The sequence below is a fragment of the Salvelinus sp. IW2-2015 genome, unplaced genomic scaffold (genome assembly GCF_002910315.2).
Source record: "Salvelinus sp. IW2-2015 unplaced genomic scaffold, ASM291031v2 Un_scaffold1129, whole genome shotgun sequence".
In the NCBI taxonomy this organism is placed as follows: domain Eukaryota; kingdom Metazoa; phylum Chordata; class Actinopteri; order Salmoniformes; family Salmonidae; genus Salvelinus; species Salvelinus sp. IW2-2015.
Genome location: NW_019942743.1, coordinates 1 through 65,940, shown reverse-complemented (window position 1 = coordinate 65,940; position 65,940 = coordinate 1). Strand labels below are relative to the sequence as shown.

Sequence of the window (65,940 nt, the reverse complement as noted above, 5' to 3'; positions counted from 1 at the left end):
GTGTGTGCGTGCTCTCACAGCACTGCATCTTTGGTGCCAGGGAGCAGCAGCAGAACCAAAGAATAGAAGCCCTATTGTTTTTATTTCTGTCGCCGCTATTCATTCAGCAAGCACCATCGTACCCACTGCCCTCCTAATTGGGACTAGAATGGAAGCAGCTAGACATTACTGACGGTTGAACACAGAGACGGAATAGAATTGTCCCCTTTTTTTCCCTTGTTGCCTTAGCTTTGGTTTTGTCCCCCGTTTCTCTCACAGGCACACACCTTTTTCCCCGAAGCAGGAAGATTTCTCACTAATCTATTGGAATGCCTACCAGAAATAAGGTTGTACAGAGTTGTAAGGAAAAGAGTGGGCAAGGTTGAGTAGATCTAAGAGACGTGACACACACATTACGCAGCCAGCCAGCCTCAATTTCTTGGCATCGTATCAAGTAAGCAGTTGCAATGCTTTGCAGCGAATAGTAGCAGACACATTGAATTTAATGGAGGATGGCGATGGCTGCCGCATCTCCCTGCTCTGCGTAGCGCCTCACAGCATGGTGTTGCAGCAGCACCACCTCTCTTCAGGTATTTTTCCACTCTACCCCTGACCCCCTTCTTTACAGCTGCCATCAGCTCTTATCTCTTTCTTTCTCTACTCCGGGGTTATTTTGTTTCGCTCGTGGAGTTGTAGTATCCGTGACGGACAGTGACGAAAGGAAAAAAATAGGGCTGAACTGCCCGCTTTTTTGTGTAGTAAATGATTGATTTATCATGCAACCTATTTTTATGCCCCTTCGGAGAAAATGTGCGAGAGAGGGGGGGGGAGCAAATAAATGAAAGGGAGAAAGCAGAGGGCAGAGCGAGACGTTCTTGCTGCAGGCAGCAGCCTCTGAGCTCTTGGCTGYGTTTCAGGTCTGCCTGATAAAATGGCGTTCCTTGCTGCTCGGCGGGCTTGAAGACAGAGACAGAGAGCGAGCGAGAGGGGGAGCGACGCTTGTGTGCGTCAGAACCGCTGGTGCTGTCGTCCTACTCTCCTCACATATATACAAACACCTAGCAACCTTCCAGGTACATGGATTGACATTGTTGGGTGTTGGCGTCAGCGAAACAATGAGCTTTTGTATGTTAGGTTAGCGGTTAGCTATCTCTCCGATTTGACTGAAAGGCAGGCAGGCGTACGGCACCAAAACAATGGCGTTGAAACGGTGCCAAACCTACCAAAGCAAAATCCTGCCAAAGACACTGAATCTCTCACACACCCACACAGGGCTCTTTGTTGGAATGACTCCTAAAATATGCACGTCATGCAAAACCTCATTGTTTGTTGTGGGCGCTGGCCACTGACATTAGATGTTGTGTACTGACTTTGATGTGTTTGTTCTCGAAGACCAAGAGGAAGAGATGGTGGTTGTGGGTTTAAGATGTTACTTACCGGGACTATTTAAATCAATGGAGAGTTATAGTGAACAAAGCCATAGAAAAATTGTCCCAAATGGCACCCTATTCRCTTTTATAGTGCACTACTTTTGAACAGAGCATGTAGGTTGCTTACATAAGGATCCATGGTGTGCTTACATAAGGATTACTCAGCKTAATGCARTCTTTTGTTACATGGCTGGTCTGTCACTGTGCTTTGTGGAATGTGTCTTGGACGTGCAGCTCAGCTTGACCCTAGATGCCCCAGATGTTATTTTCTATTTGTGCAGTTTTGAAGGGGTGGGGGGGGAACCTAGCAGCCGGCAGTGCGAGAGGCGGAACCTAGCAGCCGGCAGTGCGAGAGGCGGAACCTAGCAGCCGGCAGTGCCGCGAGGCGGAACCTAGCAGCCGGCAGTGCGCGAGGCGGAACCTAGCAGCCGGCAGTGCGCGAGCCGGAACCTAGCAGCCGGCAGTGCGCGAGGCGGAACCTAGCAGCCGGGCAGTGCGCGAGGCGGAACCTAGCAGCCGCAGTGCGCGAGGCGGAACCTAGCAGCCGCAGTCGCGCGAGGCGGAACCTAGCAGCCGGCAGTGCGCGAGGCGGACCTAGCAGCCGGCAGTGCGCGAGGCGGAACCTAGCAGCCGGCAGTGCGCGAGGCGGAACCTAGCAGCCGGCAGTGCGCGAGGCGGACCTAGCAGCCGGCATGCGGCGGGCGGAAGAGAAGCCAGCCGACGCACTTGTTTTTTCTCTCTCAAAATGTAGTAGGAGAAACTTTTAATGGAGTCTTTTTCAACATTGTTGAAGTTAGGATTTGAGATGGGAATTTTGTGGTACCTCTGGTTACACTTTCTAGGAAGTGTAGAGCTGATTACAGACTCTGTGTGTGTGTGTGTGCCTTTCTACACGCACTGACGACCCTGTGTGATAAGGCATTCTGAGAAGAGGAGATAAGTATGTTGAGGGGAAAATTGCGTTTGGAGGGACTCGGAGGCGTGTTGCGCTGTATCTTAAGCCTAACCACATATCTGTCAGTCAGTGTGTCTCAAACAGAAGCTAGTCCCCCAACACTATTTGACCGGATTGTTTTGACCATAGCCTGGAGTTTATCCATCACAGATAAAGCAATCATGCAAATCACCGAACGGTCTGATAGAATCCAGTGGACTCCAATAGCYAGCTAATAGAAGGTAAGAATCTCTATTTGAAACGAGGTGATGACCAAATACGGCCCACCCGACTTTCACACGTTACTAAATAAATTCKGTGAAGCGTCTAAGGGGGCTATACGTTTTCTAAATGTCTAAGATGACATTGTAAATGCTTTTTTTCATAGATAATATAGCTAGCAATGGGATACCATTATTTTTGATATGACAATTGATGAGCTAATTGGATTTGTCAATTACAAAAACAAAAATAGATTATAAGAATACAGCCTTCAACAATGTGCAGTTTCATAACGTACGCAAGGTTGAGGTCAGTCTCATTTCTATTCAGTCTGAATTTACTTGGCTTGAAATGCAATTGGCCCCGACCCCGCGCTAAAGTAATGAAGACGAGTGGGAACAGCAGTGTTAGGTCCTCTCTGTAGATAAGACCAGTTTAGTGGTTGGCTTTGCATGGTGGTCGGTGGATCAATACCTCCTCTCTTCTCTCCAACAGCATTAATAAGTCCATTGATTAGCTGCCTCATTGATTCATTACAGCCACATGGCATGAAGTGAGCCTATTATTAGTTGTTACCGGGGCTTGTTTTTCTCATCGGCGTTAAGGAGAGTGTTGTGTGTCTGTAGGCTGAGGCTATGTTGCACAGTGTGGGCTAGACTTATCTTGTTTTTCTCCTGCTTTTGGTATGAGGAAATATATTAAAATAAGCATTTGAAAGATACAATTGAAGAAAGCGGAGTATTAATGTGTGTACTCTGCAGTCTCCACAGTGTCAGAGTGTCGCTGCGTCTAGTGCTTTGAGGGGACCTGCTGGAGCGTAGGGAGTGATGGATGAGGAGCCATTTTGGTTTCATTCCAATAAGTGAGCAGCTTTCCACTTGGGCTTCCCTTCACAGCCACAGCTAGGGGAGACTGATGGGCCTCTCAGTTCAGGGGGAGAGGGCGAGAGCAGGTGGGAGGAAAGGGAGGGTTCCATTTCACCCACTCACATAGAGGGAGAGTAGGAAGGAAGGAAGGAAGGAAGGAAGGAGGGTTAGGGGGAGTGAAAGTAGGAGAGGGAGGGCTCCTATCGCTCACCCAGCCACTCCACATCTGACTGCCCCAAAGCAGGAATATATGGATTTGCCATAGCTAATAGGATATGGGGCACAGTCTGCTGTACATTCTGATTATGGCAGGCATCTGACTGGAGAACAGATCAGGAGAGCGTGACCATCGCTCTCCTCTGACTGCTGCCATGTCGGATGGTAACAGTTTAACCAACCAAGGGGAGACAGTACAATGACTTCCTCTAGGAGCTGAGGGAGTTTATTACATGGTGTTCTGTCCCTCTCTTTCTCAAATGTTTAAATACATCTTTCTCTTTTTCTCCTCCAGACCTGCCCTTCCAGAGTGGTCCTGGTGCTCAGTATGAGAATCCCCACTGGGGAGCCTTACCACCAGCCACCGACCGCAGCAGCACCATCAGTAGTAGCTGGGATCAAGTAATCATTGACGGGAGCGACACCGAGGCCTGGCCCTCCATCAGTCGCAGCAGCGACAGCCGACCAGCGAATCCTTCAGAATGTGCCACAGCCGCTGACTGTACGAACCCAGAGACCAGCAGCAACATGAGCATGGCCYCGGGGGCTACTAGCCAGCAGGCCCACTACTCCTCTCTCAAAGCTAACGTCACTAACGTAGCTAGCATGATGCAGCCTGGCGGTGGCCAGGGAGTTGGAGCCATCGGCAGCAGGGGCTGGGGCTCCGGATCAGGCCCCATCACCATGGGCCCCACTGAGGGAGCCAAACCCGACGGCCTAGGGCCCAACATGGGCCGGAGTGGAGGAGCACCCGGCTGGAACTCCCAGCCCAGCTTTAGCCTGAACCTGAACCCCAACGCCAACCCCTCGGCCTGGCCCGTGCTGGGGCAAGAGGGGGCTGGAGGTGGCCCCAACCCTGCCTCACTACCTCCCAACGGCAGCCTGGGCAACGGTAGCCTGGGAGGGGACGAGAACAACAGCAGCAGCACCTGGGGAGGCATGATGAGCCCTGACGCCCCGTCCTCCAATAAGAATGTGTCTTTCAGCAGCATGGAACATCCCAACCTTAACACTGACGGACAAAACAGCCACCACACTAAGCAGCCACTCAGCCCCATCCACGGCCTGCCTGGCTGGGGAGGCCAGTCTCCTACAGAGTCCTCCCAGCTCAACGGAGACGCAGGGAGCTCCGTCTGGGGCAACGGAGACACCAAGACATCCGCTGACTCCTCCAAGAACTCAGGCTGGGACACGGCACCCTCCGGAGGCATGTCCGGCTGGGGCCACTCTGGCAGCGGAGGAGGCGGGGGTGCCGGTGGAGAAGGAGGCTGGGGAGGAGACTGGGGGAAGCCCTCCAGCGGTGGAGGCGAGGCCAAAGGAGGCTGGGATTCCTCAGATGGCCAAGCCCAGGACCAGCAGGTAAGCTCCTGGGGCCAGCCAACCCCGGCCCKGACTAGTGAGGGTAGCGGAAGCGGGGGCAGCGAGGGGCGCTCCCACCGCAGGGACGGGACCGGCAGCGAGGACGGAGGCCCCCCTCCCCTGCCTCGCCAAGACCTGGACCCCCGGGTGCTCTGCAACACAGGCTGGGGCCAGACGCCCGTCCGCCAGCACACCTCCTGGGAGATGGAGGAGCAGCGCGCCGCCAACGAGAGGAAAACCAGCGAGATGAGGGGAGGTGCTGGAGGGGACACTTGGAAGGGCTCCAACAGCCCCTCTTCCGGATCTCCACCGGACCCCCGTAACGGGGGAGCCAACCCCAACCTGGGACCATCTCAGAGGCCAGGCTCAGGGGACTCCGGAGGCAAGAGCGAGGGCCCCTCAGGCTGGGGAGGCCCTCCACCCTCAGGCTGGGGGGAGCAGCCTGTCAACAAGGCCCCCAACGGTTCCGTCAGTGGCTGGGGGGAGCCCATGGCCCAAGGCCACAACACCACAAACAATGGCCCCAAGAGTGGAGTTCAATCCTGGGGTGTCCCTGAGGGGAAGTCCTCCCCTACCTGGGACGACGGGCCAACCAAGACCCAGCAGAACCAGTCCCAGCAGAACCAGTCCCAGAGCTGGGGAGAGGGTCCCAAGTCCTCCCACGGCTGGGGCTCCGGCCACGGAAGTGGCAGCCATGGCTCCAATGGCTCCAACGGCTCCAATGGAGGAGAGTGGAGAGAACCGGCCGAGGTGAAGAAGAATGGATCCTCCAGCCACATGTGGGAAGGAGAAGGAGGAAATGGACGAGGAGGAGGAGGGTGGAAGGACAGKCCCAGAGGAGGTGGAGGAAATGGGGGCGGCTGGGCGTCGAAGCCTTCTCCTGCTGTTGGAGGTGGTGGTTGGGGGGAGACCCAGCATCCCAACAACCCAGCACCAGGATGGGGCTCCAAGCCCCAGGAAAGCCCCAACGGCCCAGCACCAGGATGGGGCTCCAAGCCCCAGGAAAGCCCCAAAAACCCAGCACCAGGGATGGGGCTCCAAGCCCCAGGAAAGCCCCAACGGCCCAGCAGGATGGGGCTCCAAGCCCCAGGAAAGCCCCAACGGCCCAGCACCAGGATGGGGCTCCAAGCCCCAGGAAAGCCCCAACGGCCCAGCACCAGGTTGGGGCTCCAAGCCCCAGGAAAGCCCCAACGGAAATAGTGGTGGTGTTGGAACGGGAGGCGGCAGCATGGGGTCCTGGGGCGGCCCTGCATCTGTAAGGCAGAGTTCCAACCCCGGCTGGGGCCCAGGGAGCTCCGGAGCCAAACCCGACCCAGCGATGGAGCCCACCGGCTGGGAGGAACCCTCTCCTCCCTCCATCCGCCGCAAGATGGAGATCGATGACGGCACGTCCACCTGGGGAGACCCRAGCGCCTACAACAAGACCGTGAATATGTGGGACCGCAACAACCCCACTGGAGGTAATGGTAACCAAGGCAACAACCCCACCCAGCTGCCGACCAGCAAGAGCAATGGAGGCATGGCCGTCAACAACAGCCACAACCACTCCTCCGTCCCCCCTAGCAACAACAACAACCACCACCACATGAACCACCACCACCCGCACCACGGACAGCCCCTGCCACACAGCCAGCACCACGGCAACAACAATGGATCCCCCAACACCGCCGCCCCGCACCAGGGCGGTGGACCCCAGGGCAGACCACCAATGGCCAACCCAGGTAAGAAACTGACCCCACTCACTGTCTGAAATGTCTGTTAAACTGGTTATTATGCACCGCTGTAATGTATTGTGGTATTAGCCCTGTGATTAACCTATACTGGAAAGACTACAAGTGAGAGACTTATGTCTTGTGTCTGAGGAAATATCCAACGTTCTAGTATATATTTTGTCATTGAATATTAGTGCGATTAACCAAAATGTTGATTCATCGTTTTTTTWAACAACAAATTGAGCGACATGGTTCAATTATTTAAATTCCATTTTGTTTGCGGTTTTCTGTGAGCTCAATGTGCACATTGCAGAGTTTCTTTAGATATGAAACAGATGAAGCCCGAACTGTGCGATGTGGTAAGGAGTTTGGTAATTACCTACAATGATCATAATCCATTACGTGCCTACTTGTCCGGTCTGTTTCTCTTACGCCTGCTACATAAGAGACDGAAGAATGTGTGATCAAGAGGGATAGAGAACAGTTGCATAGCAAGGTCTCTCTACCTGATAATGCATGATCTAAGTGATTGATAGCTGCTATTCAGCAGTCATAAAAGTATGCCTTATTTACTTTGAAGAACTACTAAAATAGTGGGCTTGTCAGACAGTATAGACAGCAGCTCTATAGAGATGATGATGACTTGGAATTAAATAATTGTCATCAAATAAAACCCATTTAATTAACACAAGTGAAATATTTGTGAATGAAGGTTGATAAGCAGTTAATGGGCAGTCACTGCCATCATGGGACTTTTATTAATTGTTTTATTCTATGTTGCAGCATTTAACCCACATAATGCATAGTGCATTTAATGTTAAATTATTGGAATTGAAAATGTGTATAAACGAAACCGAACCGACCTTAAAAAGCACTAATCGCTCAGCATTATTGAACATGCACCGTGCCAGGGCTTTTCAAGGCACCCCACTGCAAAGACAAAAGCTTCAGTGAAAGCTGACTGGCAGGAAGGCACTGTTCTCTCTGAAAGGTTATGGATGAGAGTGAGACCAGTGCCCCCTGCTGTTTATCTCTGTGTACAACCCCAGTAACCAGAGACTGATCAACCAGGCTTGGCACACACTGCTCTAGTCTGCCTGCTCACAGTGCTCCTCGGTGGACTCAGCCAGCTCAGACAAGAGGGTCTGGGAGCTGGGCCAGGAGTTAAACAGTCACGGCTGCCGTCCTCCTTCTCTGCCTCCTTCTCTGCACTCTCTCTCTCCCTCCTTCCCTGCCTCCTTTCCTACCTCTCTCCCTCCCTCCTGGCCGGACTCTTCTGTCGGAGCCTGAAAGCCCTCTGACTATATATAGCAGCATCATGGCACCGCATCAACCTATGCTTACGTTCCAAAATAGCACCCTATTCCCTATATAGTGCACTACTTTTGGCCAAGGTCCTTGGTCAAAATGAATGCACTATATAGGCAATAGGGTGCCATTTGGTACACAGCCATACTGCCCCTGATTAACATGTAACAACTTGGCTCACTGTTTTACAAGGAGGAAAAGCCTGAGGATTGAGAATAGAACGGGGTGTAGTGCAAGTGAATGAATGGAAGCTAGCACACACTGTTCCTCAGTTTTATGGTTACATTTTCATCAGTAATGGAACCAGTTGGCTGGCAGTAAAACTAGACTGCCAGACTGTAACTGCTAACAATATGTCTGTTGATCACTGTTTGCTGGTCTTGTAAGTGAATATACTTGCAATAAAGTGACGCACACATCACTTTAAAGCATACATTTATAAATATGTCCTTCCCTCCTCTCCCAGGCTGGGGGGAGCTGCCCAGTGTCCAGCAGCCCAAGCCAGAGCCGGCATGGGGGGAACCCGCTGGCCCCTCTCCTGCAGTGGACAACGGCACCTCTGCCTGGGGCAAACCCCCTGGTGTTCCTGGAGGCTGGGGCGATGGGGGGCACGAGCCCAATGGACCCTACAGGAGGGGCAACAATGGACCCTCTGGACCTGCACCCTGCAAGCCAGGTTAGGACCACACGCCGTTGGTGTACAAACATGGTTAACACTCACTTCAAATAAAATATAAAATACTCTGTGTTTGTAAACACCTGAAAGTTCTGTTTTAAAGATTTGCTTTTCTAGATGTCTTGAGGAACATGGTGTCACTGGCGGTTTCCCTTGTACTATTTCTGCTATTGCATGAATTTTTATACTAGAAGGCAAGCAAGAAAAGGAGGGACTTGTGTGACAATACTGGCACCAAGTGGTTGCATTACAATTGCACGCAAAGGGGTTGCCCTTGATCTTTGCAAGCAGTCAAAAGTCAAATCAAAGTGTATTAGTCACATGGTACAGTGAAATGCTTGCTTGTCTACGTGCTATGGTTAGACTCAAGACTGCAGTATACTGGTACAGCAGAAACACAGATACTAAGGTTAGCTTGATACTACTGTTTAGGCACTACAGTCAGATTTCTGTGAACCAGCTATATTACAACAAGACACTTACTAAATAATCTTTACTTGGTATTCATCTCCACGACATTTACCCTGCACTGCTCCTCTTCCAGCCCCCAAATCTATGCAAGACGGCTGGGGAGGCGGGAGGGAGGAGGAGATGGGCATGTCTTCTGGCCAATGGGATGCTGACGCCGGAGACATGTGGAACAGCCCCGCCTCCCAGGAGAGCAGCTCCTCCTGTAACTCGTGGGGCCAGCCGCCCAAGAAGGGCCCGCCCAAGGGCAAGATGGGCAACCAGCCAGACGAAGCCTGGATCATGAACCGTCTCATCAAGCAGCTCACTGACATGGGCTTCCCGGTATGAATGTGATTCATTTTGCAATGTCAGAATTAGACCTGGGTTCAAATACTATTTGATATATTTAAACTACTTTTGCTCCAGCCTCCTGGGGGGGGGGGGGGGTACGGTTTTGTGATTATTATTTTGTCCATTAAGCCAGGCAATTTCAGTCGAGCACAGATATGAAGTATTTGAAATGATTTCAAATTGTTTCAGAATCCATGTATTTTAAATGTATGTATCAAGCATGTAGTCAGTGTATTGTATAGTTGAAGTTGTCACTGACTGGGTGTCTCATGTTGTCATTGTGTTACAGAGGGATCCTGCCGAGGAGGCTCTGAAGAGCAACAACATGAACCTGGATCAGGCCATGAGTAGGTTTTCCCTGTGCTGTCTCTTATACACATCTAGATGTGTATAAGAGACAGGTGTGTGGGCGCACATCTACGTGTGTTTCTGCTTGTTGCTGTGCACGTGTATTCCATATTTATCTGACCTCTCTCCCAAGGCGCTTTGTTGGAGAAGAAGACTGAACTGGACAAGCGGGGCATGGGCATGTCAGACTACAACAACGGGATGAACAAGCCGCTGGGTTGCCGTCCCCAGGCCCTCTCCAAAGACCCCTCGGACCGCAGCCCATTCCTAGACAAGGTACTATATGAATACCACTGGCGTTGTATCAGGAATCGACAGCCGTCGTATCAGGAATCGACAGCCGTCGTATCAGGAATCGACAGCCGTCGTATCAGGAATCGACAGCCGTCGTATCAGGAATCGACAGCCGTCGTGTCCGTACAATAGAAAGACAGCTAGTGAAAGGCATGTCCATTGACGAAGGATTAAACCACAAACGCACGTGCCTATGAAAAATGAATGGTGAAAATACAGGGCATGTTTCAGTCCCACCTTTTCTTATTACCGCGATTGGGATTCTGAGAAGTTTACAGTGTCCTTTGTAAAGTGTGCCATACACACAAAAAGTGATTGATTTAACTGAAATGATTTTGCTGACTGACTGATCTAGTCTCTCCTCCCTGGTTCCAGGACGGTGGTRTGTCAGATGACGCCCCCCCCTCACCGTTTCTGCCTTCTCCCGTCAGCCTGAAGCTCCCCCTGGTTAACAACCTGCAGCCTGGGCTGGCCCTGGGCTCCCCGGGGCTCAACATGCAGAACTTGAACAACAGACAGGTAAGGGGGGGGGTGAAACGCATGCGCTGTGCCTCAGTCTCGTAATGAGGTAGCCCTTCCTGCGATTAGTGTCACCCTCGGCCTGAGAGCGAGTGTCCTATTATGGCTAACGGTTAAGACGTTGGTTCAGGTCCCGTCTGTGACACACACACACACACACACACATAGGTATACACTAACACTCAAAAACATACATGTATACATAACCACAAACACATTTACTGTAGATAAGTATACAGTAACACACACATACACAACCACACACATATGCTTACATGACAATCTCTCTCTCACACACACACACACACACACACACACTTCATGAACCCATTGCCAGGAGCTGGAGAATAGAGGGGCCTCAATATGCGACACTAAAGGGAAAACACTTTGAACGTAGTTGAGAATTCCATTCCGCTCTCCACCACTCTCCCAAGGGTCGTTACGTCCGTAACCTTGCCTGCGGAGCCCATTGAAATGGGATAGTTTCTGTATCGTCAACTTTACAGAGAGGCGCTGCCATAGAAATACGAGTCCTTTATAGAACATGAGAGTCCTTGAAAGGCCAACAAAGCACTGTAACTCTGTCATAACAGTATTGAATTGAACAACTTCTTGTCTGACACTGAACATAGTTCTCTTTACATAAGTCTCATTTTCCTTTATTGACATATTGCTGGAGGCATTTAAAGAGCACTATCATTTAATCACAATCACCATTTAATCCAACTGAATGCACCCCAAATGTGCCAGTTTCTCCAATATTGGTCAGTGGTTCAATGCGGTAGACCTTAGGTTTTCAACTATTTTCTTTCAAATGGACCCTGGATGATTTGGGAAGTGGTGGAGAAATAGCTTGTCTTTATTTGTGGTTTCTCTGAGACTGCGTGAGCCAGAGTTGTGTATTGTGAGGGACATCCTATTCATCGGCTGTCTGTAGGGAATGAGTGATTGCCATGTCAACTCTTATTGACATTTAGTAATTTCCTCTCGTGTTTGTGTGGGTGTCTAGATGCAGAGTGGAATGTTGGGCAGTAGTGGAGCAGCACTATCCCGGGCCATGCAGCAGCCGCCTCCTCAGCCGTCAGTGCCGCCTCTCGGCTCCTCCCAGCCTAGTCTACGCGCTCAAGTGCCTCAGTTTCTCACCCCTCAGGTACACACACACACTATGCCTCAGCCAAGTTTCTCTCCGTTCACACACACCACGTTTTCTGTCCCCCAGCCCCAGGCTCTCTTCATGACTGCTTTACTCTGTTGTTTTAAGATATTTTGAGATGTTCTGACCAATTCTCATCTCCTCTCTCTGTCTCCTTGTCCTCCCCTCCAGGTTCAAGCACAGCTCTTGCAGTTTGCCGCAAAAAACATTGGTCTGAACCCTGCACTTTTAACCTCACCAATAAACCCTCAACAAATGACCCTGTTGTACCAACTTCAGCAACTGCAAATGGTGAGTACAAGCCAAAGGCCCCTGTCTGCATTAGAAACAGGGTTCGTACTCACCGAACCAGACAGGATGGGCCTGTCTCCATTAGAAACAGGGTTTGTTTTAACCGAACCAGACAGGATGGGCCTGTCTGCATTAGAAACAGGGTTCGTACTCACTGAACCAGACAGGATGGACCTGTGCGCTAGAAACAGGGTTTGTTCTAACCGAGCCAGACAGGATGGGCCTGTCTGCATTAGAAACAGGGTTCGTACTCACTGAACCAGACAGGATGGGCTATTCTTATTGTATTTTTTATGGACACCCTCAGGGGTACCCCACAGTCTTTTGGATAAGGTGATGACCCTTTCTATTTCTCTTCGTCTCCCTCTGCCTTTCGCTCTCTTGCATTGCCTCTTTCCATCGCTTTCTTTCTCTCTTTGCCTCTCTCTGTTTCTAGGCGTACCAGCGTTTACAAATCCAGCAGCAGATGATGCAAGCTCAGCGCAACGTCTCCGGCCCCATCAGACAACAAGAGCAGCAAGTAAGAGGCCCCTGTTTCAACACCTATACATTCCCATCACTGTGTGTGACCCTCTGGCTCGTTCCTTTTGAACCTAACTTTCCATACGTATTTGCCCATGGTACAAGTGGTCAGAAAGTGAGAAGATGGAGGTGCTCAAAGTTTACCCATTTTGCATACCCTACCTACATCCATGTCTTCATCACTGGAGAAGATCAACCGTTGAGCGTGATATCATTTAAAAGCTTACAAACTATTTTATAATTTCAAAAGACAATGTAAAGTATTTTTTTTAAATACATCCTTTAACGTCGTTTATCTAAAACCGTATAACCTCAATTTTTTATATATATATTTATATTTAGCGTTTTTGCATTTCGGCATATGTTGTAGGTTGGACCCGATTTGACGTCATCTGAGGTTTTTTGTTGTGCTCGCAATCGATTGAGACGGCATGCTCTTGAAATCAAGGTGTGTCATTTCAATCATAGAAACAGAATGGACATATCCCTTCAAACCGATGAAATTTAGCTGGTACATCATTGACATTTGAATTGAAATGTTTACTTCCAATTGCTATGACAAAGATGGCCGCTGGTCCACCCACCGTTGAATGTCAACATAAATGTCTGTTTTATTATTTGTTTTATCTCAATATGTTTCCTATGGAAGACTTAAAGTATGATGTAAAACAACTGATATTCGCGTTCAAGTCAACATTCTGGTGTGTGGACCTGCTACCATTTTGAAAGTTGACATTTAAAATGTATTCCCATTTCAGAACATCCACCCTGTGTTGAAGAACATGGTGTCTCAACCAATGGCAGGCACAACTCAAACACCAAAGATAATATCAAAATAGGGTCTGAGCTACAACATCTGCGAAAATAATCAGCGGTCACATTTTTTGATCATTGACAAAGAATCTATAATACCTGTAGATATGTGCTATAAATTGTATTGTTTACGATGAGTGTTGAAATAGACCGGATATGCTTACTTAAAGTTGCGTGTGAGTCAGGGGAAATGTGTTTGTCAAAAGCACCTCCAGTTGCTCAAACTTGCTATTTCTATAGAATGTATGGAGAAGTGGTTACAGAAGTTGGTTGCTTGTGTGGTTGGATCTTTTTTTTCTTGCAAATTGGGAACTTCTGTAAAATAATCTGTGGTAAGACACTAAAGCAGGGATTCCCAAACGCTTTTGGCACGTGACCCCATTTTGATATCTGAAAGTTCTCGCGACCCCAACCATGTGATTAACAGACCATGTTTACTTTTTTAAATTGGGGCTATGGCAGTCAATTGCAAAACATTCTGACAGTATTTCTGATTTGTATTCTCAACTCACCATCACATACTTTTAATGTGGGGCTATGAGAGTCAATTACAAATTAGTCTGACATAAGATCAATTATGTCACCACCACTAATGACATGGGTGTGCTTGATACATGCCGCGTCTGAGCTTCTCAAAGTCAAGGGGTGTGGTCCATAGTGCGCACCTCATCTCTCCTGTCACATCCAACCTGGATTGATATTTGTTTTTAATGCAGACAAACGCACTGAATCGGCGTACTATGAGTTTTTTAATTCTTGGAGGGAGACGGCACAGTATTCCTTTTGAGTCAGGAACCGAAACTCCTCAATAGTGACCCGTGAATGTGTTGTCTGCACATATGGTCACATCGACTGCATGGCCAGGCACGACTCCAACACCATCATTAAGTTTGCAGACGACACAACAGTGGTAGGCCTGATCAACGACGAGACAGCCTATAGGGAGGAAGTCAGAGACCTGTCCGGGTGGTGCCAGAATAACAACCTGTCCCTCAACGTAACCAAGACTAAGGAGATTATTGTGGACTACAGGAAAAGGAGGACCGAGCACGCCCCCATTCTCATCGATGGGGCTGTAGTGGAGCAGGTTGAGAGCTTCAGGTTCCTTGGTGTCCACATCAACAACAAACTAGAATGGTCCAAACTAGAGGTCGACCGATTAATCGGAATGGCCGATTTTAATTAGGGCCGATTTCAAGTTTTCATAACAATCGGAAATCGGTAATTGTGGACGCAGATTATTTATTTTTTTCACCTTTATTTAACTAGGCAAGTCAGTTAAGAACACATTCTTATTTTCAATTACGGCCTAGGAACGGTGGGTTAACTGCCTTGTTCAGGGGCAGAACGACAGATTTTTACCTTGTCAGCTCAGGGACTCAATCTTGCAACTTTACGGTTAACTAGTCCAACGCTCTAACCACCTGCCTCACGAGGAGCCAGCCTGTTATGTGAATGCAGTAAGAAGCCAAGGTAAGTTGCTAGCTAGCATTAAACTTATCTTATAAAAATCAATCAATCAATCATAATCACTAGTTATAACTACACATGGTTGATGATATTACTAGTTTATCTAGTGTGTCCTGCGTTGCATATAATCGATGCAGTGCGCATTCGCGAAAAAGGACTGTCGTTGCTCCAACGTATACCTAACCATAAACATCAATGCCTTTCTTAAAATCAACAGACAGAAGTATATATTTTTAAACCTGCATATTTAGCTAAAAGAAATCCAGGTTAGCAGGCAATATTAACCAGGTGAAATTGTGTCACTTCTCTTGCGTTCATTGCACGCAGAGTCAGTATATGCAACAGTTTGGGCCGCCTGGCTCATTGCGAACTAATTTGCCAGAATTTTACGTAATTATGACATAACATTGAAGGTTGTGCAATGTAACAGGAATATTTAGACTTATGGATGCCACCTGTTAGATAAAATACGGAACGGTTCCGTATTTCACTGAAAGAATAAACGTTTTGTTTTCGAGATGATAGTTTCCGGATTCGACCATATTAATGACCTAAGGCTCGTATTTCTGTCTGTTATTATGTTATAATTAAGTCTATGATTTGATAGAGCAGTCTGACTGAGCGATGGTAGGCACCAGCAGGCTCGTAAGCATTCATTCAAACAGCACTTTCGTGCGTTTTGCCAGCAGCTCTTCGCAATGCTTCAAGCATTGCGCTGTTTATGACTTCAAGCCTATCAACTCCCGAGATTAGGCTGGTGTAACCGATGTGAAATGGCTAGCGAGTTAGCGGGGTGTGCGCTAATAGCGTTTCAAACGTCACTCGCTCTGAGACTTGGAGTAGTTGTTCCCCTTGCTCTGCATGGGTAACGCTGCTTCGAGGGTAGGGTGGCTGTTGTCGATGTGTTCCTGGTTTGAGCCCAGGTAGCGGCGAGGAGAGGGATGGAAGCTATACTGTTACACTGGCAATACTAAAGTGCCTATAAGAACATCCAATAGTCAAAGGTATATGAAATACAAATCGTATAGAGAGAAATAGTCCTATAATTCCTATAATAACTACAACCTAAAACTTCTTACCTGGGAATATTGAAGACTCATGTTAAAAGGAACCACCAGCTTTCATATGTTCTCATGTTCTGAGCAAGGAACTTAAACGTTAGCTTTTTTACATGGCACATATTGCACTTTTACTTTCTTCAACACTTTGTTTTTGCATTATTTAAACCAAATTGAACATGTTTCATTATTTATTTGAGGCTAAATAGATTTTATTGATATATTATATTAAGTTAAAATAAGTGTTCATTCAGTATTGTTGTAATTGTCAGTATTACAAACAAATAAAAAATATCGGCTGATTAATCGCTATCGGCTTTATTTGGTCCTCCAATAATCGGTATCGGTATCAGCGTTGAAAAATCATAATCGGTCGACCTCTAGTTCAAACACACCAAGACAGTCGTGAAGAGGGCACGACAAAGCCTATTCCCCCTCAGGAAACTAAAAAGATTTGGCATGGGTCCTGAGATCATCAAAAGGTTCTTCAGCTGCAACATCGAGAGCATCCTGACCGGTTGCATCACTGCTTTGTACGGCAATTGCTCGGCCTCTGACCGCAAGGCACTACAGAGGGTAGTGAGTACGGCCCAGTACATCAGTGGGGCTAAGCTGCCTGCCATCCAAGACCTCTACCCCAGGCGGTGTCAGAGGAAGGCCCTAAGAATTGTCAAAGACCCCAGCCACCCCAGTCATAGACTGTTCTCTCTACTACCGCATGGCAAGCGGTACTGGAGTGCCAAGTTTAGGACAAAAAGGCTTCTCAACAGTTTTTACCCCCAAGCCATAAGACTTCTGAATAGGTAATCAAATGGCTACCCGGATGTGTGCCTTCCCTAACCCCTCTTTTTACGCTGCTGCTACTCTCTGTTTATCATATATGCATAGTCACTTTAACTATACATTCATGTACATACTACCTCAATTGGGCCGACCAACCAGTGCTCCCGCACAGTGGCTAACTGGGCTATCTGCATTGTCCCACCCACCACCCGCCAACCCCTCTTTTACACTACTGCTACTCTCTGTTCATCATATATGCATAGTCACTTTAACCATATCTACATGTACATACTCCTTCAATCAGCCTCACTAACCGGTGTCTGTATGTAGCCTCGCTACTTTTATAGCCTCGCTACTGTATATAGCTTGTCTTTTTACTGTTGTTTTATTTCTTTACCTACCTATTGTTCACCTATTTTGCGCTTTTGGTTAGAGCCTGTAAGTAAGCATTGTATTCAGCGCACGTGACAAATAAACTTTGATTTGACATCGCAGCTTGATCAGCTGTTCCATTTCACTTACTGACCCGTCAACTGATCCAGGATCACAAACGGATTTCGCTGATTTGGTCACTCATCTGTATCCTTTTTTTGTATTTGCCCTGCATGATTGCTTTCAGTTTCCCAAATATGTCTGTTACATAGGCAAGGAGACATGTTTTATTTTCAGCAAAGTCTGTTTTTTACATCCATTGCAAATGACAATTCCTCTCAATTAAAAAAAAAAAATCTTTCCCACACTCCCCCTCGATAACCACCAAGCCTCGGTTTGAAATGGAACGTTATCATGCTCTGATCCCATATCTCCGCATAGTTTTGGGAACAGGCGTGCGCGATGTAGTTTACAATCGAAGTTACCTGCTGCATATCCGAGTTCAGCGCTCTTGCTGCCAGTTGCTTTCGGTGTACTTATTATAACTCAGTGGGTGTATCATACAATGCATCCTTATGGTAGATTGAAACTCATTCGTAACTAGAGTGGACTCAGTTTTTCGTCAATATAGCCACGCTGAACATCACCTGTGCTGTTTCATGCTTGGGAATCGTGAGACAGAACAATATGTCCTCGTGAATAGCATCCCCTGACAAGTCAATGCATCTCGGCCCACACAGCTAACGTCCATTTGGAGAGAATAAGGTGGGGAGTTTGAGTCTTTCAGTCAGTTTCCTCTTGATTGCTAACTATAGCTGTCAATTCAGTGTTATCTGACAAAGGAATTGATGTGATTTTCTGTGCCTCTGCTTCCCCACACATTGTTTTCACCATATCAATTGCGGTTGGTAATATCAGTCTCTGCAATAGTGTGTAGTTTCATAGTCATTCACAGTGAGAATGATTCAAGTGCAATGGAGAAGTGCGGCCTTTTCCCGCTACCTAAGGGCTCTGGTTGAATTTATACTTTTAGAATCCTCTTGATTTTAGATGTTTAATGTTAAACACATTTACAATGATTTTGAAAGACAAACCTGACCCCATTTTCATAGACCCCAGTTTTGGGAACCGCTGCACTAAAGGCTGTCTTTTCCCACCAGATAAGTGACTGTTGATGAGGTGCTGATTGTAGGAGTCATGCCACGGTCTGTTGGTCATTGTAACCTTATGCCCTCACTCTTTTTCTCCTTTGTACCCCTCTTTCTCCTGTTCTGTTTCTTTCTCAATCTCTCTCTCCCCCCCTCCAGGTTGCACGTACAATCAGTAACATGCAGCAGCAGATCCAACAGCACCAGCGTCAGCTGTACCAGGCCCTGCTGATGAAGCAGCAGCCCCCCGGCTCCCACTCCGGCCTGCACCCCGGCCAAGGCAAATCAGCCCTGGACTCGTTCCCAGGCCACCCCCAGGCACCGGGTCTCTCCGACCTGCACACCAAAGAGCCGCAGTCTTCTCCCAACTCCTACAGCCCCTACCCCCTCTGTGAGTCCAGCACTCACACTGTCACTCACACGTGCACTCCTTCAGCCCCTACGCTCTCTCTACATCTCTCACAAACAAGCTGTTTGTGTAACTAGTAAGCCTTATATACGTCAGTATAAGTCCCTTTATTTATCTGGTTTGTGTTGAGCTGTGTATTCAATGTTAGATTTTTTTCTCTCTCTTAGCTGGACTCAATCCAAACATGAATGTAAACTGCATGGAGGTGGGGGGCCTGTCCATGAAGGAGCCTCCCCAGCCCCAGTCCCGTCTGTCCCAGTGGACCCACCCCAACTCCATGGACAGCCTCTCTGGAAACTCCTCCCACATGGAGGCCAACCTCAATAAGCACGGTAGGAAGAACACTAGGAACTTTGAAGTCTCATTCAATTTAGTTTTTCCCCTGGGGGGTGCAATAAATAAACATATACACGCTGTCAAACAAGAAATCAATCTATTAGTCATCTCGATAGGAATATTGGGTTTTCTGCTCACTTAGTCGATTTTCTTCTACGATATAGTGACTTATTTGACTCGCTCTAAATAACATTAACGTATTTCACACCAACTCTCTCACCAGCCAACAGACATTCTCTGGGTTTCTTTCACACGGTTTTGCATTCACAACAGACACGTTAACACTGGAAATATAACGTGTGAGCCACAAACACCACCTCCCCTAACCTCTCCCACTGTGGCGCGAGCAACAAGCTGCTGTGCTGCCCTTCTTATAGTGATCAACTTGTACCAGTAAACAGGCGTTGTCATTACTCTAAGGCTTTTGTATGTTTGCACATATCTCAATGATGAAACGGTGTGGGAAATCTCAACTGGAAGTATTCAGTATGAAATCAATTGTTTATCTCTTTAGTGTCTGACATTTAAAATGACTATTTAAATCCATATCTATTTCTTAAGTGATGTCTCACGTTGATATTCGTCTGGATGTATCCTTGCGACCCAGTGTTCCTTTTGCCCTCCATACTCCACTAAGCGCAACACTGACAACCACTCTTACTTTGTCATGTTTTTAAGCCTCTATGATTGAGGCATCTATATACAGTACCAGTCAAAAGTTTGGACACACCTACTCATTCAAGGGCTTTTCTTTATTTTTACTATTTTCTCCTTTGTAGAATAATAGTGAAAGACATCAAAACTATGAAATAACACTAATGGAATCATGTAGTAACAAAGTGTTACAAATCAATATATTTGAGATTGAGAGTACCCACCCTTTGCCTTGATGAAAACTTTCCATACGTTTGGCATTCTCTCAACCAGCTTCACCTGGAATGCTTTTCCAACAGTCTTGAAGGAGTTCCCACATATGCTGAGCATTTGTTGGCTGCTTTTCCTTCACTCTGCGGTCCAACTCATCCCAAACCATCTCAATTGAGTTGAGGTCAGGTGATTGTGGAGGCCAGGTCATCTGATGCAGCACTACATCACTCTCCTCCTTGGTCAAATAGCCCTTACACAGCCTGGAAGTGTGTTGTCAGTGTAGTAAGTAGAATGGCGCCGGGGGGATGGCTGACGTTTTACGTGCTCCTAACCAACTGCTATTTTGAATTTTTTTGTTGTTGCATTTAACGTATTTATTTTTTTACCTATTTTGTACATAATGTTGCTGCTACCATCTCTTATGACCGGAAAATAACTTCTGGACATCAGAACTGCGATTACTCACATCGAACTGGAAGAAGCTTTTTTCTTTAACATGTCCGACACAAAGGATATACTGCTTTCTCGGCAGCAGGCCCAAATCCCTGTCATTTGCATGAAGAAAAGCCTGAGAAAAGGGGGGCGGAGGTCCGGCAGCCTTCTGAGAATTCATAAGCGAGTGAGCAAACCTCCACTGCCATCCGTTCTATTGGCCAACGTGCAATCATTGGAAAATAAAATCGATGACCTAGGATTATCCTACCAACGGAACAGTAAAAACTGTAATATGTTTCATTGAGTCGTGGCTGAACGACGATATGGATAATATAGAGCTGGCGGGATTTTGCATGCACCGGCAGGTCAAGAAGCTACCTCTGGTAAGACGAGGGGTGGGTGGGTGTGCCTTTGTCAATAACAGCTGTTGCGCAATGTCTAATATTAAAGAAGTCTCAGGGTATTGCTCGCCTGAGGTAGAGTACTTTACCAGGACACCCTGCATACCACTGCTGGCTTGCTTCTGAAGCTAAGCAGGGTTGGTCCTGGTCAGTCCCTGGATGGGAGACCAGGTGCTGCTGGAAGTGGTGTTGGAGGGCCAGTAGGAGGCACTCTTTCCTCTGGTCTAAACAAAGATCCCAATGCCCCAGGGCAGTGATTGGGGACACTGCTCTGTGTAGGGTGCCGTCTTTCGGATGGGACGTTAAACGGGTGTCCTGACTCTCTGAGGTCATTAAAGATCCCATGGCACTTATCGTAAGAGTAGGGGTGTTAACCCCGGTGTCCTGGCTAAATTCCCAATCTGGCCCTCAACCATCACGGTCACCTAATAATCCCCAGTTTACAATTGGCTCATTCATCCCCCTCCTCTCCCCTATAACTATTCCCCAGGTCGTTGCTGCAAATGAGAACGTGTTCTCAGTCAACTTACCTGGTAAAATAACGGTAAAATAAATAAATAAATAAAATAAATGATAAGCTGTAGACAACACTGTTAGGTTCTTACTTTTCAGAGTATATAACTCACGGACAATAGAGAAGCTTAACCAAGTTTAATTCTTCCCAAAGGGTCGACACAGCTGTATTCAGACAACAGACATGGCTTCCCCCGTGATGGTGTTCATACCCCACTTTGGGTGGAGTCTCTTCCTTATCCCTAAACATTGCATCCTTCCTGCCAAGCAGGGAACTAAGTGATATGAGCCTTCAACGGTTTCTCCCCTTATCAGTACTGTCACGTGATTGTTTTCCCTGTACTCAGCCCCTCCTACGCTTTATTATGGCATACCTCATGTCTCTTGTGTAAATAATGTTCCTATACTCTGAGTATAACAATGTTCAAAGTTTACTCCAGACTCCAACGCTATCTACCAAGAGTTCTCATCTATATTATTCCTAGCCATCTAACACCACAAAACAAAGCTGGCACTAAGACCGCTCTCAACCAACTGTATAAGGCCATAAGCAAACAAGAAAATGCTCATCCAGAAACGGCGCTCCTTTTGGCCGGGGACATTAATGCAGGCAAACTTAAATCCGTTTTACCTCATTTCTACCAGCATGTCACATTTGCATCCAGAGGGGGGGAAAACTCGACCACCTTTACTCCACACACAGAGATGGATACAAAGCTCTCCCCCGCCCTCCATTTGGCAAATCTGACCATAATTCTATCCTTCGGTTTACAAACAAAAATTAAAGCAGGAAGTACCAGTGACTCACTCAATACGGAAGTAGTCAGATGACGCTGATGCTACGCTATAGGACTGTTTTGCTAGCACAGACTGGAATATGTTCCGGGATTCATCCAATGGCATTGGAGTATACCACCTCAGTCATCGGCTTCATCAATAAGTGCATTGACGACGTCATCCCCACAGTGACCGTACGTACATATCCCAACCAGAAGCAATGGATTACAGGCAACAGACGAGCTAAATGCCGCCTTATGCTCGCTTCGAGGGAAGTAACTCTGAAGTATGCATGAGAGCACCAGCTGTTCTGAACGACTGTGTGATAACACTCTCGGTAGCCGATGTGAGCAAGACCTTTAAACAGGTCATTTTCACAAAAAACGCGAGCCAGACAGATTACCAGGACGCGTACTCAAAACATGCGCGGACCAACTGGCAAGTTCACTGCCATTTTCAACCTCTCCCTTGACAATCTGTAATACCTACATGTTTCAAGCAGACCACCATAGTGCCTGTGCCCATGGAAGTGAAGGTAACCTGCCTAAATGATTACCGCCCCGTAGCACTCACGTCGGTAGCCATGAAGTGGTTTGAAAGGCTGGTCACGGCTCACATCGACAGCATCCTTCCGGATACCCTAGACCCACTCCAATTTACATACCGCCCCAACAGATCCACAGATGATGCAATCTCAATCGCACTCCACACTGTTCTTTCTCATCTGGAGAAAAATAACATCTATGTGAGAGTGTTCATTGACTACAGCTCAGCGTTCAACACCATGGTGCCCACAAAGCTCATCACTAAGCGAAGGACCCTGGGACTAAACACCTCCCTCTGCAACTGGATCCTGGACTTCCTGACGGACAATGCTTGAAGTATTGCGAAGAGCTGCTGGCAAACGCAGTAAAGTGCTGTTTGAATGAATGCTTACGAGCCTGCTGCTGCCTACCACCGCTCAGACTGCTCTATCAAATCATAGACTTAATTATAATATAATAACACACAGAAATACAAGCCTTAGGTCATTAATATGGTCAAATCCGGAAACTATAATTTCGAAAACAACGTTTGTTCTTTCAGTGAAATACGGAACCGTTCCGTATTTTATCTAACGGGTGGCATCCATAAGTCTTAATATTGCTGTTACATTGCACAAGCTTCAATGTTATGTCATAATTACGTAAAATTCTGGCAAATTAGTTCGCAATGAGCCAGGCGGCCCAAACTGTTGCATATACCCTGACTCTGCGTGCAATGAACGCAAGAGAAGTGACACAATTTTCCTAGTTTAATATTGCCTGCTAACATGAGTTTCTTTTAACTAAATATGCTGGTTTAAAAAATATATACTTCTGTGTATTGATTTTAAGAAAAGCATTGATGTTTATGGTTAGGTACATTCATGCAACGATTGTGCCTTTTCACAAATGCGCTTTTGTTAAATCATCCCGTTTGGCGAAGTTGTCTGTCTTTGTTAGGAAGAAATGGTCTTCACAGTTTGCAACGAGCCAGGCGGCCCAAACTACTGCATATACCCTGACTCTGTTGCACAGAACGCAAGAGAAGTGACAATTTCCATAGTTAAAATAAATTCATGTTAGCAGGTAATATTAACTAAATATGCAGGTTTAAAAATATATACTTGTGTATTGATTTTAAGAAAGGCGTTGATGTTTATGGTTAGGTACACATTGGTGCAACGACAGTGCTTTTTTCGCGAATGTGCTTGTTAAATCACCCGTTTGGCGAAGTAGGCTGTGATTCAATGATAAATTAACAGGCACAGCATCGATTTATATGCAACGCAGGACAAGCTAGATAAACTAGTAATATCATCAACCATGTGTAGTTAACTAGTGATTATGTTAAGAGTGATTGTTTTTTTATAAGATACGTTTAATGCTTGCTAGCACCTTACCTTGGCTCCTTGCTGCACTCGCATAACAGGTAGTCAGCCTGCCACTCAGTCTCCTCGTGGAGTGCAATGTAATCGGCCATGATCGGTGTCCAAAAATGCTGGTTACCGATTGTTATAAACTTGAAATCGGCCCTAATTAATCGCCCATTAGGATTAATCGGTCGAGCTCTAATCCAGGACCTATATACTAGACAATGTCAGAGGAAACCCCTCAAAATTGTCAGACTCCAGCCACCCTAGTCATAGACTGTTTTCTCTGCAACTGCACGGCAATCGTTACTGGAGCGCCAAGTCTAGGTCCAAAAGGCTCCTTAACAGCTTCTACCCCCAAGCCATAAGACTGCTGAACAATTGGTATCCAATGGCCTTTGGACTATTTACATTGACACCCCCCCCCCCCCATTTGTTTAGTACACTGCTGCTTCTGTTTATTATTATTATTAGTCACTTCACCCCTACCTACATGTACAAATTACCTCGACTAACCTGTACCCCTGCACATTGACTCGGTACCAGTACACCCTGTATATAGCCATTTTGTTACTTTAAAAATATATATATATATATATATTATAGTTTATTTTGGAAATAAAATCTTAACTCTTTCTTGACAAAATTGTTGTATTTGGTGCATGTGACAAAGTTTGATTTGTCCTGTTGAAAAACAAGTGATAGCCCCACTAAAGGCCCCACTAAGGGCAAACCAGGTGGGATGGTGTATCGCTGCAGAATGCTGTGGTAGCCATGCTGGTTAAGTGTGCTTGAATTCTAAATAAATCAGTGTCGCCAGCAAAGCACCATCACACCACCACCTCCATGCCTCACGGTGAGAACCACACATGCGGAAATCATCCGTTCAGCTACTCTGCGACTCACAAAGACAGTGGTTGGAACCAAACATCTCAGATTTGGACTCAACAGACCAAAGGACACATTTCCACCGGTCTAATGTCCATTGCTCGTGTTTCTTCGCCCAAGCAAGTCTTATTTATTTCCTTTTAGTAGTGGTTTCTTTGCAGTAATTCGACCAGGAAGGCCTGATTTACGCAGTCTCCTCTGAACAGTTGATGTGTCTGTTAGTTGAACCTTGACGCATTTATTTGGGCTGCAATTTTAATGTACATTTTTTTTGTTTTTCTCCCCAATTTCGTGGTATCCAATTGGTAGTTAGTCTTGTCCTATCGCTGCAACTCCCGTACGGACTCGGGAGAGGCGAAGGTCGAGAGCTGTGTGTCCTCCGAAACACGACCCAGCCATGCCGCACTGCTTCTTGACACAATGCCCGCTTAACCCGGAGGCCAGCCACACCAATGTGTCGGAGGAAACACCGTACACCTGGCGACCGTGTCAGCGTGCATGCGCTGGCCCGCCACAGGAGTTGTTATGGGACAAGGACTTCCCGGCCAGCCAAACCTTCCCCTAACCCAGATGACGCTGGGCCAATTGTGTACCCCCCCATGGGTCTCCCGGTCGTGGCCGTCTGCAACAGAGCCTGGACTCGAACCAGGATCTCTAGTGGCACAGCGACGTAGTGCCTTAGTGGGCTGTAATTTCTGAGGCTGGTAACTAATGAACTTATCCTTTGCAGCAGAGGTAACTCTGGGTCTTCCTTCTGTATACCACCCCTACTTTGTCACAACACAACTGATTGGCTGAAATGCGTTAAGAGCGAAAATTAATAAGGCACACCTGTTGATGTGTCCAAACTTTTGACTTTTACTGTATGCATTTTAAATGAAATAATGAATTCCTTTGACTTGTCCTAGGTGCCATTTCTGCTGCTTCTAACCTGGGCCCCCCTGGAAAGCCCCCCCACATGGATGACTCCTACAGCCCATACAGTATGATGGGTGGGTCTGAGTCTCCCACCTCCCCCCTGGTTCCCCCTGACAGCTGGGGCCAGGTACCAGGAAAGAGCCCCAAGGACCAGATCACCAATGGAACGAATATCAACTGGCCCCCAGGTTGGTAGAGAAGACCGACATTTCAATCAGATCAAACGTTATTTCACACGTGATCCTGACACACTTTACTGATAGAGGACAAAGAAAAGAGATTTAAAACTCCTAACTTCTAAACTGTTTTGATTTTAGAGAGAAAAGAAAGATTTAGAAATGGAAAAAAACTGATTTAAATTGTTCCCCACAACATCAGTTGAGTTTAAAGAATAAATAACCATTTGTCCTCCATGTTGTCTCCTCAGAGTTCTGTCCAGGCGTGCCCTGGAAGGGCCTGCAGAACATTGACCCTGAGAACGACCCCAACATGACCCCAGGAAGTGTTCCCAGCGGCCCCACCATCAACACCAACATCCAGGACGTCAACCGCTACCTGCTCCGGGACCGCAGCGGAGGTGAGGAGAGGGTCAATCAGGGAGACGGGGTCTGTAGTTGGCTTTAAGATACACAGATTGTCAAATAGACTGTATACGCTCATTAACAGGGCAGGTCTCTGCTTTTGATTCTCAAACAGGTGTTGACTTGTGTTACTATATTGACAACTTTAAGCTTATCCTATTCCTTTCCATGGCACTGAAGGGGTTACAGTACTACCTTACTTGTTGTGACTGTGTCATCCAGTAGCACAGGCCCTGTTGTATTTATACACTTTCTTTAAATCAAGTTGTACATGTTTCTTTCCCCACCACCCCCTCTGTCCATAACAATGGGCCACCACGGCTAGGCTCCTCCCCTCCTTCACCGCCTCAGAACGGTGCTCTGCCCCCCTCCACGGACTGGCCAGTCAGTGGCTGCTACACTAGCTCTTTCAGTCTGTCCTCCCCGGATGAGGAGAGTGCAGGTACAGATCACAGCCCCCTATGTGGACATGCTGACCCATGGTCCCCAAGCTTGACCCCCCCCTTCCCCTAATTACCACCATAGCAACACACCTTTATCCTATTGTTTGTGTGTGGTCTGTGTTTGTTGAGTGTTACGGTAGATAGGTCCTTCCTTTGCCTAATTTAATCCTACTACCAACTACCCAGTGCCGGTGTATCAAGTGCTCCACGATGTGATTGCGTTGTATTCCTCATGGAATGAAAAGTTTGAGTGTTTGAATCAAGAAATGCTTTGAATGTTGTGGCCCTAGACCCCTATTCATAAGTATGTGTTGACGTGACATTTTTGTTGCCGTTAAGCAACCCACTGAGAATTGCTTTGAATACTTGAAAAATGTCCCCCTTTAAATGTCTGAGTGATTCTGTTTTTACATTCATGTTTCCTGTAGTCCTCAATGCGTTCTCCATTATGACTCATATAAACCCATGAAGTCAAGATTGAGGTTTCTTGTTGATGAACAACTGTTAATAGGGGGCTTCTTTTAAAACTTAGCATCTGCCCAAAGTTAGATTTCGAAGAATCTGTCATAGAACATAGGCTTCCATAGAGGGTCTCCATCTCTACAACAGTATATCATAGGTTCCCCTCTTTTCTCTCTCTCTCTCTCTCTCTCTCTCTCTCTCTCTCTCTCTCTCTCTCTCTCAGGTAAACTATCTGACATGAAGTCCACCTGGTCACCCGGGCCCATCTCCCATCCCTCCCAGGCCTCTCTATCCCACGAGCTGTGGAAGGTCCCCCAGGGGCCCCGTAACAACACAGCCCCTTCAAGGCCACCTCCTGGCCTCACCAACCCCGCCAAGCCCTCCTCCACCTGGGGAGGAAACTCCCTGGGCCTGGCCCAAGGCTGGAGCAGCTCGTACACTTCAGGTGAGATGCCACAGTACAACTCCCCAGCATGAAATATAGACCGGGGGAGTTCCTCTGTAACAAGACTGGAAAGACACCTAGTAGAGGAAAATCAGTTAGTCGTTTTGAGATTGATTTTGATTTGATTTTGCTGCTCATTGAAAACCATGGACTGTGGATTTGAGCTGACCTTACTTTGTGCTGTGTCAACATCCTACCCTAACATAATGTTTTTGACACATTTACCTAAAGCATAGCGTAGGACACCACATAGGCGTGTAATGTTCCTAGGTGTGGTCGTTGTAGAGTGATTCTCCCCCGTGTTTTTGTTTTGAGCTCCTCTCCCCTCGTCACTCGCTGGAGTAATACACACCCCGCTGTGGTTAGAGGCCCTTGTTAAACTGAAGTCTTGCGGCTTACTAGAGAAGACTTAAAGGACTGTTGTCATGGCTTCAAAGAGAACCTAAAGTCACACTGAGGTGGTAGTAGTGTAAGTGCTTACATGAGACGATGCAAATATGTTGTAAAAAATAAAATAAAAAAGAACATGCATAGACAAACATTGGACAACTTATGTACATACATACAAATATGTTGTCATGTTATTGACCAAAAAGGATTGATTTATATTTTGTGTGGACCTGAATATTGACTGATGTTCCCCTCTGTTTCTCTCAGAGGGCACCACCTGGAGCACAGACAGCTCCAACAGGACCAGTAGCTGGCTGGTACTGAGGAACCTCACCCCCCAGATAGACGGCTCCACCCTGCGGACGCTGTGCATGCAGCACGGCCCCCTCATCACATTCCACCTCTTCCTGACCCAGGGAAACGCTGTGGTGCGATACAGCTCCAAGGAGGAGGCTGCCAAGGCCCAGAAGTCCCTGCACATGTAAGACTCCCATACTTGAAGGGAAAAAAACATGCATCGCCATGATGATGTGGCCGGTGACTCATTTTCTTCTTGAAAGTCCAATATCTTAAACTTGACTGCTGACATGAAAAAGCATTGTGGGACTGTATCAACAGTGGACTAATGAAAAAAATACCAAAAGATTTGGAGTGGGTTTTCTCTTTCACCCATACTCTATGCTGTTTAGGGTAGTGATTATCTCCGTCTGACCTAAAACAAAACACAAAATATTGTCTCAACTTCTAGGCTATATACATCTCACTGACAAATTGTCAAAGCCTATAAGGAAATACTTGTACTGTACTTCACCAGGTGTAAGAAAATCCATGTTGATACTGTAACACTTGTAAGTATGTGATGTATAACTGAGCCCTGTCCTCTTAGGTGTGTGCTGGGGAACACCACCATCCTGGCAGAGTTTGCTGGGGAGGAGGAGGTGAACCGCTACTTTGCACAAGGCCAGCAGCAGCTCCCGCCCACCACCAGCTGGCAGCCCAACCCCGGCACCAATCAGACGCGCATGGGAGGAGGCGGAGGTTCGCAGCAGCACGCTATTGGCCATCACTGGAGCAGCGGCGGTGGAGGCCTGGGGGGGGGAACCAAGACGGGCGGAGGCGGAGACCTCCTGTGGGGGGGCGTGCCCCAGTACTCCAGCCTGTGGGGGCCCCCTAGTGGCGATGACAGTCGCGGTGTCATCGGGAGCCCCAACCCCATCAACACGCTGTTGCCAGGCGACTTGCTGAGTGGAGAGTCCATGTAGGACAACACACTAACAAACCAACCATGAGGATGGATGTTTCAGCGCTGGAACAGAGTGGAAAAATATTAATAATAAATACAGAATTACACAAAAAAATGACAATGAACAGGAGCAAAACCAAGCAAATCATGTGGCGATAATCAGTATCAACGGAACTGTGAATCGTGTACCGGAAGGCTGGGGCCGACGACACAAGACTGCTGACCCCTACACCCTTCGGTTTTTACGTTTTCGTCTTTTTAAAAGTGGATTTTGTTTTTAGTATTTGATAAATTGTTGGAAGCAAACAAAAATGAAATGTCAAAGACTCAATGAAGAGAGAACCGTTAAGTGTTTTTAAGTTTCCATCAATATCGCACATTCTGTGTGAAGTGTTTTTAAGGAGAAGCAATCGAAAAAGCTGCCATCTTGAATCTTTCCTTTGCCCACGAAACTCCAAATTGATTTTTTTTTTAAATACCATTCCCAGCATGCCCGTGGCCAATGATGTGGTTCAAAGACCTTTTACTTATGTTATTGTTTTGTTTCCAAGCACTAACATTAGCCTTAAGTGCGCTACTGCGGCCCAGGTCCTCCTTCAATCTCAAGCCTTTTGAAATTGTTTTGAAATTGTATGAGTTTAAAAGCTTGCACAGTTCCCATCTCTGAGCCAGTGAATGGAACAGAACAAGTGTGATCAACCAAGGTCGTATTCACTAGGAACGAAATGGAAGCAAGCGGACCGAAACTGAGGGACTACCTGAACTTTGTCCAATAAGAAAAGCTTGTTTTCGCATGCTGTTGCAAAACGTTTTGCCATGTGTGCTCTAATGAATACGACCCCCCCCAAGTCACTCGGCAGTATGAGGCCTGTCAACACTGACCCAACCAATCATCAGTTGAAACCTTTTCCGTTTTTTGGTCGATCATTTGTTCTTAAAGGGATTTACACTGCTGTTTATGTTATTTTTGTATATCCAGGCGCATTTTTATAATATCTATTGCAACATAAACTGAGAGATTATTACACATCGACCGACCTAGCTGCGTCTGTTTTATGTGTGTACTTGAGTATATGTCTGATGGAACCTAATCATTCAAGTCTGGGAGTTCAGATTACCACTGCTCAGAAGAACTACGACTTCCGCAAAACTCACCTAACGGGACTTACAGGTGCTTCTTGTCAATTAACATTATTAGATGATTCCGTTGTTGACCCTCTCGTCCCCATTATGGTCCACCAATTTCTGGAAACGACAACAAAAAAACGCTTCAACTTGATGTGACAGTTACATTGTGCAATATATACGCCACAGACCCTTCTTCCGTCCACACTCAAGTCAAAGCAGGAGCTGGTATCTTTACATTTTTCGTTCTTGATTTTTGTTGTTGTTGATCAAAGCAAAGAACTCAAGAACTACAGAAACGTTACCTTTTCTCATTTTTGATTCCCACCAGGCCACTCCCTAAGAAACTGTTGCGGAGAGGAGCGAGGATGGTGTTACTATTATAACTGTGCGTTAAGAAACGGTCCCTGCAGCTCTGAAACTCCTCATACGTACACATTGAACTGGGGTACATGAGAAAGCACCATCAGAAAGCCCTTCCTCTCCGCGTTGCCACACCGAACAGGCTGAATCCAGATGGGGGAGTCACTGGAGGGGCACAATACCAAATAAGAGGGGTTTCTCCTAATGCAGTAGATCTACTACGAGTGTTCCTTGTATTTGGTACTGTACAGAAATGTAAAAGAGAGACTAACCTTTTGTCTATTTCAAAGGGTTTTATCATAGCACTTATGAAGAGAGCTAAACGCTTCAACTTGCAAACCAATAAATCAGAAAAATGGAGCAGCAACTTTGAAAACTGAAAAAGACAAAAAAAAGAACTTGCTCTTTTTGTACTGTATCTATACTTGGAAATAACTTCTGGTATTTGTTTGTTCCTCTTTGGTCCAAGGACTTGTATGAACTTTGAAATGGTAGCAGGATGAAAAAAAGAAAAAAAAATGGAAATCTACTTTTATCTGGGGGGAAAATTCTGCAGTGTATGATTTTTTTCTAAAGACATTTTCTTTTAACTATATCAAAGTGAATATCACTGTTACTCCTAAATGTTTAGCCTTTTTCTTGTCTGGAGACACTAGACATGCAATGTTACCTGTCTCCGGCCAACGGTCGGTCAGAGTGGGGAGGGGGATGGTCACGGTCCACTGAGTGCCTCTCTGCTGTGGTGCCCATGGCGACGGTCGCTAGGCAAGGCTACCCCCACAGCAGCATTTCCTCCTGGGCTTGCACCAAGCTCTCTCATTGGACACCCTCAGCCCGGCAGGAAATCACGCTCCCTCCAAGACTGGCCAATCAGCACGGAGCTAGCTAGCTAACGACCGCGCCAGCAGCACTCGACCTTGTTTCAACGAACCCTCTCCATTTCCCCTAATCTTCTTTCACACAAAGATCACTTTAGCTGGAAGTCAAGAGACAGTCAAATTTCTGGAATTTTGCCAGTGATTGATGAATTTTATTTAGTTTTCATTTGAAGTTGMGTATTTTTTGGTTTATTTTTGTCTACATGCAGTGGTCTTCAAGGTGGCTGCTTTAAACTAGCCCTTTTCACTGTTCATATGCAGAAACACTTTGGTCAGAGGTGCCTCTGTATGTTCATCCTGTGTATTGAATGCAAACGAGGATCAATACTACAGCCCGTCATTGATTGTCTATTATTAGTTAGTATCTTAACTGATTGATTGATCATTGCTTTGTTTTGGACAGTATGCTGTAGTACTTCCAGGTAGTATCTCAAGACGTGTAAGTTAGACCAATAGGGTGTCTCAGATGGGTGAGTGTGTCCTGCCTGACCCTAGCTGCTCCACCTGGGTTCCACCAGGGCTGTCCCCTCTCGCCCCCTCACACAGCTGCTACGCTACACCCTCCAGTCCCCTCCAAAGCAACCAACCTAGTCCACGGCCATGCCCCTCCCCTTGACCAGACATAAAAAGCGACTCAGTTCTGTTTCTATGCAAAAGACTAGAGGCTGCGGGCCCTTTACAGCCTTAAGGGTTGAGCACCGACTCACAGAGCTAGACCCAACGACCTCCTGATGTATGTACCCTTCAGCACTTAGAACATGTCCGCTCCTGGTCCTTATAGCTGGGTTTAAACCACAACACTGTCGTATTCCAAACTTCCACCCTCCCTCTATGGGGAGTTAGTACCACTGGAGTGGAGGTATAGTAGGCCTCTCTTTACTGTGCTGAAGAAGACTGATCTCCTGTCAGCTTGATCTCAGGGTAGGAGACGACATTAAAAGATGCAGCTCTCTCTGTATGTATGTCCTTTTGCTGTAGTGTAAGAGAGCCAAGTTCTACACTATCTAATGGCAAGCTGTGTAGTAGTACTATAGACTTGTATTGGCTGGATAATTGTTTATTTGGGAATGGAATAGTAATGAATTCCCTTCACAACTATGGGCCTACTGTAATGTTACAATGTAGAGGCCCATTCTGCATGTAAGATGCCAATGTTATCCTATGTGCCAATACCAAAAAATATATAGATCTATAAAACTAGCCCATGTTATACGATCTGGAGAAAGAGCTCTTCTCTGGATGGAGGATCTTTGATAACCTTTGTGATGGAGGATCTTTGATTTACCTTTGTGATGGAGGCTCTTTGATTTACCTTTGTGATGGAGGCAGGGGGGCAGGAGGGATTAAACAGATGGGTGGGGGCAACACACCTCATCCTGAACTCCTGAGATAATATGTCTGTGTCTCAAATGGCACCCTGTTCACTAGGTAGTGCATTATATAGGGACATAGGGTGCCATTTAGGCAGTCTTTGCTTTAGTGGGGAATGCCCCGTTGTTGAGGATAAAATCTTTACTGAGTTTGCGGGATCCAAGTATGCTACYGCGCACAGTCAGTTTGACGGGTAATCCCGGGTACATATTTTTTTAAACCAAATATTAAATTCTTCAATTTTAATGTCATTTTTAATATGACGTTTGACACAAAATCTAAAAAATAAAATAAAAAGTACAAAAATCAATAAAAGATCTATAATATGTTAAAACTAAAGCGCTGCACTTCTAGCTGAAATGTCTCCAGTCCTCTAACTTCCAGAATGCGGGCTGGGGAGCCTTTTTGTGGATGCTATATTTTATCCTATTTGTTAGTGTTTCTGCCCAAAGCAGGCCCACAACTGTATATTTCCACAGACCCAGATGGCTTCGGGCCCACTGTATCAGCCCAGGTCGCTCGCCTCACTGCGTCTGCGGTGGGCAACGAGAGGGGACGCATTTCAAAACAAACAAAAAACTAAAACGGGATAAGGCTACCTTTTGGGACTCTGTGAGGTGTCCTGCAGCACACTAGCAAAACTCACTATTGCCTGTTTCTGTAACTGCCTTGATCCAAGCTCAGAGACCAATTAGCCGGGTGGGGGCCTCCAAACGTCCGCTCTGTGTGGGGGGGTCCCCCTGCTGCACCAGCACTGAGGGACACGCCGTGCACTCTCTCTACAGCTTAACTATAGATAGATGTATGTGTGTATGTATATATACACATACGGATATGTACGTACGGTGTGTGGTAGGTAGCACATCAACAGACACCTTGGATCTCAACCTCTAAAACCTTTTGTTCCTTTTAAAAGGTCTGGGTTCAATACAAACTGAAGATGAGCAATATTTATTCCCCTCTGCAAATAAGTGATACGAAGGAAATGGAATGGGGTTAGGGGTTAAACTGGTACTTGATGGATCATGAATAATGTCTTTCCTACCTGGAGTTGGATATGCACGTTCTGGATTTATGAACATATTACAGTAAGTACCTTGAAGTACTTGTATGTGAATTTGTCTAAACAACCCAACCTGAAAATCACCTGTTTTTTTTTATGTATACTTTCCCAGTAGAGAAAAATATCATTAAACATATCAACACAAAAATACACAAATACTTGAATCAAGGAGAACCAATAACGTAATGTGAAGTCTTTTGTAAAAAAAAAATTAAAAGATTTTAAAAAGTCTGACTTGTACACTTCCAAGCTTTTTGAGGTCATCAGTTTAAAAAATATATATATAAAAGATTTTAAAAAATGTTGGAGAAAAAAATGTGCTAAAATTGTTGTGTGCTTGAAAGTCAAATGTATGTGTGCAAACGACTGTGTGTTTGGCAGGCTTAGGACTGCTGTCATGTTCCATTCAGTATGTTGTGTATTGACATTGTTGTCTGTCCTTTTATTCAGTTTATTTTTTGCTTGTCAACTATATTTTGATAGACATTGTTATTATCTTCTAACATGGCACTGAGTGTCTTCTACCCCTCACTCAGCTAATCGTAGACAAACGAGACTAAGTACTGAGGGGAGAGGGTGATAATTCATGTGTAAATGTTTACTCAAGGACTTAATGGGGAAAAAAGTTTTTGTTTTATCTGTAAAATGTTTWTCTACCTTATAGTGGCTTTTATTGTGGAATAATCCAAAACAAGGATTATCATTGAGTATTGCACCATTTTGTTCCGATTTACATACAAATGTAATAAATAGACTACAAAAAATTAACAATCTAAGAATTGTGGCCATAGATAGTAGTAGGACTAGTAATCCCTATGTTAACTTCATGGAGAAAAGGAAAGGGATAATGTGGGATGTGAGTTTGTTACAGGACTCATTTCAGAGGTGCCTATCTTTTTTCTTTTTCTTTTTTTTGCAAAGCCACCTGTCGTTTACAAACATTTCATTTGTCTGAAGTTGAGGAAAAAGGAATTTTATAATGAAAATGTTGAAAAAGATAGAATTTATCTTCCATCAAATGAATATGAACATTAAACCAACTTTGCAAAATTTAAGATTTATGCTACTTTCAGAACTCTGGGATTGATCAGTGTTGTGTCGTATTTCAATTTTTAAGTTCTCTTTTTTGATATCGACAGACGTATGTATTGATTTTATTTGAATTTTGTCTTGTAAAAAGGCAACGCAATCTGCTTACTATCTTGCACACTCGTAAAGATGTGGATCTTGTCTCGGGAAGGCCAGGATTTCCAGAGTTCAAACTCCACCATTTTTATTTAAATTTGAGAGTTTTAAATTAGAATAAGGGAAATCTAACTCCAAGCACTGAAAGTTAGGGATTTAAATAGAATATGAAATACCATTGATTCTAAAAATCCGTAGCGGTTACATATTTACCAAATAAATGACTGAAAGTGGAGTGCTTTACATGTAAAATCGATGTAGAAATTGCTTTACATTGAAACAAAAATGATCAATGGTTTTAGTTTTACTTATGTATTTTCTTTGAGGTTCCATCCTGTAACGTTCAGGAGCATTGTGCATTACTCTTATGTCTCTGTTCCTGTGGCAGGTATTCAATGAGTTAAGAGATTCTAATGTCTAATAGATGGTTTTCAGGAGACAGATTTGAAGTGGAGGGGGGAAGCTGGTTTTTAAAGGCTCATGATCTATGCACAAGTGGGAGGGAGAGAATCCAGGCCTGCTTTTCTCTTTGGGCCCGGGACTCGTACTCTGGGGTTCAGGGTTTGATGTAGGGGTGTGTCTTTGTTGTGATATGTTAGATTTTCTTCCCCCTCATCAGATTTATGGCAAAACTTTGTATTGCTTCACCATGCTGTGTAATCCTTAACCAATGAGCGCTTATCCTTCTGCTAAAGCACTGTGGGTTATACTGAGAAAAAGCCCATGACTTAAGGCAGTCCGGTTTTTGTAAGGGGGAGGAGGTGGTACTCTGCCTTCAGCCTTTATTATTTAAAAAAACATTAAGGAGAAATGTCTGTGCTGAGAAAGTTGTGGCTTTTAATGTTTTTTTTTTCTCCTCATAGAATGTAATTGTTAATGACATGCACCGGAAAAAACATGTTAACATAAATTATGGCGCTTCTTTCGGACTATATTAATAAATTGACATTTTTCTTGGCTGTTAAAAGGCGTCTTGTCGATTTTCTTGTGTAGTCTTCACTGTGGGTTTGATTTTTCATGTGGACATTAGTTATTAATGCACCTCTAGAGACAAAGAAACCACAGCATTGACACAACCCCCAGAGAAAGCTAGTAACTAGATGCAGACGGATAAGGAGGCAACTTTTAGACAACTCACCCACACAATGAAGCCACTAGACTATTGAGACGCACCACTGAGGAATCCACTTTACACTTGAGAAGCACCCCCTGTTATAAGTGAGTTTTATTTTTTACTTCTATTTTAGCTAGATGCTCATTGGTGCAATAATTGAATAACAGATTTCTACATTTATTTTGTAACGCTCGCGCACGCTACGCAGTCAGGACACATCGCAAAATAAATTTTGGAATCCATGTTATTCAATTATTGCACCCACACTGCTCGCGGCGCCAACGAGCGTATGCGATGCCATGGGCTAAAATAGAAGTCGTTCCTATTTCTGACGCAGATCGCGCTGAAAGTAATCTCATTGGTTTATAGAAGCAGGTACCCACGTGCCATCTCCTCATTGGTTATACCCACGTGGGTGATTGAAAGACGAACTTTGTTGCCGGTTGTCATGGTAATACTATGAAAGTTTACATGGATCACCATATAAATTCAAAGATGAAAAAGCCTGGAAGGAGGAGATGACTAGAAACGATTCGGTTGGCCGTTTTATGTGTGGATTAATTAGTCAGAATTACGGCACATCAACGAGTCGTATAACGTTACCAGTTAATACTATAGCGAATTGGTTAGGTTACTCACGTTAGCTAGCTGTCTGACTTTATTAGCCAGCTAATTTTCAAACAATTAACTCAATTATTTGATCAGCTAAATTGGATAATGTTGCTCAACATTTATCTGGCTAGCTAACGGAGAATTCGACCCAGCTGCTACAGTACTATAGCAAGATACAATACTTGTTCTACCACACTTTCTCCCTCAACTCAAATGCCAGTTATTTTTCGGTTACAGCTCCGGGAGTAAGTTTCATCACCTTCTCACCCCGTCTCCGTGGTCAGGCCTCTCACCTACCTCTTCGTTATCGTTCAGGGGACGCACTGCTGTAACTGGCAAACTTGCCTTTGCACCATACTGCTGTCTCTTCAGAGTGCGCGCTGATTCTGTAACTAGCAAATTGGTTCTCTCTTCAGTCGCGCGCGGCATTCTGTTGTCATGTGAACGATTGGTTGAGCCTTGCGCTTCGAACACACCGACTGCGTCATTGCATCACTGCTGCATAACATTTTGCGCAGCTAGGCAACTATACTGATGCAGGTACCTTTTGCAAATGGTCGCATGCGGTTGGACACATGGAGGAGAGAATCATTTTCGCAGTATCCTCAAAACCGTGTCTTTTTGACACAACTGCTGACAGCTACAGGGACATAAACACAAAAAATGCTGCTTGGAGACAAGTGTCCACGATAGTAGGATTGCCAGGTCAGTTTAGTAGTGAGCTTGTGCTAGATGTGGCTAGCTAGCTAGCTAACCTAGCCAATGAGGTGTGTGTGAAAGAAATAGTCAAATAAATTATGCTAGTTACTACCCCTGATAACTTTACCAAATGTTCATGTTTGAAAGAGTGTGAATGCTAGATAAATAGTAATGGAAATGGTAGATACTACTGTACCCCTGATAATTTGGTCAAATAACCGTGTGTGTCTATGTGTATAGTAGGTGGCATGTCCATGATAGCTATCTAATAACTATAGTTATGCTAGGTAATGGTTTGGCTTATCATGTTCATGTCTATGTAGAAGAAGACTGTAGGAGGAAGTGGAGAGGACTCAGGGACAGGTATCAGAGAGAGAGAAGGGCAGAGAAAGAGAAGAAGAGGTCTGGGTCAGCAGCTTCAGGCCAGCAGCCTTGGTGCTTCTGCCACATTCTTTCTTTTCTGGATCCATTTATTGTGCCTAGGGCAACGAGTGGCAATTTTAAAGCCAGACCCCTTACGTCATCCACAAGTGTTGTCGCCACCGGTGCATCAAGACCCTCAACGTCACCTACAAGTGCGACCATCACCTCCACCGGTGTAGTGAGATTCTCTACAACATCATCCACGAGTATGACCACCCACGGTGCAGTGAGACCCTCTACAACGTCTACATCATCCACGAGTTGACCCCACCGGTGCACAGACCCTCTACAACGTCACATCATCACAATGACCACACCGGTGTAGTGAGACCCTCTACAACATCATCCACGAGTATGACCACCACCGGTGCAGCGAGACCCTCTACAACGTCTACATCATCCAGAGTATGACTACTACCGGTGTAGTGAGATCCTCTACAACATCATCCACGAGTATGACACCACCGGTGCAGCGAGACCCTCTACAACGTCTACATACTCCACGAGTATGACCACCACCGGTGCAGTGAGGACCCTTCTACAAACGTCTACATCATCCACGAGTATGACCACTACCGGTGCAGCGAGACCCTCTACAACGTCTACATCATCCACGAGTATGACCACTACCGGTGCAGCCATGGAAGATGATGACATGGAGGAAGCACCTCTGGATCTGGGACCACCTGAGATTATTATGAACCTCACGGAAGTGACCACTGAGGACCTCGTTGAACAGGATGTGGCCGTGGAGACAAACGAGAGAAACAGAGAGAAACAAAGAGGAACAACATCACACCAGGCGTCATCGGAGGTACCAGACCCCAGATCCGCTCAACTCATTTCAGCAAAGGCTCCTCCAAGTCGTCGAGAGGGATGCAGCCCAACCTGATGCTCACAGGAAGGAGGATGAAGAGACCCTCTTTGCCATGAGCCTGGTGCCAACACTGAAGAGACTGCCTCAGCAAAGAAAAGCAGCAGTCAAGGTTAAAATGTATCAGCTGCTTTTCGAAGCCGAGTTCAATGGTACGTTTTTTTTTCCCACATCACAGGTAGTGTCATAAGTGTGCGACAGTGAAGTAAAGTAGGTCATTTTTAGAGTATACTCATGTAGGTTAATTGGTATTTCAGATCAAAGTATTAATATGAGGCAAATGTATAGCTGTTGTTTCTGGGTTAGAAAATATCCCAAAACAGGTTGCTGTCTAAATATTTGCCTGTCATATTCATCTTTTGATCTGAAATACAAATTCCATGAGTAAACAGCAAGTATTACACAAGCAGTATTTAGTTAACATAAATCTCACCTTTTATGGTGTCATATTATGTTAAGCTTGTATGTGTTGTTTTTCTCTTCCCTTTCAGAAATTGAGTCAATTTAGCCAACCAGCTCACAGGAAGAGGAGTTGTCTGGTTGTTTTGACCTCCCTCATTGTACCTTTCTTTTCACACACGTCAGTTCTGTTTAAATTCAGTCAATTCATAAAGTCATTTGTTTATAAATTCTTAGGATAGCATTCATTATTAGTGTTACATAGATTTCTGAATTGAAACTCATACAGAGTTTTCACAGATGCTCTTGGTCTCTTACGAGACTAAAGGTCAATATATTTATTTCCTTTAAAACCACTTGAAAACCAGGGTGTTGAAACTTTTTGTGAAGTTATGTTCCATCGACTGGTCCATGACATCCAGGGGCCATTTGGTTGTTTAGCTGTGTTATGGCTACATATTATTTCCTTTTTTTCAGAGACAGAGACACACACACACACCTCTTCATACCTCAGATCTCCAGTGCCCTGCCCTCTCTCTTTATGGCCATGTCTGAAGTTCCCCTACTACGTCTAGGCTTTATGAGTAGTCCCTTTATCGGTCTGCAGTTGTGCCAAAAATACATGCTCTTGTTGTTCTCTTACAGATTACAGGCTATACATTCATTTTATTTATTTTTTACACGCATATACACACCTCTTTCAATAGTTCCATTTTTTTAAACATTTTTACAACACACATACCTGTCATGTTCTTGAATACTTATTAAATTATGTTTTCATAGTCAGTTGTTTATTAATATCTAATTTAGACTTAATCTGATTATTTCTTCCCTACACCTTTGCAGATCTAAGACAAGATGAAAGTAAAAACACATTCTCTTCCTAATTAGTTTTTTTCCCACCTGTATTTTGTCAGGCCAGTGAACATGGTGGTAAACTGTACTATTTGTATGGACCCTAGGTTACCCTTTCCCTTTGTTATCATACTAACTGTATGTCGTATAACCTTAATTAGTGCTCCCGCTCACCTGATGTACCATGCCAGGTGTGTATAATACTGACGTTAATGGGAGAGGGAAGGGGTTATTAAGGTGTGGTCTTTACTCCCAAATGTCACTTAAATATAGCTTCCAAATGAAGAGAGACAATGATATATAAAGTAATCTGGGGYAAAAATGCAATTTTATGGACAACGGTGGATGGTTCTTAAAATGGGGCTCTTAAAAGAGCCGTTTCACTCCACGGCATACTGCCATGGGACTTCACCTGCTGGCGATGAGAAGTAGGTGGTCAGCTTCTCCCTCACCTGGAGTGTCTGTCTGGGGGCGTTGTTGGCACCTGCCCTGGTGACATCAGGAAGGTGACCATTTGGCGTGCCCATCTCCATCCGGAGCGGCTCCTGGAATGACCTCCGCAGGTAGTTGTGGAGAACACATGTGGCCTTCACGCAGGCATCGACATTTGAGGGGCTGAGACCAAGCACTCCGATACATTCTCCATCGGGCTGCCAGAATTCCAAAGGCGCATTCAACAACTAACCTTGCCCTGGACAGTCGTTTGTTAAAGATCCTTACAGGCTTTGGCAATGGCGTCCAGCGTAGGGCCTCATGAGGTTGGGTCTTAAAGGGAAGGTCTCATCGCCGACGAAGATGTGGGGAACAGGTCCCAGGTCTTCAGCCCCAGGGAGTGATGCAGGTGGTGGAATATCCAGGGTGCCATCCTGAAGTGCCTGGCCAAAGGCAGAGTCCCGGAMGGTCCCGCCATCACTTCCCTTGCCGTAAGCACCAACATCGACAACACGGAAACAGTAGATGGCATCTACTACAGCCAAGAGTACAACTGAATATGTACCCTTGTAGTTGTAGAATTGCGAACCTGAGCCTGGATTACTACATGTTTCCCGTCAATGGAGCCAAGACAGTTGGGGAAATTCCACCTCTCTAGGAACTCGGCAGCGATGGCCCTCCAGTCTTCCTCCTTGGGGACAGGCATGTATTCACCAARCAGACAGTCCCAAATGGCTTGTGCCACAGAGGGGACAATGCCTGCCACCGTGGACCGTCCAACTCGGAAGTTGAATCCTATGGTCCTGTAGGAGTCCCKTGTCGCCAAGAATCTAAAATATAATGATAAATATTGTGTATAACTTGAATTCCACCCACATATTATATCTACTCATATAGCTACCTCATTACTGTTTATTATGCTATACTAATTATATTGTAATACTCATCAACCATCATTAACAATGCCTTGAAACAGTACAATTCAGTCTATGACTATATCAATAAACTGTAGTCCAGGCCAACTCTACTCTTAGAAAGAATGGTACTATCTACTTAAAAGGGTTCTCTGGCTGTCCCCATAGGAGATCCCTTTTAGGTTCCAGGTAGTACCCCTTTTGGTTCCAAGTAGAACCCTATTGGGTTCCATGTATTATACCTGGAACCAAAAATGGTTATCCTATGGGGAAAGCAGAAGGGACACTTTTGGAACCTTTTTCTCTAAGAGTGTATGTGAGTACAATAAGAATGTAATGAATGACTAACTGTCTTGAACAACAATGGGTCCTGGAGAAGACTAGCCTACCTTAATCAGGGTAGAAGGCACCTTTCTTTTCATTTGGTAACATTGCATAATTAAAAAAGGATTATAAACCAACTTTGGGAAGTTATAGTCCCAATGAACATTCTGTAAAAGTACATCTGATGTCAAATAGGGATTATTAACTAGATCCCTTTAGCTAGCTAGGTTGCACATAAAAACAATGTATCAAATATCAATCAATTATGGTATCAAAGGCTTTAAAAATGTACWAGAATGTAGCTTACCGGAGACAAATCGCCAGGCGTTCAACTGGGCTGATGGACTCCRGGTAGTTGGTATCCATCCGGGTGATCCTGGCTCCAACCATCTGGAGCAGGTGATGAACTGGCTTCGGTCCAGACGAAAGTAACMTCGGAATTCCTCTCCAAACAGTCGAAGCTCTTGAATTAGACGGTGGAACTCCCCTGCCTGCTTTCGGGACTTTAACCATCTCTGYACCCACACAGACCTGCGCTTTCGGCGGGGCTGGTCCCGGCCCAACAGCGCGATCAAGACCACCTTCCTCAACGTTGGTCTCATTGTTGAAAGAGCCTACTCTGCCTATCTTGACTATTTATTATTGCATTTCCTCAAACTGCATTTTGGAGGGAAATTATATTGTCATCGAATAAATAATATACTTGGCAAATAAATGAATAAAAAAATGTAAAGATATTATGCAATCAAACTGTTTTTATGTAATCCCACATTTTTACTGAATATGTGTGCAAAAAAAAAATCTACATTCATATTTTGCTACTTTCTGTCAAGTCCACGCATACAATTTGATGCACCACACAGAACGCAACGCAATGCTGCAAGGCAAATGCAGCGTTCCATTGGAAATGAATGTACTTCTGGTGTATCGAAACGCAAAACACAGTCGGTGTGTTCGAAGCGTTGGATACAGCCAGTATTGCGCCAAACGCGCATCACTCGTTCGCTTACAGCTAGTTGTGATCCAAACTTTTCTCATCTGATCTACACGATTCACGTATGTCACCTATTTTAGATTCAAAACGGCGAATTTTGCCATAAGGTGACTAGTTGCATATAATGGGATGGCCACGATTGTTGTCTGTTTCCAGCACTGATCCAGCAGAAATATTGAGCCCATCTCCATGATTGGCAATAATAACAGTTCCCTGTGGACTGGACAGTGAGGAAAGGGCATGGATACATGTAAATGTCAAAATACTACACAACACAAGTATTACACTTTCTTGTTTATAAAAAAAAAAATTGAATACCATTCCTTTAAAAAAAGCAAAGCTACAACATTCAGCTGCCAGCATTTACAGTACAACAAACTAAGTTAGGTGGGCTAAGGTGGATGTTGGTTGTCCAAATTGAAAGTTATGTGAGTAAGTTGTAGTTATAGTTCAGACTCCAGTTTATAAATGAATAGTTAAACACAGTGTTGGCGAGATAGTGCCAACCTCGTTCCTCACATCTCCCCAACAGTTTCAGATACTAGCGGTACCCCTTCAGGCCTCTCATAGTGGTTTTCCTGTCGAGACCTCAGAGGGGGGGTGTCATAGGCGGAAGCATCCTTTTCCTCCAGATGAAAGGGGGGCCTCGGGTGGTAAGAGGGGGACACTTTTCCATTCCGGTTGGGGGGCCGCACCCCGACCATCTCCTCGTAGATGGAGACCTGGTGGGGCTGCGGTTTGACACGGTCGCCTCGGGTCTTACCCTGACAACAGAGGACAGAGGCCAATCAGAGAAGGCAGCAGGAGAAAACAACTAGTGAAACTAGTATCTTTCCTGTGTGAAATTCTGTGAATAGTAAGAGGATGGATGCTTTGATTCAAAGTGGCACCCTTCCTCAATTTGATGTGTTTGACAAATCACTGGTACCTAGTCATACCAGTCAGAAATCAGTGTTATGGTACTGCCACATTTGTCACTTGAGGAATACAGTAGCTACCAAATGAGTAAGTATCTAAAAACATTACAATATCATGTCTCCCCAGTCTACAACCATAGAGGTTACAGGTGTGGCTGTAAAAGGTTAGATTGTGGCTTTATAAACTCATAGCGAAGAATGGTTTGTGATTTCAAGAAAATGTATGAGAATTTTGCAGAATGTGAGGTTGTAATGCTTTTTAAATTATGACATGATGAAAGCAGTAAAAAAACTGGAGTGGCTACCATTTCTATAAATAATATTCTGTGTGTCAATCTTTTTGTTCATAGTAAGTAGGTTACAGTCCTACTCACATAATGAGCCACTCCCAGGGCCATAAGGAAGATGAGTAGCAGCCCCACAGCAGCAGAAAGGGCATAGAGCAGTGGAGCATAACCTGCACAGCTACAAGTAACATCTGGGGAAACAACAATAAAATCCAAAATGTGGTGTCAGACTTAAGCCTTTCACAGAATGTCAACTCACTTCCTGAATTAAAAATACATCGACAACCCTTCATATACTGTGTATGATGAACATTAAATGAATTACTAACAGAACATTGTCTGTTTGATAATTGTTACCTGGGTTACTGATTTGGCTACTAGAGTTAATAAACAATTACAGCGTCATAGAAACAGCTTCCACAGATAAACTGGACATTTTCTGGCATGAATTTAGTTTAAAAGAGAGAAAGTGGCGGAGTAAAAGGGATAGTTTGGGAACTTGTGGATACCATTTTATGTCTGTGTGCAGTTTGAATCATTGCGCTAACGCTAGCTAGTATGGTCTCGCGAAACTACCTCCAACTTCCCCTTCATACTAGACGCAGACAAAAATATCCATGAGTTTATCTGACTCTGGGGAAGTAGATAAAGACCCACCTTGCACAGACACAAAGTACACGTGTCTCCCTAGCCTGGCACTGTTGTCGGGCCTGCCGGGGAGCAGTAGCTCACAGCTGTAAAAGGCGCTCTCTTCCGGCTGCATCTTTAGCAGGGTGAGGTTGTAGGCCAGGCCGCCCAGCCCCGTGCCCAGGTGAAGCCTCTCTTCTGGGGGGAACGATGCGGAGGAAAAGGGACGCTTTGAGTGGAACAGCACCTCCACTGGAGCCCGGCCACACCGTCTCTTCAGGCATACCCCTTCCATGGCCGAGGGGGAACKGTAGGGGGCGAGGCAGGGGAGGACAGCTGACCCCCCGGCGCACGTCTCTATCAGGCCTACATCCATCTTATTGTCTGGGACATTTTCTCCAGATGGGTAACAAACACTAGTATGACTGGCTTTGTGGACGGGGTAGAGGAGAGTATGTTGCTAGAGCCAGGGCTATTCTAAGGAGGAAGCAGTGGCAGGATGCATAACATGAACAGCGTGGCTCAGCTGTGGCGTCTGGAGTCATTACCAAAAAAATGGAAACCACGCAGGCTACTGTGACTGTTTGACACACATCATGGTGTCAACAACTCCATTCGCATCAAGAAACATAAAAAAGGAAATAAATTAAGGAATCCATAAAGAATACTCACCAACATTGTCGACGTACAGAAAGAACTCCATATTGCTTGGAATCTTTTGATCGACGCTGGAGGCATCGGGGAAGACAAACTCGCAGTAGTAGAGGTCTGTGTCTGTTCCGTTCAGCTGGTTGATGGTCACGTTGACCCGGTGAGTACTCGGGTCTCCCGTGACATGGATGCGCTCTTTGACGTCATCGTAAAACGAAGGCTTTTGTTCAGTATACATGAACAGGACCTCTTGGTTGGGCTGCAGCCACTTGCGTTTCAGGTAGAGCCCAATGGGCCTGGAGGCATTGAACTCAGAGATACAGTAGAACTCTACAGAGTCACCCTGCGTTCTCTCCAAGAATTCCATATCACAGAACACTAGGAGGCAACATATAGGAAGGTAATACAACGTTAGCTCCCCGTTTTTATTTTACCTTTATTTAACAAGGCAGTGCCATTAAAAACGAATTCTTATTTACAATGGCGGCCTCCCCAGGCGCAACCCCCCAGACGACGCTGGGCCAACTGTGAGCCGCTCTATGGGACTCCCAATCACGGCCGATTGTGATACAGCCTGGAAACGAAACAGGCTGTCTGCAGTGACGCCTCTAGCATTGAGACGCAGTGCCTTAGACGGCTGCGCCACTCGGGCGCCCCGTAAGTGTCATTGGTTGTTTTTTATGGCTTGTTGGTGGTCATATAAGGGAAGCCCACTGTACTGACGCATGGTTTGGACCTCCCTACCCTGGTCAAGAAAGCATCTGCATAATGATCAATGTAGTGATATGGAACAGATACAGGCCTCTGGTTAGACTAAACCAAACAAGTGCTGTTTTTATAGGCATTAAACTACTCCATGATAAAGTCATCCAAAACTTGCAATGGCAGAAGAAAAATTCCAACACCACAGGAGGTCGGTAGCACCTTAATTGGAGAGGACAAGCTCGTGTTAATGGCTGGAGAGGAATGAGTGGAATGGTATCAAATCAATCAAACCTGTGGTTTCTATGTGTTTGATGCCATTCCATTCACGCCAGCCATTATGAGCCGCCCTCCCCTCAGCAGCCTCCTGTGGCCAACACAGTTCCCAATAAACTAACCCCACACCAAAAGTTGCAAAAACAAGACTTACCCAACACTGTATGTGTGATGAGCAGCAGCCAAACACCTGTCAGATGAAGAGTCATGACTTCCCTTGTTCTTATATGATGATGCTATCACACACTGAGCAGCATGCAGTGAGCCTCAGACATAAGTGTCTGTATTAAACTAGAATTGTTGAGTGTGACTCACTTGACTGGGGGGGGGGGGTCTCAGCCAGATGAGGGGAAATTGGTGACTAGCTACAGGAACTTCTCCACCTCAAACCATAACAGGAAGACTACTCACATGTGTCACAGCAAAAAGCCACACCCACCTTTACATAATTACTACAAAATATTTATCTGTAAAGATGAGGGTTCTGCAAATGCAAAATACTGAAGCCAGACAGAAAGTGTGTTGACCTTATACTAAGAGTATAAAATACTGAGTTCTTAGCCATTTGTAAAGCTGCAAAAATCTGTCAATTTCAGCCAAATACTGCTACTAAGAGAATATATTTAGGTATCAACCAAACAACTTCAAAGTAACTAAATGTGTTGAAGGTTTATAAAATGTTATAAAAGTTACAACATACCGCAAGACTAACTATTCACTGTAATGTCGTGGGAGATATTGGAAACAGTTATTTGAGGAAGTCAAGTTCACGACCCAACAAGACCATCTAGTGGTCCTCTTACATGCTGCTTCAGATGTGTCCTGTTCCTGGTATAAAATGGGGTTAACGAGATAGGCTTGAAAAAAAACACACTGAAAATTGTACAGTATACACATGATTTATTATTATTATACAGTGAGTGTTTTGATACAAAGCATTTGGATTTTTACATTAGGATACATTTATGCACATCAGCAAGTGGAGAGAAACTGTGATACTGCCTACATTGTCTTGTGAAATAACATGTCTATTTGTTTTATGTGAAATGTATAGTTAATGAACAAACAGGCCAATGTTCCCTTTAAAAGAACGTTATAGGATGCATGTTGACAATTATAACTGGGGAGAACTCAATTATAATGGTGACGCTAATCCGAGTAACAGTTTAAGGTATTAATGACAGCAGCACATCCAAGACAGTTTTGAGCATTGTTGCGAGAGTTGGAAGAGGAGTTCGGACGAGTGTTGACGACGACATCCAACAAACCAAATACTATAACCCATAAGTATTAATAAGTAAACAATGATCATAACTTTTTTTTAAACATTACTGTAATATGGTCTGGGAATGTTTTCAAATGAACTTGTCAATCATTATTTTACAACAGCCATGTGCAGTGCCTTCCAAAAGTACTCACACCCCTTGACTTTTTCTACTTTGTGTTACAGCCAGAATTTAAAAATGGATTAAATTGAGATTGTGTCACTGGCTTACACAATACCGCACAAAGTTTAAGTGGAATTGTTATTTTGAACTTTTTACAAATTCATTAAATGTAAAGCTGAAACGTCTTGAATCAAAAAGTATTCAACCCCTTTGTTCTGGCAAGCCTAAATAAATTCAGGAGTAAAAATTTGCTTAAGTCACAATAAAAGTTGTATGGACTCACTGTGTGCAATAATAGTGCTTAACATGAGTTGAATAACTACCTCATTACTGTACCCCACACATACAGATAAAAAGGTCCCCGAGCCGAGCAGTGAATTTCAAAACAGATTCGCCACAAAGACCAGGGCGATTTTCAAATGCCTCGCAAAGGGTATCTATTGGTAGGTGGGTACAATTCAAATAAAAAGCAGACATTGAATATCCCTTTGAGCATGGTGAAGTTATAACACTTTGGATGGTATATCAATTGTGGTGGAAGACTCAGAATGAGTTAGGTAACATAGATAATTAAGATGTCTTATCTGCATAATATGCTTAAATGATATGCTTGTTATTAGAATGTATCCCTTTGGACTCTGGTGTTGGTAGTTGCACAAAAGGTACATTTGAGTTTAATGGTTGTGATCGAAAACTGATGATTGATCAACATTGTAGTTACTCCACAATACTAACCTAAATGAGAGTGAAAAGGAAGCCTGTACAGCATAAAAGACGTGGCAAAGAAATGTACTTTATGTCCTGAATACAAATTGTGTTTTGGGCAAATCCAACACATCAATGACTACACCCTCTTCATATTTTCAAGCATGGTGGTGATGGCTGCATCATGTTATGGGTATGCTAGTCGTCAGCAAGGACTAGGGAGTTTAGGATAAGAAGAAACAGAATAGAGCTAAGCACATGAAAAAACCTAAATGAAAACCTGATTCAGTCTGCTTTCCAAAAGACACTGGGAGACAAATGTACCTTTCAGCAGGACAATAACCTAAAACACTGGTCAAATATACACTGGAGTTGCTTGAATGTAACTGAATGGCCTAGTTAAGAGTTGACTTAAATCTGTTTTAAAATCTATGACAAGACTTGAAAATGGCTGTCTAGTAATGATCAACAACCAAATTGACAGAGTTTGAAAAATATGCTAATATAATACAATCCAGGTGTGGAAAGCTCTTAAGAGACTTACCCAAAAAAACTTGCGCTGTAATGGCTGCCAAAGGTGATTCTAACATGTAATGATTGACTCAAGGGGTTGAATACATATGTATTTCATTTTCAAACATGATTTCACTTTGTCATTATGGGGTATTGTGGGTAGATGGGTGAGAATCTATTTAATCCATTTTGAATTCAGGCTGTAACAAGCGGTATGAATACTTTCAAACTGATGTGAAATCCTACTTACCAAATGAGTGGGATAAAAATGTGTCCAGTTTCCACCGAACAGCCCCCTTCACCACCAGACAGAAAGAGGCAACAATGGCACACCACAGCATTCAACATTCATTACATTTGTATGCAACCAAATGGTCTAACAAAGCTTGAGCAAGTACTTTAGAATAACTCTACAATACATACAAATCTTGGAAAAACTCCCGAAATGCATTATTTCAGATTCAATAACTAGTTACTACTAAAACGGTACATCCGGTGCAAGATACAGCCACACTATGATAAGGGAATGGGTACTTACAGATATAACTGACCTGTTTCGCAAGAAATCTGTGTTTTAGGCTGAAAAGCAGATAAGGACATTACCATCAAAATAGACATGGGCTTTAAAAAAAAGTATCAAAGTAATGGTTTTTCGATTTTAATATGCTATGCAGTGTTTCCCCTAGTATTTTTTTCCAACAGCGGTGGCAAAGTTAGCGTGTGGGGGTAGTGGGCATGGCAAATGGCAAATTTTAGAGGCCCTCCTCTCAGCCACAGAGAAACTGTAGCTGTTCTAAAGCAAGTTTACTGCAATTCTACACATTTTGCCATGAACATTTTACAGGTTTAAAGCTCATTTCCTGCAATTCTACACATTTTGCCAGGGCTTATGCATTGTTCTTAATTTATCTAAACGACTCAAACACAAAATCAAAGGGGGACCTATGTCATGACATTTAGGAATTTTAGATACCGTCTCATTTTTATTTTGGCAATTTTTATTTCAAAAATATATTGCTCCATTATCGTTTCTATATTCCTGGTTTTAGTCATTTAAATATATTTTTTTGCAGTGGTGGCCATGGTTTAGCAGCGGCATTGTGCTGCTGCTAAATGCATATAGGGGAAACACTGATGCACCATAGTGAACTAACACCAAATAAGGCCCTCTGACTTGAAAAGCTAGACAACCGGAGGACATGAGTAGGTGGTTCAGGAAAAATACACCTGACATCAAGTAAACTGTATATTTATCATCAACTACTCACACACAAACACACACACAGTATAGAGCACTTGCATGCAAATGTTAGTGAACCTAAGGTGAGGAAGATAAACTCATTCAGGGTGCAGGTTTAAATGATTGGATTACTATTAAAGAAGGTCTAGGCGATAAACTTATCTGCATCAAGACAATTTGTATATTAAAACATGTTTTAAAAATACCAGAGACCTAGAAAGTTGACATCCTATTATTTGAGCAATATTTCATAAATACAACATTTATGTACAAACCTTCATGATGAAGGTACTAACCTTCATGGTACAAACCTTCATGAAGCCTCATCATCCCCATCCACGGGTCAGGAAGAAAACAGTGTTGGATTTTAAGTGAGTTTTATTACAACAGATTGTTTAAAACAGTACAGAGAATAAATTCACACAAGTTACCCTTTTGATCATGGAATAAACCTGAAATAAGAATGAAGCTAGAGACTGATAGATAATAATAATCCATAGATCTGGTGGTAAACTACTAAACAGTTGGAATCGTCATCATAAAGGAGGACCCTCACCAACCATACGGTTGGGGACAGGGCGTCCAACAACACACAAAGTGTGCTGTGAGGGCCTCGTCACAGAAAATCATATATTTACAGGAAACTTGCCTTTTTGTAAGGGGGGGGGGGCGGTACGATCATGTTACTCCAGCAGCGAGCAGTCAAAACAATATGAACCATATTTAACACACTTCACTTCTACAAACCTGAGTGAAACATGAGAAGAAAAACACCATACATGTATCAAATCTGCACAACGACAATGTTGCCTTTATCATCAAGTTGGTGTGTTTTGTTTTTTCTATGTTTTTCCCCCATTAAAGATGTCATGTTAAATGTCCGTGTGCTGCGTATATATATWTTTTTTCATCAATACTTTTCTTCACCATCACTGGTTGGTCTTACTGCTCATTGGCTTGGGCTAGTTTTAAAAACCACAAGGTGAGAAAAGGTTTAACCGCCAAACCTAGTGAGGGGCCAGGTCGTTGCGACTTCTTCAGTATCGTCCTGCAGGAGACATGACGGGGGGCCTCATGCCCATGGGAGGCCCTCCTTGGTATCCCATCGGAGGACCCTGCCCATACGGAGGCATCCCGCCCTGCATGTAGCCAGGCATGCCCTGGGGGGGACCACCATACTGACCTGGAGGGAGGAGGAAGCCTTTTGAAACATCACACTCACAATGCAAGTGGCAAAAGCAACAAAAAACATGTTTTGACTGGTATGATACTTGGGTCTTTCGTGCCATCAAAGGCTAAAAGTTTCTGGTCTAGTGATGCCATAACGTCTCTTACCGTGCATGGGGTGCCTCATGCCAGGCTGCTGGGGGGGCATGCCCTGCTGTGGGGGCATCATGCCACCCACGGCCGCCACAGGAGGGGCAGACATGTGGACCTGCCCCTGCCTGGGCACYTTACGCTGGTACCGGGGCAACTGAGCCCGTCGCTCCTCCTGTTGCCAGGCAGACAAACACAGAGAGGATTCTTAGACAGGACGCAACACTAGCCTATCCCTTTCAGTGCAACGGCAAGGACAAATCACACAACTCATTTATATTAGATTTAACTAATTTGCTTTAAACAAATATTACAAGTATCAAAACWGTAACGTGACAGATAAATGTACTTTATCTCATTCATTACTTACTGTGAAAGGGCAAAACGCAAAGCAGGAGCAACTTACCAGTGAGATATCCTCATCAGGGTGGATCAACTTACTGGTTGCACTCATGGTGGTGAGGGTGGCTGGCTTATTGGTCACTGTGGCGGGGGGCTTGGCCACAGTGTTACTAGGGGGATTAGAGGAGGATGAGGAGGCAGAGGACTGGGTGTAGGCGGGGAATGTTGCTTTGGGAGGGTCAGAGGAGGTGGAGGGCGCGCTGTGGGGCACAGCTCCAGAGGCACTCTGCTGGGCCTGGGAGACCGGAAGGAAGATGCACTGTCAGATGGGTGAGTGACTCATCATGATCACACACACACACACAGATTACAATGCTCTCCTCTCATAGGAATCAGATATTCAGACATTTGACCTACTGATTCCTTAGAAGTGCTTTCTAAACAGAATTTGTCCCATGATTTTGAAACAGAATTTGTCCCATGATTTTTGATCACAAGCGATTGGTGATTCCTCAGATTTTTATAAGCAGAGTGCACTGTACATCAAATTAACGCTGAACCGATTAGCACTTGAAATGACTGGAAAATATCAGGATTCCACAGGTGGTTATATTCATATAAAATTGCAGTTTGAAAAGGTGATTGAAACGTCAGTTCAGCTGAAACACTCAAGAAAAACTTGTCATATCACACATTGCTGATGAGCATTGCATTGTGCAAAATACCATCTGAGGAAATCATGCTAACAATTCAGGGGAAGGGAAAAATTACTAAAATGCAAGCTGTGCCTAAACAAAATACATATTTAAATCACCAATCCAGTGCTTAGAAAACTAAGGCAGGCCACACACAGGCATGCAGAAAGTCCTCCTAAGGGAAAGCCGACCGGCAGCTCATCCTTTTGGTGGAGCGATTCATAAAAATGCATAAGTAATGACAAAAAGCCTGCTGAATATGTTAACTTATGTGTATGTCAGAACACAGACATTTTGTAGCATTCCCAACCAAATTAAGCGGATATGCTGCATGCCACAAGCGTCTATGGGACATGGAAGTGAAAGAGTCCTGCCTACTTGTGGAGTGTTAGAGAACAGAGGCTTAGAGGCAGCAGACTGAGAGTCTGCAGTGCTACTGGGAGAGGCTGTGATGGTGTTTGGAACATGAGAGCCCATCTGCAGCATAAAGAAGAGAGGCAGAGTGTGAACAACACTAGCAGAACCTAGAGTGAATACCAGCAGCTCTAGAGAGGAAATCGAGGAGAGGGCAGTTTGATAATGAGCTATAGTTGACTATTGTTCCTTACTATGGATGCATTACCGATACAACTTTGCTATTGCTGCGCCCTATTAGGCRTGGACGGTATACCATATACCGGGGTATTTGGAAATAGCCACAGGATGTACCGTTCAATACCGTTGAAACTATTTCTTTGGAGATTGCATAAATGTTAATATTTGTTCCTACATTTCAAGTAAATACCTGCAGTCAAATTGTGCAATATGTTAAAAGACAATGATTGCGCATTTCATTTCACCTGTCAGATAATTTTTCATTATGAAGCTTACCGCTAGTACCCAGTCACATGGTGTTTGTTTACAAGCACACAATAACGAGACCAGAGCCTTGTGAGTCACTCATTGTTGTGCAGAACACGCCAGGTGATCAGGTTACAGTATGAAATTCACAACTAAATGTTCACCAGCTAGATGTTTTATAACTTTTAAGTAAATAGTCTATAAAATGTGCTAAATGCTCTGCAGCTGTACGTTTGGTTTGCTAATTTAGTAGCTAGTTAGCTATCTAGCTAAGTGGTTAGCTTCTTACAAAATTAATTATATTGCAGGTAACAGCAGAAAAACCCCTCCTGGATCAAAAGCCTTGCCGTCTAATAATTGTGTTGTGCGTGCAGCAAACTGTAGCTTTTCGAAGTTACTTTTATAACTTTGTGAGCTGGGATGTCTGTCCTTAAAACAGTTTAGGTCAGAGGCTGTCTAAATGTTCAATGTGCTCTTTAGCATTTAGTTAGCATTCTATGGGATTTTACATGTACTTGTTAGCATTGCTAATCTTTGGATTACAAAAGCTCAGCGAGGGTTTGAAAATAGTGCCCCTTGTGTTCAGTGCCGATATTACCGAATATACCGATATGGCACAAGGTCTGTATGACAATCTGGATACCGCCCAAGCCTACTCCCCATCATTAATGATGATACTCTGATAGTATGCATGTGCCTGAGATGAGCGCACCAGTACAACCATCTTACTACAGAGGAAATCCTCTTGGTGAATTATTCAATGGACACCATTTAAAATGAAGAAGGTAAACCAATGAGTCAGATATGACAAGCTACAGCTCCATCCCACCTCGCCTCTAGGCAAGGTGACCCACCTGTACTGCGCTGGGGAACAGGGGCTTGCTGACGGCAGCAGGGGCTGCTGCGGCGGGCCGGGGCATCCCTGCCGGGGTGGGGGGCTGGGCCATGTGGGGCATACCAGGACGGTGACCCATGTGTGGTGGCATTCCTATAGACAAGACATCAGGTSTCAATATCAAATCACAGTTCTTTCTCAAGAAGTTAGGGGAGCAGATGGTTTCTAGGTCATGATAGAATGGAGAGTGAACATGATTTTGTGCTACTAGAGCTAGGACGATAAACGAAAATGATCGACATCAACCACTTATCGTGGGCATTTTGCTGATATCGTTCATTACAATAAATAACCTATAGGGCCCTACTAAAGAAATGTGACGTTTCAGCAAACTTATTTTGTTTCATATAGGTGATTGATAACCGAACAATCGATAGCTACAACATTCAAAGTAGTAGTATTTTTTAAGGGTAATATTAAAACAACTGTGGTGCACATTCATGTTTCAAGCTTATCATTAAATATAGTTTTGTCCATGTCGCCCAGCTCTATGCACTATTCTAGTCTTGTGAAATTGTCAACTCGCTCACTCACAAGCCTCATATAGGAGAATAGTCCTAGATGAGAGGTGAGAGGGCCACGGTGCTGTATCCCCTGTCAATGCCAGACCACCCCACTGAGTACAGAGTGACTGGAGTAAGGGAGGGGAAGAGGAGTACCTCCTAGGACAGTGCTTACCTGGCGGCATACCGGGCATCCCTTGCATCATTGGAGGCATCATCCCTCCCATCCCGTGCATCATGCTGTATGGAGATCAAACCAACAGGTGTGAGTTTCAATCTGAATGATCAAATCTAACTGTCTGAAGCTTTAATAATAAGGCAGATTCTGCAACAATGGACCAGTTCGGGGCGACATTTAACTCCTGCAAAGAGTGAGCAAACGCACCATGGCTAAGTGTGTCATTGAGAGAGGAAAATGTCACCCACTGAGTAGTATGAGTTAGTACTCACCCTGGTGGCATTCCGTGCATACCAGGGGGCATCCCATGCATCATGGGCGGGACACCGTGACCTGGCATCATAGGGGGCATTCCTGCATTGGGGAGAATAGGGAAAGAAATAGATTTTAAACACACCAGGTATAGTTTATCAGCCATTATATGGTGATGAAGGGAATGTATTTTTTCCAGTTTGTGATTTGTTCAGAATGGGCATGATTCATTCACAATTCAGAGCAGTTGAACATTTTTGCCAATCATCATTACTTGATGCAAATGTCTTACTGGCAGAACAGAGCAATCGTATGGCCATTCAGCCCATGTCCTACCTGAGTAAGCTCCTGGTGGCATGCCTGGAGCCCTGGCCCCGGGGAGGATGCCTGGCTGGGCCATGGGAGGGACGTAGCTAGCCTGGGGCTGGGCAGCAGGCATCTGCTGCTGAACGAACGAAGGGCCTGGAGCATCATCGTCGTCGTCATCCTCGTCAGAGTCGTCCTGATTCTGCTTCTTCTTCTGGCTCTCTGAACACAAGGGGGTATTTTAGCCACACAATATTTCTTTAAGATGATTTGTTCTGGCTGTAGACTTCTATGGTCTAACCCCCACATTTCTCAGTACAAATGCAAGAAATGTTAACACTAACTAACCCTGCTTTTGTTCCAATGTCCGTCTCCTCTCCTGCATATCCTTCTCTGGAATTCCTTCCATGCCATAGATTTCCAATTCTATGTCTACCCTTCCAGGTATAGCGTTGGGGACCCCGTCGATGGTCTCTTTGTGAACCTGAAAGACACACGACCCACACCATCAATGAWTCATATCACAAATAAAAGGTATGACAACACAGATGAATGAATAACCAACATGTTGTTAATGTGAATACCAACCTGCATACAGTGGATTGCCAGCCCTGGACCAGTGTACAACTTCTTGTGACATATATGGCACTTAAAATGTTTGGCCTTTTGATGTTGGATGAGGATCTTTTCATCATCGAAATCTCGATTACAATACCTTCAAGTTGTGAATTAAGGAAATGTCATAGAGTATAAACTAACGTTAGCAAGCTAGCTAACGTTAGTTGGTTGGTTTCAGTTAAATCAATCGATGGTGCCTGCTCCCTGATATTGACGTTACTCCTTTATTTGAACGTAAGGTATAGTTACTCTTTGAGCACAACTTCTGACCACCATCTGTGACAGACAAAGTATGCCGAGTAAGCGTCAAACTGGGTAGTTGTAGATAGCTACATAATGAATACAATAAGTTACTTTGCTAACTAATAAATCCGCTAACGTTAGCTAGTTAGCGAACATAGCTAGATTTCCGGTAAAAATGTTCGTCAATATACACCATTTAGGTTAACTTTGTTGAGATAAAACTAAAAGAGAGTGTTGTAAAATTAAATTGCCACAACAATATTAAAAAACATACGACAAAGTATCAAAAGTCTTTACAGGTTTTGTGAGGCCTACAGTATCTTAGTAGCTACCTTGCTAAGCATTCGAGCCCTCACTTTCCTTTCATGATTTGCGTTTGGTCTATTCCCCAAACCAAAGGATACCAGCACCATGGCTTCATCTGCTTCTTCTTCTTTCGCCCCATCTTTCAGATAGTACTTGGAAAGCTAACGTATAATAACAAACACTGAAATCCGTTTTTATTATGTCATAAACATTAGCGACATGCTGTATGACAACGCCGAAAATGGCGCTTCTTCAAGTGGAGGAAGTGGATTATGATTGCACCCACAATGCTGTGCTGATGGAACACGTGCACAATTCCCTAAACAAAGTGATTAAAATACGTCTTTCCAGCATTTTGACGAAGTTGTACCTTTTGGGGGATTTGCTCCGATATAATCGGAATTTAATAATCATACCAAAATATTATATTTTTTAATGTTTTTCTGCTCGCGTCATTTCAATATATTCTGTGCTGGTGTAATAACTGTAATGTCCACATGGGCGCGACATTGCACCATACTATTGTGTGGTGATGAATGCGTCAATGCTGAAATCAATTCAAATGTAGATCTATATAGTCATTGACTGAGACCTGCTGAATAAATACGAACACATTGAGTTTGAGTTGCGGGCCTAACCCTCCTTATAATAGAACAACAACAACAACAACAATTAAGCAATAAGACATGGGGGGTGTGGTATATGGCCAATAAACCAGCGGGACTTTTCTTACGCGGAGTGCCTGATACAGCCGATTAGGCGTGGTTTGTTGGCCATATAGCACAACCCCCCGATGTGCCTTATTGCTATTATAAACTGGTTACTAACGTAATTAGAGAAGTAAAAATAAATGTTTTGTCATGCCCGTGGTATACGGTCTGATATACCACGGCTGTCAGACAATCAGCATTCAGGCTCGAATCACCCAGTTTATAATACTGAACAGCACCAACTTGCAATGCATGCCATGCATTATGATATGGATGTTCAATTTCATTTGATTCAATAAAATTTTCTAGAAAAATGTATTAGATCAGCACATAGACTCAATAGGGCCTATATTGTGAGTCCCCAGTGCCTTGCATATAAGCCAGACTAATTTGAATAACTGAAAATAACTATACCCAAAGCTGTGCTCAGCAGTCTGAGCAGAAAGGAAACAATACATCTACTTCAGAGAATGTCCATCRCACCCTCCCTCCCTCTCGCTCCCTTTCTCTCTTTCTCCCCCCTCCCTCCCTTTCTCTCTCCTAGGTAAATGATTAATTTGGAAAATGGGATATTTATGCAAGTGAGTAAACACAACAGAAGCCAATTTCAGGGCTCCTAATGAATGTTAAATTGTATAAATTGGGAACTGCTGTTGTTTCCCATAGGCAGTGACTAGACTGAAGAGACACCACAGTGGCAGGCCTCCCTTCTCTGAATGAATTAGGGCCGACTCTTGTACTCAAGCATTTATTTTATTTGTATATATTTTATTTTACTTTTATTWATTTTTTACAATAAACAAAAACACACATTAACAAAAACAATAGACAACTTAACTTTCTACATACATTTCCACAATTATGAATGATATCACACTTGCTCAGACCCACATGTTCRCACCATATCCACACCCAATGTTGTTTCTAATGCTTGTAAGACTTCAAATTGTTTTATGTTGTTTCTGTCTGTAGCCAGATTTTAAAATATATATTTAAATAATAAGGCATGTAATTTCGTTCATTATGTTCCAACACTCCCTCCGTCAATATCAGTCATTTTTAAGTCTTGGTTCCAATAGTTTCTATATGTTTTTAATAGATTGTCAGTTGAATAGGCTTTCTGCAAGGTTTTGTATATCTGGCCTATCCAATGGCGACCTGTCATTTTTAGCTAATGTGGGGCATGTTATTTTGGCATTAATACGTGTCACATATTAGTTTGCAAACAATTGAAATTAAATTAAATAAATAATTGAGTTAATAAAGCCACATACAAACTTTTTTTTGCTTTCTTGAGTAAGGCAGCTCCAAAATGCAGGTGTTTCAGCCTAACTCAGTACTTTCTGTGGTGGGGCAGCCAGCGGAAAATACAGAGCGTAGCAGTTTGTAGTGTTCTCATGGGGAGCTCGAAAACTCAAGCCCCTTGGGGTGCTGCCATAGAGTTACATTAGAAGTGCCCATCCAAGAAGACTCAAGGTCTTTGGCCACAGATAAAATGACCTCAAATCCCGTTATATCTACAGTAGCTTTGATTGGACTGATCATGTCAACATCATACTTTCAAAATCTTAGCTAGCAGTCATCATCATGAATCAAGACGACAATCTACTGGCAAATCCTTTTTAACCCTTGTCATATGAAGAGAAATAATGAAGAGAAATTATAGATAAAACGTATCGGTGCTCATCGGCCATTGGACCTAAACATTACACAACAAGTTGGAAATCGCAAATTCAGTAATGAGTGGTTTGGAAGGAATCAGTGGCTAACTGCAAGCATTGCAAAGCAATCACTAGCCTGCTATTCAGTGGAGAGGGTGTGGGGTCCCAAGTCTGGGGTTAAGGGTCTCTTTTCCAAGCTTAAAATGATAAACATTCAACATTGGCCATGCTGTCAATCCAGCATCATTTCTGTCGCGCTCAAAACAACTGTTAACTCGTAATTGGGAAATCTCAACACTGAGTTCAAGTCAACTGGGAAAACAGGAAAAAAACGAGCTCCGACTGGGAATATACTTTTTGAACGGTCATCCAACTCGGAATTGTAAGTCGGGAACTCTGGCCTTTTTCTAGAGCTATGACTTGAAGATCACTGACYTCATCATGATTCAACCTTGTTTTTTTTCTGAGTTCCCAGTTGTATTGAAAGCACCATAAATCCAGAGAATGCCAGACTTTGATGACTAACTTTGATGACAAAATCTGCCCACAAAGGACCGCCGCGCCACCTTCCTGTTCAAGTGAGCACAGCACAACAAGGTGAGTCCAAAAAATGTATTGTATGCTGCTGCATAAATTATGTAATATTCCAGGGAGATATGTATACTGTAGCTAAGAAAGTAATACTAAGTGTAATGTTGTGTAATAAGCTGTTAGTAGCCCATGTGCCACACCCTAATAATTTGGTCTATTTTTCCCTCTTAATTTCACCTAACGTTACTGTTCTGATTTGGTGTACAGGGAGAACACTGTAAGAACGGCCCATGTTCTGAATTCTGTCGCTGTATATTTCAAAGGTGCTGAACAAATAGTTATATTGACTACGTCCGTCCTAGCTCGCTCATTAATGTCTTAATCTAAATTACGGATTGCCTCTTATCCGCTTGTCGTCCCCTTACGCCATATTTTCTACATCTCAATTGTCAGTCGAAACCACATTTGTTTAAGCAAGTCAGCCCTATCAGCTATGTTTTTTTGAAGACAGTAAATGAGGCTGAATTAACTGTTTGGATGCCAGACAAGGCTCCGCTGATAGCCAGGTGTAGCAGTGGTAAAGTGTTGGGACTGCTGTTGGGACTTTGCTTTTGGGACAGTTTTACAGCGCATTCAGAAAGTATTCCCACCCTTTGACTTTTTCCACATTTTACCTTATACACACAAATGTAAAGGGATGAATAAGAATATGTACATATAAATACATGGATGAGCAATGGCCTTGCGGCATAGGCAAGATTCAGTGCATGGTATAGAATACAGTATATACATATMWGATGAGTAATGTAGGATATGTAGACATTATTAAAGTGGCGTTATTTAAAGTCCCGTCAATGTGGATGGGGGGTGCTCCCTCTGCTGTTTCCTGAAATCCACGATCACCTCCTTTGTTCTGCTGACGTTGAGTGAGAGGTTATTTTCCTGACACCACACTCCGAGGGCCCTCACCTCCTCCCTGTAGGTCATCTCGTTGTTGTTGGTAATCAAACCTACCACAAACTTGATGATTGAGTTGGAGGCGTGCATGGCCACGCAGTCATGGGTGAACAGGCAGTACAGGAGAGGGCTGAGAATGCACCTTTGTGGGGCCCCAGTTTTGAGGATCAGCGGGTGGAGATGTTGTTTCCTATCCTCACCACCTGGGGGCGGCCGATCAGAAAGTCCAGGACCCAATTGCACAGGGCGGGGTCAAGTTTGGAGGGTACTATGGTGTTAAATGCTGAGCTGTAGTCGATGAACAGCATTCTTACATAGGTATTCCTCTTGCCCAGATGGGATAGGGCAGTGTGCAGTGTGATGGCGATTGCGCCGTCTGTGGACCTATTGGGGCGGTAAGCAAATTGGAGTGGGTCTAGGGTATCATGTAGGGTGGAGGTGATATGATCCTGGACTCGTCTCTCAGAGCACTTCATGATGACAGAAGTGAGTGCTACGGGGCGATAGTCGTTTAGTTCAGTTACCTTCGCTTTCTTGGGAACAGGAACAACAGTGGCCATCCTGAAGCATGTGGGCACAGCAGACTGGGATAGGGATTGATTGAACATGTCCGTAAACACACCAGCCAGCTGGTCTGCGCATGTCCTGAGGACGCAGCAAGGGATGCAGTCTGGGCCGGCAGCCTTGCGAGGGTTTACATGTTTAAATGTTTTACTCATGTTGGCCACGGTGAAGGAGAGCCCACAGGCTTTGGTAGCGGGCCGTGTCAGTGGCATTGTATTGTCCTCAAAGCGAGCAAAGAAGTTGTTTAATTTGTCTGGGAGCAGGACGTCGATGTTCGCGATGGGGCTGGTTTTCTTTTCGTAATCCGTGATTGACTGTAGACCCTGCCACATACGTCTCACGTTTGAGCTGTTGAATTGCGACTCTACTTTGTCTGTAACTACCCTTAGACTTAGGGAAATGTAAACCTTTCCTATTTATTCTCTAAATATAAAGTCTGTTATGGCCAAGTATACTAAGAATGTCTTCTGTAGGGTAATTAGTGTTACTGAAAACAAATACAAAAACTTRGGGAGCCTTGCCATTATAAAGAGGTTTATTCTACCTTTAAGATTCATGGGGAGATTGATCATTTTAATTAGATCCACTTTCAACTTGTTAAGTAATGAGATAAAGTTATCTTTATGTATTTTTTCTTTGTTTTAACCTATTACGCATCCTAAGTATTTCATATTTTTTTGTGGTCCACTTAATGGATTGCTGTAGATCACGAGTTGTTGTTTTTATTTTTCCTATTGCCATTATTTCCGTTTTTAGAGTATTCCCAAAAATATTTTTAAGAAAGGAGGCATTAAACTCAATATTAGTCTGGTATATCAGGAGATCGTCAGCAAATAAGTTTAGTATATATTCATGGTACCAATACTGATACCTGTTACGTTTGGGTCCTCCTGTCCAATTATTTCTACAAGCGGTTCAATTGCCAGTGCAAACAGGAGGGGGGAGAGAGGACATCCCTGTCCGGTGCCCCTTTCTAAAGCAATTTATTCAGATAATGTATTATTTGTGTATATTCTTGCTTCAGGGTATTTATATAATATTTTTATGAAATGTATTATTTCAGCTGGAAAGTTGAATATTTACAAAGTTTTGAATAGAAAACACCACTAAAGACGGTCGGTCGAAAGCCTTTTCCACATCAACAGCCATTATTGATGTCCTCACGTATTTCATTGATTACTTTGACATCAACTGTTTTCCTCAAGGCCTCTTCGGCCACTCAGGCTAGAGCTCTCGCCAAACAACATTTGGAAAGTTAATCCGGTTTTGTGACTGAACCAGCTTTGGTCCGAGGAGGTCTTTTTACACAACAGCCCTGACCACAGAGAAAGACTGGTGTGTGTATGTCTGGACACTATGATGTTTGGAGCGAGGCAAAATACAAATGGGTTTGTTTAGATATCTTCACAACGCTGAGGCCTTTTCTCTATTGGTCCCTTGTTGTCTCCATGGTTTGTCTATGTGAAAGAGGCCTTAGTCTACTCTAGACAATCAGTTTGCTGAACAGTCATCTCAGRTAAAATGTGTTGCTAAAAAACTGTCTGGCTGGGGTAGTTGTGCAGTAGGGTTATTGTATGTGTGTATGTGTTTGTGTGTGTGTGGGGGGGGGGCAGTAAAACAAAAGGCATTGAATGAAAATGGTCTTTCAAAACACTTGTGCAGGTTGAATTATAAATAACACCAAGAGGTCAGAATACGTTTCATTATAAAAACAGTTGAATGTATTCCAGTATTCAGTATTTACATATCAAATCTACAAAATATGCACTTGTTAAAATATTGTCAGTTACCACTATGTTCCGTATCATAGACCTTATTATATACAATCAACAAATGCTAAATACACGGGATATTTTACACATCACATTGTAGACCAATTCAAGAATCAACAACCGGCTATTGTATGTTAAAATATTAATTTGTTAATAATTACAGTCTTTCTTATGATTTATTTTGTGTGAAGCGGCATAACGCGAGGTTAAGTTAAAGTACACGCTTGAGCTAGCCTGGGTGCCAGTCTGTTCCTGGTACCATGTCAACTCCATGTCACTCATTGTCATGCCAAACATCTGTGGCTTGACAATGACAGCAATGGAGTTGGTAAGAGCACTAACAGATCTGGGACCAGGCTAATCTGAGCCTTGGCTGGTTGAGATGCGACGTGTTCTCCTGTTGAAGCAAACACAGCATCCAATACAACATGACTTAGCTTTCTCCTTAATATGGGCATTGACAGTACAGTACTAACTGAAGGCTAACTCTGGAGAGAGGGACCTATTTACATGTAGCACCATTTCCACAGTCTGTAACAGAGTTAAATATTGAATACSTATCAATAAGTCTGTGCTAGAGGGAGAATGCTGACGTTCAKCTCAACCAGTACTCATCCCAAAAGGCAACATATTCCCCTATTAATAAAACAGTACATGTTCTCTGTAGTGCTCTGTCTTTTGTATGCTATTGGTTAAGGGATGGTTTTGGCAACAGTCAGGAACACAGAGGGTTCGAACATCACATATATCTTCGTTTCGACTTCCATTTCCATTTGCACATGACAAAATAAAGTAAGTCAGTGTAACCTGGATGATACTGTCCACTCCTCCAATACTGTCCACTCCTGCAAATGGCACACACACACACACCAAAGGCAACAACAAAAACGTAAGCCAATTCACCCTGCAAATATCTAGCTTGAGTACCCATCTCATTCTGCTTTAGCCATTTGACCTGCCAGACATATTGTGAAAGGCAACAATGTACATGTAGCATCGTTGAATGTATAAACAGTCAGGTAACCAAAGAAAAATCAGGAAGTTGGAACAAAACCATATCACGTCAGATGTACACAGTACAGTGTAACATGTCAACAGTTGAACATTTCATAGCTTCAGTCCAGACTTACAGAGAATAGTACTATAGTATGACAGATCGAAGACATGTGTATCATAACAATCTCCAACCCTATGAAATTGTCCTTCATTGAAGCTAGCTGTCATAATAACCTCTTTCTTACAGTTATAGGCACCATTGGGTTTAAGAGGAGATGCTGCCATACTCTGTTCCATACAGTACTCTAAAATGAAGATACAAATTCTGAAGTCTTGGACCTAGATGGTTATGTTCCATTGGATCTGATGTACGTAGTTGGCCCTCTCAGTTTGCCCTCACAGGCTGGGGGAGCTCACGGCGTGGGTGGGAGCCGGACGTCCAGCAGGCTGTAGGCGAAGACATTCCAGAAGACAGCACAGAGGACAAAGAGGAAGTAGACGGAGAAGAAGATCCAGAATAGAGACTGCTCTTGGAGACGCTGCTCGTAGTTCTGGAGGACTACAACCCCCAGGGTGAGCCCCACCATCACACCCCCCAGGTGGGCCACAAAGCTGGGGTTGGGGCAGGGCGGGAAGGCCGGCGGGTAGAACCGCAGCCACACGGCACGGCCGAACTCTACACTCACTGACGAGGGGGGAGAGAGAAGTGTTACCATAATGCTGTTAATAGTCCTGTTTCCATAGTGAACAAGTGATATTGTTATTTTTAGTTTATTGTAAATACTGGTATGTTTATCTCTTACAAATCATGGTAACTTGCCAAATTGTAATCGTATGCTTATACTAAAGTGAAAAATAAGAAGTTGGTTATGTGCTATAAAGGTTGAGACCACAACAAACCCGTCCTCGTTGCCACATTAATCTTACATGAGTGGGTATGTTCTTTCTAAGCTTCTATTGCTAGCCACAGGGCCCTTCCTGTCTCCAAACCTACATCCACCACGGTACTAACTAGGTCAAGAGCAAGGTTATTGTAACAGTACGCAAGACCGGAGGTCCCTCTAGCGACTTTGTTTTTTAATGATCCAAATAAGCRGTGTGTTGGATTTGGTTACCTGCAGGCTGTGGCTAGTCACACAGTGGTGTAGGAATTTGGATTTGAATATAGAGAAACTTCAGAGTTTAGACAGACTTACTGCAGACCAGAGCCATGGCCATCCGGAACAGCTTAAACTGACATTTCATACCCGACCAGTTCTGGGGAGAGAGGYGCAGAGTGAGTTGATGAGAAAAGGAGTGAGAGAGAGAGAGCAAGATAAAGGGTTTATGATTCAGGCCAGGAGTTTTCCCATGTTAGATAACATGGACCTGGGTTTGTCCCTGACCATGTAACCTGACCAGGAATAACTCCTGGCCCTATTAATAATGATCCACGACACTAAGCCTCTTTCATTACCTTCATAAGATAGTAATGTAACAGACACCTATATCCAAAGCGACTTACAGAACTGTCAACATTCAGAGTGACACATAGATTACAACAATAACATATCTTTCCCCTTCCATGATCGCTTTCAGAGCCAACAAAGATATCATGTGATGACCCTTGATCTTCTCCCTTTTCTTGCTGTTGTAGGAAATCAAATTTGTCTGAGAGGAGGAAGGACCCCCGAGGATTGTAAAGTGCCCACTAGTGTAAATATTTGATGACAGGGACCATCCAATCATATAGACAGCAGTATGGCCTTATTGGCCCCTACTTCTAAGGTTATGCCTTTGTAGGGTAGTGTGCATGGATCAAATCAATCAGAGCACAGSTAAGGTCAAAGGTGAATTTACATGCAGCCTCAGAATGGGAGAAAATCAAGTTATATGACAACTATCTAATTACACTCTTTAAAACTATTCAGTGCACACACACTCACGTGCAACATACACACACACACACACACAATCACACACATTAACAAAACAATGACACCACAAACATTAACAAACAAACACACACACACAACCACACACACAGTCACAACCCACACCCCATACA

At 44.3% G+C, this 65,940-nt stretch overlaps 4 protein-coding genes, 3 long non-coding RNA genes and 1 other non-coding gene across 12 annotated transcripts in view; 2 read left to right on the top strand and 6 right to left on the bottom strand.

The window, feature by feature from the left end:
* The window catches only part of LOC112069833 (trinucleotide repeat-containing gene 6C protein), a 45,799-nt gene extending 16,057 nt beyond the window's left edge, over positions 1-29,742 (top strand). Inside the window, exons 4-20 of the mRNA XM_070438720.1 lie at positions 3,943-5,949; positions 6,167-6,727; positions 8,493-8,702; positions 9,247-9,494; positions 9,793-9,850; positions 9,985-10,127; positions 10,521-10,664; positions 11,674-11,814; positions 11,989-12,108; positions 12,545-12,628; positions 18,434-18,665; positions 18,851-19,015; positions 25,703-25,900; positions 26,140-26,289; positions 27,422-27,643; positions 28,301-28,514; positions 28,920-29,742. Coding sequence (XP_070294821.1) covers positions 3,943-5,949; positions 6,167-6,727; positions 8,493-8,702; positions 9,247-9,494; positions 9,793-9,850; positions 9,985-10,127; positions 10,521-10,664; positions 11,674-11,814; positions 11,989-12,108; positions 12,545-12,628; positions 18,434-18,665; positions 18,851-19,015; positions 25,703-25,900; positions 26,140-26,289; positions 27,422-27,643; positions 28,301-28,514; positions 28,920-29,295 — 5,273 coding nt within the window. The 3' untranslated portion in view covers positions 29,296-29,742. The remainder of the gene's footprint in view (positions 1-3,942; positions 5,950-6,166; positions 6,728-8,492; positions 8,703-9,246; positions 9,495-9,792; positions 9,851-9,984; positions 10,128-10,520; positions 10,665-11,673; positions 11,815-11,988; positions 12,109-12,544; positions 12,629-18,433; positions 18,666-18,850; positions 19,016-25,702; positions 25,901-26,139; positions 26,290-27,421; positions 27,644-28,300; positions 28,515-28,919) is intronic.
* Positions 29,743-31,377: 1,635 nt separating this feature from the next.
* Positions 31,378-35,004, bottom strand: LOC139024171 (uncharacterized). Its single transcript, XR_011475462.1, has 2 exons — positions 32,955-35,004; positions 31,378-32,900 (listed from the first exon to the last, which is right to left on the bottom strand). It is a non-coding gene; the product is annotated as an uncharacterized lncRNA (long non-coding RNA).
* Positions 35,005-38,638: 3,634 nt separating this feature from the next.
* LOC112069836 (uncharacterized) lies at positions 38,639-40,048 on the top strand. Its single transcript, XR_002893799.2, has 2 exons — positions 38,639-39,135; positions 39,475-40,048. It is a non-coding gene; the product is annotated as an uncharacterized lncRNA (long non-coding RNA).
* Positions 40,049-40,351: 303 nt separating this feature from the next.
* LOC139024170 (uncharacterized) lies at positions 40,352-42,581 on the bottom strand. The gene is made up of 2 exons (XR_011475461.1): positions 42,215-42,581; positions 40,352-41,499 (listed from the first exon to the last, which is right to left on the bottom strand). It is a non-coding gene; the product is annotated as an uncharacterized lncRNA (long non-coding RNA).
* Positions 42,582-43,152: 571 nt separating this feature from the next.
* Positions 43,153-50,563, bottom strand: LOC112069835 (uncharacterized). 4 transcript variants are annotated; one of them, XM_070438718.1, is made up of 8 exons: positions 50,504-50,563; positions 49,519-49,546; positions 49,218-49,263; positions 46,516-46,551; positions 45,405-45,761; positions 44,763-45,128; positions 44,193-44,296; positions 43,153-43,665 (listed from the first exon to the last, which is right to left on the bottom strand). In XM_070438718.1, the coding sequence occupies exons 5-8, from the start codon at positions 45,748-45,750 to the stop codon at positions 43,417-43,419; spliced, it is 1,065 nt and encodes a 354-aa protein (XP_070294819.1). In that variant the 5' UTR covers positions 45,751-45,761; positions 46,516-46,551; positions 49,218-49,263; positions 49,519-49,546; positions 50,504-50,563; the 3' UTR covers positions 43,153-43,416. The 4 variants fall into 4 exon arrangements, with proteins under 4 accessions (XP_070294819.1, XP_070294818.1, XP_070294817.1 ...); XM_070438717.1 differs by having other exon boundaries at positions 49,506-49,546; positions 50,504-50,549; XM_070438716.1 differs by lacking the exon at positions 50,504-50,563 and adding an exon at positions 47,062-47,189 and having other exon boundaries at positions 49,506-49,906.
* Positions 50,564-50,567: 4 nt separating this feature from the next.
* LOC111981390 (BUB3-interacting and GLEBS motif-containing protein ZNF207) lies at positions 50,568-56,972 on the bottom strand. 2 transcript variants are annotated; one of them, XM_024012662.3, is made up of 11 exons: positions 56,801-56,972; positions 56,124-56,250; positions 55,884-56,019; positions 55,566-55,757; positions 55,250-55,331; positions 54,975-55,039; positions 54,256-54,389; positions 52,940-53,038; positions 51,931-52,161; positions 51,543-51,699; positions 50,568-51,390 (listed from the first exon to the last, which is right to left on the bottom strand). In XM_024012662.3, the coding sequence occupies exons 1-11, from the start codon at positions 56,839-56,841 to the stop codon at positions 51,245-51,247; spliced, it is 1,410 nt and encodes a 469-aa protein (XP_023868430.2). In that variant the 5' UTR covers positions 56,842-56,972; the 3' UTR covers positions 50,568-51,244. The 2 variants fall into 2 exon arrangements, with proteins under 2 accessions (XP_023868430.2, XP_023868512.2); XM_024012744.3 differs by lacking the exon at positions 52,940-53,038.
* On the bottom strand, positions 54,810-54,947 carry LOC111971165 (small nucleolar RNA SNORA49). The gene has a single exon (XR_002878236.1). It is a non-coding gene; the product is annotated as a small nucleolar RNA SNORA49 (small nucleolar RNA).
* Positions 56,973-63,852: 6,880 nt separating the features above from the next.
* On the bottom strand, positions 63,853-65,170 carry LOC112069834 (rhomboid-related protein 3). The gene is made up of 2 exons (XM_024137206.2): positions 65,090-65,170; positions 63,853-64,578 (listed from the first exon to the last, which is right to left on the bottom strand). The coding sequence occupies exons 1-2, from the start codon at positions 65,136-65,138 to the stop codon at positions 64,307-64,309; spliced, it is 321 nt and encodes a 106-aa protein (XP_023992974.2). The 5' UTR covers positions 65,139-65,170; the 3' UTR covers positions 63,853-64,306.
* Between the last annotated feature and the right edge of the window lie 770 nt (positions 65,171-65,940).

Excerpts from the sequence above, each read along its gene's own strand:
- LOC112069834 (XM_024137206.2), bottom strand. The coding sequence starts at position 65,138 with ATGAAATGTCAGTTTAAGCTGTTCCGGATGGCCATGGCTCTGGTCTGC. Across the intron at positions 64,579-65,089 it reads GGCCATGGCTCTGGTCTGCA|TGAGTGTAGAGTTCGGCCGT; the intron begins GTAAGTCTGTCT and ends CCCCCTCGTCAG.